Source organism: Gobio gobio, assembly GCF_949357685.1.
Source record: "Gobio gobio genome assembly, chromosome: 1".
Taxonomy (NCBI): Eukaryota; Metazoa; Chordata; class Actinopteri; order Cypriniformes; family Gobionidae; genus Gobio; species Gobio gobio.
In genome coordinates this window covers 45,622,943-45,695,031 of record NC_137097.1, presented here as the reverse complement: position 1 = coordinate 45,695,031, position 72,089 = coordinate 45,622,943, and the positions used below count along the sequence as shown (strand labels likewise).

The 72,089-nt window shown below is 39.5% G+C and overlaps 1 protein-coding gene across 1 annotated transcript; it reads left to right on the top strand.

The window, feature by feature from the left end:
- Nucleotides 1–22,370: 22,370 nt before the first annotated feature.
- On the top strand, nt 22,371–55,549 carry LOC307130508 (neurexophilin-1; the record flags this gene model as incomplete). Its single annotated transcript, XM_079823538.1, has 2 exons — nt 22,371–22,424; nt 54,752–55,549. 2 exons carry the CDS (start codon nt 22,371–22,373, stop codon nt 55,547–55,549), a joined length of 852 nt encoding a protein of 283 aa, XP_079679664.1.
- Between the last annotated feature and the right edge of the window lie 16,540 nt (nt 55,550–72,089).

Here is a 72,089-nt window from a genome sequence, read left to right as displayed (position 1 = left end):
TCTCTCTGGAACTTCTGCTAGACGACCTTGGTTACGGTGGGCTTAGTCAAGCACACTTCTTAAATACCTTGTACTTCTGCCAACATTAATCACACACTGACATGTGGAGTGCATGAGAGTTTAGCTCTGAACATGCACAATAATTGTGGAAAAACTATTTCTGAATCTACCTCTTACCTTGAAAAAAAGACGCAAATCTTTAGCAAATCAATTATTTGATATAAAATGACACACTGTATCTGAATGAGCATAGATGGGAGAGGATATCTTAACTCAACAAGCTTACTTAAAGGCTTTTCTGTGGCTGTGAGATTGAGAATGGGTCTTGCACATGAACAAAACTAATTTCTGTATTATATTAGAGCTGGTTTTTAAGTACAGCTCAAGGGCGTTTATAGCAAGCATGAGAGGGAACAGAAAAAGCATAAGATGAATGCATCACGTTGTCACAGATCATGTCTGTTCAAAAGAGAACTGTAAAAGAGAAAACCAATGGCAAAGATGGAAACATAGACAGACTTTCAGTGCACATTACGTGCACTTAAAGAGATACTTGAACTGAAACATCCAAACTTCCAAATGTTCACTTTCGATCAGCAAGTTTAGTACGACCATGCTTCAGTACTAAAATATCAAAGCTCTCAGTATTGCAACATCGATAGAAGAATGATCTGTCACATATCATGGAGACATTTTCTGTCTATTGCTCTTTTCTAAAACCTAGTGAAATGACTATCACTCTTAGAAAAAAAGGTTCAGTGGGGTTCTATACAGAACCCTATGGTTCTTGACACTTGTCAACTTTCTCTAATGTCTCAAATGATTGCATAATTCTTTATTCTAGTGATAAAGTATGTTTAGAGCTGTTTAATTCATTAACTTTAATAAAAGTTTTTAAAACTAAAATAATTAATTTAAACTAAATCCATAAAATTATCCTGTTTTTTTTTTTTTTTTTTTTTTTTATACCAAAGAACCATTATTTCATTTTTGGTTTATGCATTATTTCAAAAGAGCTGCAGTAAAAAAATAATATAATATTATTAAAAACAAAACAAAATATAATTTCAATAACATTTCAATAATAGTAACTGTATTAGGTCCATAGACAATTCAAAACAAACAAATATGCAACAAACAATAAATAACCATTTGCAATATGGAATTAATTGTGCAGGTCTTTTACTGTGAGGTTGAGTTACCAACCTAGGAGCATAAATCTTGTGAGTGAGTGAGTGAGTGATGAACAATGTACACAGTGCTTACATCTACTATGTTAAGGTAGATGCTCGGCATCTTGCCATTTTGATGGCAGTAGTGGATTCAGTACTTTGCGGCTTATTGCGTATATATATATATAAATATAAATATAAAGCACATCCCGCTCTTTTCTTTGTCATTAATTCATGTTTAATTATTATTAACTTCAAACAGTATCATCAACTGAAAGCTGTGCAGATTATCATAAATACGACACATTTAGCCTATAAGACATAAAAGGTCTCTGCAGCAAAAGTGTAAGTACCCGGTGAAATATTTTGAAATGTCTCTTGGCACAGCAAGCACTAGTTTTTTAAAATAAAAGAATATGTTTCAGTCCAGTCACTTTTGTATATACCTTTACATTTTCACTGCCTTTTTTTGTTTTCACCATTTCCACAAACACGCTACACTCTTAAGAAATTGTGCTTCAGCGGTTCTTTAACGGTTCTTGCGGGTTAAGGTGCTATCACCACCGTCATACAAAGAACACGTTTAGCCCCTGTATAGCTATTTAAATGTTCTCTAACTATCTTTTATTATATTAGTTTAGTTGGGGAAAGGATTAAAAAAACAACATTAAAATACAGTGTATTTCCTGAAGATAACATGGATCTCAACCTTTTTGCCCGACTATAAGGAAATATTCCAGAGCCCCCACACAAGACTTTTTGACCTCAGAAAAGCATAAAAGTGATTCAAAACAGCTTTTAGCATTGTAGTAAATTCCCATTCATATCAAACATACACTCTAAAAAAAAAGGTTCTATATGGCACCAAAAATGGTTCTTGGCTCGTAATCATAGGGGAACCTTTTTAAGTGCTATATAGCACCAATTTTGGTGCTTCAGCGGTTCTTCAGTGGTTCTTCACCGGTTCTTTGACTAAGGTGCTATATAGCACTGCTAACTATGGTGCTATATAGCACCGCTACCATATACAGAACATGTTAAGATATGGTGCTATATAGCACCAAAAGTGGTTCCTCTATGATTACGACGAAGAACCATTTTTGGTGCCATGTAGAACCTTTTTTTTTAGAGCGTATAGGGGAGTAACAGATCTAAAATCTGAGGAGGAGAATGGGGTGGTGGTGGGATGCTGTCAGTTGCAGTTTAAATTATGTGGAAGGATGAATACAATTGGAGGACGAGAGAAAGCTAAGACATGGTGATTGGCTGTAGTCTTTGAATCTTTTGGCTCAACAGTACACTCTAAAAAAAAAGGCTCGTAATCATAGGGGAACCTTTTTTAGTGCTATATAGCACCAATTTTGGTGCTTCAGTGGTTCTTAAGCGGTTCTTCAGAGGTGCTATATAGCACCCTAGTCAAAGAACCGTTGAAGAACCTCTGAGGAACCGCTGAAGAACCTCTGAAGAACCGCTGAAGAACCTCTGAAGAACCGCTGAAGAACCACTGAAGCACCAAAATTGGTGCTATATAGCACTAAAAAAGGTTCCCCTATGATTACGAGCCAAGAACCATTTTTGGTGCAATATAGAACCTTTTTTTTTTTAGAGTGCGGAGGTGTTTGTGAAGTCAGCTATATACCCAAATTCTATCACAAACTTCAATAAAAAGGCTATATTCATATATTAACTACTTTGTGTTATTTACATAGTCAAATAATTAGGCTACATCTTGATGTTTTGTGATTAAAGCAGTCTGTAAATAAAGTTTTCAATCATTTACTATCATCTCAAGGCCCCCCTGTGAGTGCTATATAATGGCACCTCTTATGGTTCTACATAGCACCATTTGACAAAGGTGCTGTATAGCACCTGTAAAGATCTATATAGCACTTAAAGTGGTTCCCCTATTATTACAAGCCAATGAACCACTTTAAGTGATATTTAGCACCATTTTGGTTTAGAGTGTATAGTGCAGGAGCTCTAGGTTACCACAGAAACGGAAGGTTTGCAGTTGATTGTTGTTGTGACACTCACAAATAGCACTGAACACACAAATTTTCCGGTACAGCTTGAAATATATTTATTATTATTATTATTATTATTATTATTATTATTATCATAAACATTTAATACATTTTGGTAGGCTGTTCAACAAAGGAGTTTTTGCTTTTTTTTGCAGAAAACGGATCTCTGTCGACGTGTCTAATTTTTTATTGATCATTTGCTGGCCATAGGTTCCCAATGCTGCCCTAAAAGGTTCTATGAAGCGACTGACATAATCTTTTCATCTAAGAGTGTATGGAAGCAGTACTTTAAGATGTTCCAAAAGGTAGGCAACTTAAGACACCTGCTAAGATACCTAATTTTAGCCAAATTAAAAGGCAATCCCAGAATCCCAGAGTGAAAAGAAATGGACACTCTCATTTCACATGCAACCATATTCACATGCACCATATTAACTCTACTGGAAAATATTTTTTTATAGTTACACCTAAAGACTCTTTTACTTCCTCTCTCCCTGAGGCTCTCTCAAACTACTGTTTTAGCTGTCCTCAGTGTTTTTTACACAGAGTTTTGAGCTGTCAAAATCGTATCACAACCACATTAATAAATATCTCCACTGGAACCAAAACAAAGTAATTTCACAGATCCTACGAGTCTAAACACCCTCTTCCTAACGATGAGGACCCCCTAAGGACCCTATGCCATGGGAGTTAGGTATTCCACTCAGTGCCTGGAGAAAAAGACCAAAGTGCAAAGCTGGTTTTGTTTTTGGTTTTGGTTTTACGTTTTCCTTTTCTCTTCACGTCTTTGTGTGGAAGGTTAACCGTTTCGACACGTAGAGAGCAGCCAGTCATCAGTCAATTCAGTTTTCATAAAAATTTGATCTGGCAGTGGATCACTAAACCCCTGAGTTGTCAGAAGACGGCCCTGAAGGGGTCTTTGTCCATGATTTAAGCCCTAATCGCCCAGGGGAGTCTTACCTTTCCCATGTCCCCCTAAACTCTACATCAACCCTTCTCCCTTACAGCAAGTGCTGGAGCATGCTGAGCTGAGGTTCTCAAGATGTGCTTTGCAAGTTATGGAAACGTTGTGCACCCCTATAGAGAACGTTTGGGGTGCTGTTAATGCAAGTAAAACACTGCAAAATATGGCTTGAGATTGCAGTTTGTCCCCCATGTGTGACCTCTGACCTGGGTCACTGAAAAAAACGTTGTTTTCATTTTACAGTATTGTAGATTGTGAGCAAACTGTGTGTGTGTGTGTGTGTGGGGGGGGGGGGCATGTTTGTGTGAAATATCAGGACACAAATGTGTATAATGACATGGGTATGACAAAGGTATTACAAAAAGAGGGTGAAATATGAGGACGTTCCCCATGTCCTCACTTTTCAAAATGCTTATAAATCATACAGAATGAGATTTATTTCACATGAAGTAAACTGTGCAGTTTCCTGTGATGGGTAGGTTTAGGGGCAGGGGCAGTGTAGGGGGATAGAAAATACGGTTTGTACGGTATAAAAACCATTACGCCTATGGAATGTCCCCACATTTCACAAAAAAACCCTGTGTGTGTGTGTGTGTGTGTGTGTGTGTGTGTGTGTGTATGTGTGTGTGTGTGCTCATCTGGAAGAAATGAAAAGTAATTTTGAATGTTTTGACAGCTTGAGTAAGTTAGAGTGTCTCTTAATCATAACCACACTTGGTTATAATATTCACTTGATACCTCTTGAATAAACAAGCATATGCATACATATACACATATGCACAACAGGCCATGTAAGATCTCAAATTATGCATGATGGATATATTTAGCCACAGCTATAGCTACATCAAGATAAGAATACAAATAAAAATTTACATGATTCTATTTTATACTTACACTATCGTTCAAAAGTTTGTGGTCGGTAAGATTTTTTACAAAGTTTTTGAAAGACTCTTATGCTCAGCAGGGCTGTATGTATCTGATACAAAAAATACAGTAAAAACAGAAATATTGTGAAATGTTATTACAATTTAAAATAAATGGTTTCTATTTTAATATGTATTAAATTGTAATATATTCCAGCGATGGAAAAGCAGAATATTCAGCATTATTACTTCATTCTTCAGCGATCCTTCATAAATCTTTATAATACACTGATTTGGTGCTCAAGAAACATTTATAATTATTATCAATGTTTAACATTTAATGTTTTTGTGTAAACCGTGATACATTTTCAGGATTCTTTGATGAACAGAAAGTTCATTTGAACTATAAATGTCTTTACTGACACGTTTTGATCATTTTGATGTATCCTTGCTGAACAAACGTATAAATTTTTTTCCAAATAAGAGCCTTTGAACACTAGAAAATTCAAGGTGTCCTCTGCATCCTGTGGCCATTGTTGATTTAGAAGTTTCTTCTATTTAAAGTGGTCAAAATGTGTCTTATGTATGTTCTTGTGTTTCCCTTTCTACACACGATATTTCTGGAAGCAAAAACATAATTAATGCAAATTAAGCACAAAGTGGAATAAGTGAAAACAAATGTTGGAGGAAGGAAGAAAAAAAAAAAACCCAGATATTCCAGCACATAACAAGAACACGCATGAAACTCCCACAGCAGTGTACAGGTGAGAGCATTCAAAGAGGTCAGGTCAAGCAGAGGTGCTCCTGACATTGCTGAGATGAGAAAGCCCACAGATTTATTTGGATTGACAGAACATTTATGCTATGTCTGTGAACAACTTAATAGTTGGACCACGTACAAGGGTAAAGTTAAGGTGTCAGAGTTTGAGCCAAAGTAACAATTCTGAAGGAGATTAAAAAAAAAAAAAAAAAAACGTTCCTTCACACTGTTTACTTGTAAGCCTGTAAGCCTATGTGGTGTGGGCGCTGAAAATCAGTTATCTTGACTTAATGTAAGGTGAGGTCCCACTAGTCTACTCAAAACAACATCTGCGGACAGTTTTTGCTGAAATCGCGCTCGCTTCTTTCAGAGGTCTGTCACACATGCACCAATTAAGAATAGAAGAGGGACGGCAGATTAAACAACTGCCTCTGACATTTCTCTCCGACATTCATCATGTAGAGCCCTAATTTCAGTGTGCAAATTCATGGAATAACGTTACCCTGTCAATGTGTTTGTCCCTTGAGGGATTGTCATAGAAAAGTGCAGTTTCGGTTTTTAGAGATTTACATTGAATATGCACATTCTACCCTTGCATTCATATTTTATTAGTGATTAAAGAATGAGAACCCCAGTAAAATGCCTGGGTACACAATCACAATGGTCAGTAAAAGCAAAAGTCCTTTAAAGACAAGTCAGTTCACTCATCTGCTTTATTGGAAGTCACAACCCACATGCATCACATCAGTCCTATTAGGCCAAAAAATTATCAATAGCACAATTTTAGTCAATAAAATTTTCATTAATTTAGTTAATTGTATTTACAATCTCAATTAGCTCCCTATCTTCCACATGAATCAGCATATCGTGTACATGAATTCGGGCACTGGTAAGGACAGTAAGGACCCTGGCTCACTACATATTGGGACACTTGAAAACTATTTTCGGCAATGTCCTCACTACATCACTTCCGGTATTTATGAACAAAAGCAGATCTGATATCTTGCCGACATCATTTGTTAATGTTATTTAAAGCAGGCTACATTATGATAAATACTTTGCTTGTTACATATACGTGCAATATTTCAGCCGTAAATAAATGATAAATGCTAGCTAGATTATGTTCATTACCTGCCTAGCGATGTTTTTTTATGCTTAAATATAATGAAATGATGGTTTGTATTTTAAAAGAAATCCATCACATGCAATTATGTACTTCCGTTAACTCTTTCCTATTTTCCTATTAACATTTTTTCCCCCCATTTTTCCCGGGTTTTCACTGTTAGACGCTATAGGGGGCGCTATTACGCATCCTCTGAATGAGTAGCCTACAGAATCTCCTGATCAAAACAAAAGCGAGGAAGACGCAAAAAAACAAGCGTATGTAAGCAGATGCATATGCAAAATAACGTGATCATCAACATTAAACATCATATAAATCAAAACTGCCTAATGTTGAATGAAATGTCGTCCCAGAATGAGCTACAGGACTGTGACGCTTTGGGGTGTTGATGGACTCCATCTACTTCATCTGTGTTTGATCATCGCTCTAAATCTGATCTGGGTGTAGTCTTTGACAAAAACGGGATTTTTTTCAGCTTTTTGTTCAAAATGTTTTAAACGTACCCATATTTAAGTGTTGATAAAAAACATAGTAAAAAAATATGGACGACGCAACTTCATTGGCTTCTGCTGAAGTAACTGAAGCCTCCGGAGGTCCGAATATGGCGCTGACATCTTGGGATGTCCCCCCTTTTTTATAGCAACAAATAACTAACTAAAACTAAACTTATTTAAAAAACGAACACTTGAAATGAAATCATTGTGATAAAGACTGCCTACAATGACAGAAACCAACTTTTGGAAACAATTATTTGAAGTGTAATTTGATTGTTTAGTTTGTCCCGCGTCCATTAGAAAACACGGAGGGGCGGGTGTTATGAGCTATACTGGGACCAATCACCTGGGGGCAATCGAGGCGCAGAGGCTTCAGTTTCTGAGAGGAGTGCTAAAGGATTGATAAAAAAAGGAATGCATGAAGCTAGAATAAAACGTTTTTTTGTTTGTTTGTTTGTTTGTTTGTTTAAAAGCAGAGGGTCTGCTCTTTCTTTTGATAAATTGCATGCTCAGATATTCATACAACAAAATTTTCTATGGGCCATTCATTTTTTGTGAAAATGATCGAAAACCCTGGTGGTGGCTGGGAAATAAAAAGAAAGAGTTAAGGCAACATAGTGAGCATCGATGCTCCCTGGTTTTCACGGTGCATTGTGGGACTTTTGGAGCCAATGTTTCAGTGCACTGGTAGGATTTTGCGATTGAGACATCCCTTAAAATGGCAGACTCCCTGATCAGTGCCCTGACTACTGAACTGGAGAGCTGATTGAGACACACCGCTTGTTAGCTTGTTCATATGCGTTTAATTAAAGTTAGTGCTAAAACACTGCAGGAAAGTGAGCCTCGAGGGCCAGAATTCAAAACCCCTGATTTATTTTTTGCAAACTTTAGGACACAAGCCTGGCTTTTTTTTTTCTTTAAAAAAAAACGTTTTAGTGGATCATAGTTCAATATCATCAATGTTGACAACAATGTTTTCATACCCTTTAAAAAATATTCAATAGCTGTTCCTCCTACTTAAATGAGGAATGACCAAAATCTCCAAAACTTTTTACCACAATTCTGTTTCAATAAAATATTTGAAAATCTGACAACAATGGCATAAAAATATTTTGCTTTAGCAGGGAATTAAGCTGCTGGGGCTGTTAACCCTCAACCACTGCTAGTACTATATACTGACTACCTCCTGATTCTCAAAAATGATTTTGCAAATTAAGCTTACTACTGAAAAATGGATGGAAAATCAGGTAGTGAGACTTAGCGTCACTGAACACATGCTTAAACTATGTATTCATCTTCAAATAAACAGTGCCTCTTCATTAGTAGTCTAATATATTTCTGGTTAATGACATCCAAGAGTTATAACACAATCTATTAGGTAAATAGTAGTTTCATGTGCATGTATAAGGCATGGGAAGCTGCTCCTTGCATGTATGTTACCTTTCAATGGAAAAGGTTAACTTGGCAATTTTACTGAAGTCTACCAGGCATCTGAAGATGTTTTGTTACAAAAAAATAACAAACCCATCCACAACCACACAACAGCATGCTAAATATTTACATTTTCCACAGTCTGTTTTTGGAGAATCATGTGTGGCCAATGAAAAGCTAAAGAATTACATTGTGCATATGGAAATAATTTGACTTGAATTCCTAATCAATTAATGGCCAGCATGCTAAATTGACTGTTGAAATTACAGACTATATAGAAAAAATTGTAATTTTAGCTTTTTATGATCACAATGACACAGCTCATATGACAGAGCGAGGACATACAAAGACAAAATAAAAAATGACTACGGCTACCCCAAAATGCTTCTGTCCATGACACATCATGACACTATAATAAATATTAATAAATTATCCAATCTGTCAATATATGTCATTTAAAAAAGTTTAAAAATGTGTTTATTCTGTTCAAATGGGACTTAAAAAAAAACATAAAAGTAATCCTAATTTAAGTAAATGCATTAAAAATTAAACATTTATTCCATCCAGGTAACAGCTGCAGAATTGTCTAAAAGTGATACTTCAAGCACTTGGAACATATGGATTTGCAATGGTCGTTTTGTTGCGTCCAGTGTAGACAGCTTCAAGCTGTTGTGGCATGGTGCGATGCTACAACTGTAGTGTCCGGTGAGCTTGGTAAACAGCTTTGGCGAATTTGATTCCTCATTCAAAGAGATAGGAGTTGACTGAAATAGATGTCCAAGAGAGATTTCAAAGATGACCCCTGAGTGAAATGACTTGCCTTAAAGGGACTTTGGTTTGAATGAGAAAAGTGGATCGGGGGTTGTTAGAAAGGCCGAGTTCAGTGCGCATGCTCTGTTTTTCAGTCAGTCATCATAAGAGAGCAGAATGTACGAGCGGGACTGTGTGTGCAGAGTGTGCGTCAATAAGTAAATGTAAGTTGACTGTTTACCAAGTTAATGCTAGATGCTGATTAAGGAGTTTGTAAAGTCTTGATACAAAGTCATCCTGATATTGAGTAATGAGTATTTACCAGTGTTAAAGCCGTTTATCGCGTGCTGTCGATTGCACGTGAATGTGCTTGATTGTGTCTAATAATAACTTGCAATTCGTATTATGTACATTGCCACCAGTGTTTGGTTTGTATGCTTGTATGAGTGATTATAACTTTAACAGCTGATGCAGTTGCTATTTCCATTTAATGAACGCGATGTTTCTAATTACGTGCTTTCAGTTAAATCACGTCATATTTAGTTTCGGTTTTGAGCGTTTTACCGTTTCTGACCACTAAGTGGCAGTATTGGTTTAGAATTTCATTACTTGGATATTGATTCCTTTATTTGTTCTGATAACTTGATAATTTCATTACTTGAGAGATTTATGTTGGAAACAATGTACTGAGAAAATGTTTGAGTAATAATACTCAGGACATATTGTTAATATATATCTTTATTCCTTTCTCTTTGTAGACCACACACACACACACACACCCGTGCATCTATTCATACAAACCTGTGTACTGCTGTGTTATGTACATATAAAGACTGCCAACAATTAAACCTTGTTTGCTTGGAACTGATCGAATCCCGTGTGTTCTTACCAACACCCCACTGAGGAAGCTAGATTTAAGCCATCACCTAATACAGTCCAACCCTTCCAGTACGACTATCGAACAGGGGTGATATTTTCAGCGATTACTAACTGAAATGATGCTCTGTAACATTTTTGCAATAAATAAATTATTGTGTACACCTGTCTGCCTGTTATTTTTTTCTTTATAACTGCATATTTAGAAATTGTTATGAGTAAGTTTAGAGGAGTGGGATTAGCGGCTCAAAATATATTTTTAATGCTATACTGTTACTAAAATTGTCATTTTCCTACACATGTTATTACATTTTAAATATTCTTTTTGTGTTCTCTATAAAATGGTTATGTTTGGGTTAAGAGATCTAAAATGTATCTACATAAAATGGTAATTAAACAAATATATAGGTATATAAAAGTTTTTTTTTGTTGTTGCTGGAAATATGTAATAATGTTTAAGTTTAAATGTTGTCGATACACCCATAATGTGCGAGTTGTACCTGTGTTAAATGTTACATATTAATACCATTGAGACCAGGCTGATTAATCATAGTCCATAAATCCACTTTTTTTTTTTTTGCATTATTTGCTCTGAATTTGGGGTAAAATCTGAAAAATTCTGAACAGATTTGAACATGGTAAAATATGTTAAATTAAGCTCAGTGTATGGGATAATCTGAGTTTGTTTCTGTAATGGGTATGTTTGTCATGACTCACCTGTAGGTATATTAGTTTTGTGTCCATGGTTTGATTAATTTGCACACCTGTTATTCATTTTGTTGATTGGTATGTCTTTGTATTTAACCTCTGGTTTCTTTTTATTCATCATCTGTTCTCATTATGTTTTAATCGGTTGTTCTGTTTCCTTTTCTAGTGTTCTTTGTCTTTTTTTTTATCTATAACCGCTGCAAATAGATCCTGCTCATCTCATCCATGTTGCAACCATTTGTGACACACAGAAAACTACAACATTTTTATAGCTCCAGTAATAACTGCATATATCCAGTGCTTGGGTGCTTATATCCAATGCCTGGATGAGTGAGCGAGTAAGTGTGAGCGTGAAACGGCTTTGCCCTGATCATTCAACCTCAGTGGTCCTTCCTGCACTAAAAGCTTTTTTAATTATGAATTCCATTAGTCTTTCTATCTCTCTCTCTCTCCCCACCCTCTACACCCCATCACCAAAGACACATAGACCTAAACCAACTGTGCATACCAATCTGAAACACATAAGTATACAAACATACAAAAAAATAGATGAATTAAATATAACAAACTAACAAACAAAACTGCTTCTTAATAATACAGCAGCCATATGTCGATGAAGATGCACCTTTACAAGGTATTCGTCTTTAAATAAACAAACAAACTGCATGATTAGAGATAACATCAGAATAGACTCCATAGCCCTTAACGGCATGAGTCACATCAGATGGAGATAAGTAGCCGGGATTATTGATTTTTATATGAAGTGTATTCACTCGCTTTTAACCAAAGTCTCTTAAAGCCATTTATCCTCATCGACAGACATTAAACATGCATCACTGCTGTATTAATGAGGACTGTGTCTGGATCCACATCTTTGACAGTATAACACAGTCAGAAAATGAAGAACAGAGATGACCTTCATGCTTAAAGGATCTTGATAAAATTTCCAGAGAAAATTACTGGGGTCTGGCCTTTTGGATGTGTTTGAACATATATGTAACCAAACTATCGCAAGCGTCGTGGTTTCTGCTTTCGCAGACATATGAAAACAATAATTCAATTGGGTTGTGTCTAACCCTTTTTAGAAGGTCATGGCTGCTTCCTGTTTTGACCTGATCATGGCAAAAGGGCGATGCAGGAGCAATACACACAAACACACATACACAGAGATCTCTCAAATTACACTTCCATAGAGGCCCGCAGTGCATGTGTGTATGTCTGTGGCAGGGGTCAGAACTATTTCAATAGGCTCCCCATTCACCTTTATCAAAGGATTCTCATCCTCTTTCAACAGAGCAAAGCATATCTAAAGGCTACTCTGCATGTGTGCTATCTCTGTCAGCATAGTAAAAGACCTGTGATCTGCCTTGCTCTCATGAGATCCAATTACTTTTGTTAAAAATGCTAACAGGACGAGTGATAGTGCACCTAAAGTTCTCATTAAAATAATTTACTCACCCTTATGTTGCTCCAAACCCATATGACTTACTTTCTTCTGAAAAACAAAACAAAAGGAGAACATTAGCGTGCAATTACAATGAATGGGGACTGAAGCTTTTAGGCATCAAACAAAATGCAAAAGGTCGGTTAAGGCCATAAAAGTGCTCCATCCAACTTTATCCATCTTTTTAATGTTGAAGGGATGTTAAAATTATATAAAAGGCCCACTAGCCCTGTCGTCTGTCCTCCTCTCCCCTCCTCAAATGAACTTTGGTCTTGATATTGGAGGGGAGAGGAGGACAGACGACAGGCATTTCTGTTAGGGAACTCAAAGGCTTTTCGAACAAGCACATGATTAAACAGAGAGAAAGCATTTAAACAGACAGGTGATGCTGTCAGGCTCCAAATACGATGGTATAATCTTTAATTAGCCTGCATTAATGATAATCTTTACTTACAAACTGTATAATAAACAAAGCAGCAAGAGAAAGAGAATATCAGAGACAGGCAGAAACAGACAGAAAGACACAAATTAAATAACTCTGGCGACATTGCAGTTTTATCTCTATGTTTTTATGTCTTCTGTGGGTATCTGTACTAATATTTAGCATGCCGCTGCAGTTTAATGAAGTCCATTTAAGGTTCAGATCAATAGAGGCCATAGAGGACAGACTTGCCTGCCCTTCTAGCCCCATCCCATCATCTAACCCACAGTTGGATTCAAACTCAACCAACATAATATATGCTGGAGGCTAATGGCTCATTGTCATATTGATTAAGTTGTTTGGTGCTCTTTAAATGACAGCCACCAGAGAAACAAAAAAGGTTTTGACGAAGAGACAGCAAGATGAAGAGAGAAAAAAACATGATGCGGTGGAAGTGAAAGAGTGAGGATGGTGCTTAATCCACTGCTTAAATGTGGGCTTGGCTTTGACAAAGTCTGGAAACAATTTCTTCAAAATGAGAGAAAAAGGCAAAATACACACCCATTTCATGCTGGTCCCCTATATCCTTCGCTGGTTAATCTGGCCAGGCCTCTGATATTCTGTATTTATTAAAAAAAAAAAAAAAAAAAATATTGCATGCAACAAAGGCTACATTATTCAAACAAAGTAATTCTGAGATCTAAAAGATTTCAGACAGTTGTGAATTGTCAGATGGAGGGAGTTTTTGGACAACCTAACAATACAGAAATCACACACCTCAGCTTTATTATATTAAAACATGGACATATTCAGTAGTTTATGTTAAACACATAAAAAAAGCCAATACTAAAAAGCTATCTGATGCCAGACAATGATTTGCGGCTAAATAAACATTTTATTATTATTATCAATGTTGAAAACAGTTGTGCTGCTTAATATTTTTGTGGAAACCTTGATACTTTTTTTTCAGAATAGAAAAAAGAGCAGCATTTATTTGAAACTGAAAATCTATTTAGTGCACCAAGTCTCAATGACCTCCAACTTTTGAACGGTAATGTGTGTCAAAAGATCAGAATGCATTATAGAGTAAATGCATGTCACAGGGTGTTTTGGTGTTGGTTCATGTTTCATGTGTTTAGTTCATCAAGTTTACTGTCATGTTTCTAGTTTGTCTTGTCCTTTCAGTTTCCTGGTTTTGTCATGTTTCATTGTCATGTGACTCCCATGCCCTCATGTGATCTTGTGTCTTGTCCTGTCATTGGTTCATTGTTTAATCACTGTTCACAGGTGTCACTTGTCTTGTCATTAGTGTGTGTATTTAAGCCCTCATGTTTGCCATGTGTCTTTGTCTGTTATTGATGTTGTTACCCGCTGTAGGTGAGTGGTTCTAAGTCAAGTCAAGTCAAGTCAAGTCAAGTCAAGTCAAGTCAAGTCAAGTCAAGTCAAGTCAAGTCAAGTCAAGTCTTTGTTTTGATTTATGTTAAGATTTATGTTTCATTTGGAATAAACTGCACTTGGGTCCTTCAACTTGCCTCCAGTGGATAAACGTTACAGAATACTTGACCGTCACCATTATGGACCCAGCAGTTGCCCGCCTTTGTCAAGGCCAGCGTCCCATAGAGGACTATATCAAGGACTTTTTACGTTTCTTGGATTTTTTGCCCCAGGATGAGACTATAAGGAAAGGGCGCTTTTGTTATGGTTTGGACTCTGACTTTTCAGCCCTCATGCCCCCAAAGGAACACCCTTGCACGTTTTGGCAATGCATTGATTTTATTTTGTTTCTAAGTGGCTCAGATTGGACGGTAGGAGAGGCAAAGGACTATTATAGCCACGTCCACGCTCCAGGCCACGTCCACGCTCCAGCCCACGTCCATGCTCCAGCCCACGTCCAGGCTCCAGCCCACGTCCAGGCTCCAGCCCACGTCCAGGCTCCAGCCCACGTCCAGGCTCCAGCCCAATTCCAGGCTCCAGCCCAAGTCCAGGCTCCAGCCCAAGTCCAGGCACCAGCCCAAGTCCAGGCTCCAGCCCAAGGCCCCGTCCAGGCTCCAGCCCAAGGCCCCGTCCAGGCTCCAGCCCAAGGCCCCGTCCAGGCTCCAGCCCAAGGCCCCGTCCAGGCTCCAGCCCAAGGCCCCGTCCAGGCTCCAGCCCAAGGCCCCGTCCAGGCTCCAGCCCAAGGCCCCGTCCAGGCTCCAGCCCAAGGCCCCGTCCAGGCTCCAGCCCAAGGCCCCGTCCAGGCTCCAGCCCAAGGCCCCGTCCAGGCTCCAGCCCAAGGCCCCGTCCAGGCTCCAGCCCACGGCCCCGTCCAGGCTCCAGCCCACGGCCCCGTCCAGGCTCCAGCCCACGGCCCCGTCCAGGCTCCAGCCCACGGCCCCGTCCAGGCTCCAGCCCACGGCCCCGTCCAGGCTCCAGCCCACGGCCCCGTCCAGGCTCCAGCCCACGGCCCCGTCCAGGCTCCAGCCCAAGGCCCCGTCCAGGCTCCAGCCCAAGGCCCCGTCCAGGCTCCAGCCCAAGGCCCCGTCCAGGCTCCAGCCCAAGGCCCCGTCCAGGATCCAGCCCACGGCCCCGCTGTCCCGCCCAAGAAAATTTTGGGGGGGGGCATGGGGTTCATGGAGGCCATGAAGGCCCCGCCTCTGTGGCCTGATGAACTCCCGTTACCGCCATGGCCTGATGAACTCCCGTTACCGCCATGGCCTGATGAACTCCCGTTGCCGCCATGGCCCGGTGAACTGCCGTTGCCGCCATGGCCACCCACGCCCGAGGGTCCAGGTCCTCCCACGCCCGAGGGTCCAGGTCCTCCCACGCCCGAGGGTCCAGGTCCTCCCACGCCCGAGGGTCCAGGTCCTCCCACGCCCGAGGGTCCAGGTCCTCCCACGCCCGAGGGTCCAGGTCCTCCCACGCCCGAGGGTCCAGGTCCTCCCACGCCCGAGGGTCCAGGTCCTCCCACGCCCGAGGGTCCAGGTCCTCCCACGCCCGAGGGTCCAGGTCCTCCCACGCCCGAGGGTCCAGGTCCTCCCACGCCCGAGGGTCCAGGTCCTCCCACGCCCGAGGGTCCAGGTCCTCCCACGCCCGAGGGTCCAGGTCCGCCCACGCCCGAGGGTCCAGGTCCGCCCACGCCTCAGTGTCCAGGTCCGCCCACGCCTCAGGGTCCAGGTCCGCCCACGCCACAGGGACCAGGTCCGCCCACGCCACAGGGTCCAGGTCCGCCCACGCCACAGGGTCCAGGTCCGCCCACGCCACAGGGTCCAGGTCCGCCCACGCCACAGGGTCCAGGTCCGCCCACGCCACAGGGTCCAGGTCCGCCCACGCCACAGGGTCCAGGTCCGCCCACGCCACAGGGTCCAGGTCCGCCCACGCCACAGGGTCCAGGTCCGCCCACGCCACAGGGTCCAGGTCCGCCCACGCCTCAGGGTCCAGGTCCGCCCACGCCACAGGGTCCAGGTCCGCCCATGCTCCCAGGCCCGTCCAGGTCATGTCTGGGTCCGGTGCCCCTGCACGGGCCTGGCCCACCATCCCTCCCCCAAGACCGCCCCCCAAGACTTTTGGTAGACTCTTTGTTAGGCTATTGATGTGTTCTGATATTGTTTGGGCGTCAGGGGCCGCCCATAGAGGGGGGGATCTGTCACAGGGTGTTTTGGTGTTGGTTCATGTTTCATGTGTTTAGTTCATCAAGTTTACTGTCATGTTTCTAGTTTGTCTTGTCCTTTCAGTTTCCTGGTTTTGTCATGTTTCATTGTCATGTGACTCCCATGCCCTCATGTGATCTTGTGTCTTGTCCTGTCATTGGTTCATTGTTTAATCACTGTTCACAGGTGTCACTTGTCTTGTCATTAGTGTGTGTATTTAAGCCCTCATGTTTGCCATGTGTCTTTGTCTGTTATTGATGTTGTTACCCGCTGTAGGTGAGTGGTTCTAAGTCAAGTCAAGTCAAGTCTTTGTTTGATGTTTGTAAATCAAATAACTGCACATGGGTCCTTGAACTTGCCTCCAGTGGAAAAGTGTTACAATGCAGCCAGACAGTGCAGATTATTCCTACAGTTGTTACTGTCTGACAATCATCCATCTCATACCTACACCTGTAGTGAGCCTGTCTATTAAAAGCAGCCACATGGATCAAACTCAGAAGAACTATTTGCAAAGATGGGAAAAACTGGAAGCTTGCTTTTCTTTTTATTCTGTGCCATCCTTCATAAAAGGGGCAGCAGATGAAACAAAGAAAAAAAAGGTTGAATAAGGTACAGATGACGCCTCCTCCAGAACTCAAAGAGAAGTGAACTCGACCTCTGCAGGCCAGCTCTCTAGTACCTTCTTCTCTGTTCTCCTTTTACCGAACTTGCAGCTCATTCATCCTTCATCTGCACATTTCTCACATCTTTCATGCCGGCTTTTCTTTGCTGAGGGTTTGCTTATGTTTCTTTTTTTGTCCCATCTGTCCCCCGCTTGATGTTATCTTTTTCATCCCGCATTCCTCTGAAGTCTTAAGTATAATTTTGACATTTTACAAAAGCTGAGTAAATGATGGCCTTATGTAGAGTTGGAGTTGGAGGATTGTATCATATGTTTCGGCACACTTTGTCACAGCTCAAAACAAACACCAATCATATGCATTTTTTCTCTCTCACTGATTATGTTTACATTTGTGATGTCCATTTTTTCCTCTCCTCATCTTCCTTTGTTTACATTCATAATGAGTGTGTACCACTGTAGATTTAGAGATGATAAATTGAACTTGCCTAAACATTAAGAGGCATCTGTGATTATGTTTCTGGCACTGATGATAGTTCGGCCACCGCCATTCTCCCAGACAGGTTGCCTTTCTCATTTATATCCTGTTTCTCTGTGGTCCCTCGTTCTTTTGCTCTCTCAATCTCTCCCCCTGGAAAAAAATAATAATCACATAACCATGGGGGACACATCCGTGGGAGTGAAATCATATCATTCATGATTCTCTGGTGAGGATCATTTGAGCTGGAATAACTGAGTGAGTGTCACTTACAGTTTGATGTCAAACCACCTTTAAATAAAACCCATGCTGTGTCAACTGCTGAGAAGAGAATTAAAGACAACTTTCAAATCACATACACGGCACACACACTTTGCACATATGGAGAACATGTTGGTATATTTTCCTCAAAGCAACGGTGCCCTCTTCAGTTGCTAAAGGTAAAACACACCCTCAAATCCAAAGAGGTGGGATTGTTCTCTGCTGAAATAAAACAGGACAGGATGAATGCATATGTTATGCAAAATAAATAAATCTATCACTTTACTAAAATTAAAACTTTAACCAAACATGAGAAAGAAAAACTGAAAAATGCTCCCTTCCCAGGAAGTAAATGGAAGACATCAAGGGACATCTGAATGTAATGTTCACATAACATCCTGTCTATTAAGATGCCTTCATCTGGATGCTGTTTGTATGCAGCACAGAACTACGCTGCCTGATATCCCACAGTTCTGAGTGCATTCTTGGTTGAAAATAAAAATGGCATTTGTTAAAATGGTTGAAAGTAGTAAATTAACTATGATTCAATGTCTATAAATATATAAGCATATACACTGTAAACCAGTTGCCTCAAATTTTGTAAATTAAGAAATCTAAGTAAGCAGAACTTTTGGATTTTTATTTTGTACTCATACACTTGAATGATCTGAACTTGAAATGTTGAAATGCGAATTCATATTTTACTTAAAAACATCATGTAATCAAAAATTTTTAGTAGTGGAAACTTGACTAGCTTTAGCTAATTCAATAAATGCCACCTTGCTAATTGGTTACACAATGTTTTGGTAGGATTAGCATAGCACTTGCTGAACGAGGACAGCAATATAATACATTTAACATATACATATCTGTTCTCAAACTAAACTCATGCTCCACTCGTCACCATGATGGTAACACTACGAAAAAAAACAACATAACAGAAACTCTTCTAAACTAACATAACAACACACTAAACACTACTAAAGCTCCCACTTAACAGAGATGTATTGCATAATCTTAAAAACATAATATATAACACTTAATTTTGGCATGCAGGGAAATAGAAATCCCAGTTTTGTTTAATTTTAAGTTTGTCTAAATTAAAAGAAACAAATTCATAAAACTCAAAACAATGAAACAATTCAGATTACTTCAAATGTGTCAGTTTTGTGAACTCAAAAGAAAAAGAAAGTTCTAGGGTTTACAGTGTAGTATTCATTAAATATTTATCAGTCTCACATCTAAAGCTCACTCTAATTCGGTCTATAGACATTCAGCGTGACATTGTGGACATGCCTGTAATTGGAAGCCAGTCTCAAACCTTGGGGGGGGGGGGGGGGGGGGTCTAATGCTATTTAATTCTGACTTATTTACACTGTTAAAGAGTTGGATTCTCGTGGTAAACATGACCAAAATAAAATTAAAAAACGAGTTGGATGTATGGCGGAGTATTTCTGTGCTAAATACACAAAAAAGTTTCGGTGTGGGCACATCAACGAGCTTTGTTCGGGTTACGGGAGCCGTCGGCAGCTGTCTTTTTGTTTTTATACCACAAAATCAACGTCACTAAATAAGTGAGTTTTTGGTTGTGAGTGAAAGATCTTGTTCAGCTTCCCAAATAACCCAGTATTAAGTAAACACTAGATGCAGTTTGTTTTTCCGGAGCAGCAATGGAGTTCTGCAAGTGTGTTTGTTTGTTCCCGGTCATGAGTCGAAACCGCAGATGGTGAGTGAAATGTAAACAACACGAATGTATAGTGAATCCAAAGTTATCCAGGGATAATGCTATGATGTACTTTGTGTGTGTGTGTGTGTGTGTGTGTGTGTGTGTGTGTGTGTGTGTGTGTGTGACTCTTTAGCTCCGCCCACTGCACGCCTCCAGGAGTTTGATTGTTTTCGGAAAGAATCGGTACAGCGTTTCTGTCTTTTATAAATATGATAAAACTAAAGACTCTTCTGAGATAAGAAGGATGCAATATGTACTCAAGATTAACATGAAATTGGCAGAAACTGAGTGTGTTATGTGCCCTTTAAGCAGTGCTGAGCACCGAGACAGTTTCAAACACCATTGACAAACAATTGGACAATTTTCTCCAGCATGGCTGTAGCAACAAAAATCAACACAAGATGGAGCTAAAGACCTTTCTATTGTACTTGACTCTCAGGCACAGTGTCTCCTCATTGGATTACCCACTGTCTCCAACTCTGCACACTCAAATGACATTAGCGTTGTGAAACAAGATAAAGCCACTAACACCCTCAGTCCTGATCCCTACACTAATGCAGGCTCACAGACATACACAAACAGAGACACTATCGCTTTCAGTCGCAAATACACACTCTGCATGGCTTGTAACATCATCCCTATGCATAATTGCTTCTGAATACTCCAGAAGAAATTTAATTGGATGAATTTTATAAAAACTCATTAAAAATGTCTACTTCACATTTCCCCACACAATCTGTATAATCTATGTAAATGTATATATGGCATAACAGAAATGAAAACTGTTTTATGACAAATAAGCTTTATTGAAAATGCAGATTTCTATAATATAGTAATAAGATTGTTTTATAGTAACAGAGGTCAAAGACCATTTTAATGATGTAGTTTGTCAAGTTAATTACATTATTTTTAGTGCCGGGCAAATACACACACATGCATGTATATATTTAAGAAAAATATGTTATATTTATATATAAATGAAAGCGGAGGAAAGCATAGTGTGTGTTTTATCACAATTTTTATTTATTTAAATTTGCTTAATCAGTCTGTTGCTTTGATCTGCTGTGTTTTTTTTTCTTTTCTCTCTGGTTCAGTGCTTTACATTTTGTGTCTCAATCTCCAGGGTTTCAATCAGAGAATTTGATCCTTTGCCCTCTCACCATTCCATCACCAAGCCAACACAGACTTGCACTTAATCATACATGCACACACTGCTTTAATGCCCAATATTAATATTTGACGGGATGTACAGTGACCTTAGAGGGTCAAAGGTCACTTTTCTAAGTGTGTGCACAGTGCACATTGAGGTAGGGTAAAGTAATTGCATTTAAAAATAGGGAAATTATCACCCCTGAGTCCCAAAAAGAAATAAACAAGAAAAGAAATTAAGGCTCAATCAAGCGAGTTCTCACAGATGGCTCTATCGTGCAAGTGATCTGATTTCATATTAGACTCGCATTGTATAAGGCCGAGGCTGTTTCAAATCAATAAGGCTACACATATCGCATCCCAATACACAAAGTAGGCCTCTCCCAGGGCCAATTACCAGTTAGGTGGAGGGAGAGTACCTTGGATGACCAAAAAAAGAGGCAAATAACCAAAAACAGATAACAGAATTACACTAATGCAGAGAAAATAAATAAGAATAGCCTGTATCTTGTGGCAAGGTACCGCTGGCATCAGGTTTCATAACCTGTGACGCTCCTTCCTAGACAAACATGCGTCACTTATTAATACCTTAAACTTGTTCCAAAACCATACTAGATTTATTTTTCTGAGAAAAACAAAAGATATTAGGCAGAATGAATGCATCAGGCACCATTGACTTTCATTGCATGGAGAGAAAAATACTAAAGGTGAAATAAAGTTTGAAATGATGTGAAAAGCTATCCTTTTAACCCCAAATTTAACCTGTAAAATTACTGGTTAATAGGAATGCTGTTCCAGGAAGAACACATAATTCATATCCAGGGATATCTATTGATAAATGTACCAGATATAAGCAGATTTTTTTGTCATATAAAAAACTTGAGTTAATTATTGTGACTTTGGTTTGGGAAAGAGAATGTTTGAAGGGGGTTGACAGGTTGAAGGAAGGAAGGAATGAGAGAGAGAGAGAGAGAGAGAGGGGGGGGGGGGAATGTAGGGGAAGAAGATGAAGAAAAATAGTGAAAAAGGATGATTGGGGCTCTGACGAGAGAAAGAGAGAGGGGGGTTTAAAACGTCAGCGCATGTAGGAGCCCTGCTGCCAGTCTGCATGTACTGATATGCGCGACGCTCGAAGAGTTTGCGCTCCGGTCAGGCTCGCGCACTGGGATCCTAACCGTCACCAGCACATAAAAGCGCGGATAACGGAGATGATTCCCTTCACACAGCAACACGAACCGGAGCAAAGTGTACGCAGACGGCAGCGATGAAGTGTCCTGTCAGTTTCCACACACCTTTGGACGTGACGAGCTCCAAGTAGCGGGAGTTTACCGTGACAGACAGCAGGTGGGATTCCACTCAGAGGAGAGCTCGCTCTTGACTTTTTGTTGGACATGGGACCGGGTCTCGCCTGTTTTGGATACGGTACCGGAGGAACCGCGTCTTCTTGAACGAAGAGCTGTCGACAGCAGGACAACGACGAGATGCGCTCCGACCACGGCTTCATCCTGCTGCTCCTCAACGGGACAGCGTGCTTGGTAAGCGGCTAGGGGGTGGTTTGAGGTCATATTAAGTTTCTGTATTGTGTTTATTGAACCGACCGGGGTCTCTGTCAGCGGTTGAGTGGTGCGCTTCACGTGGCAGTCACCTGTGCGTCAAGGGGTGACCGTTATAGTCTTCCCGCCGTGCGCTCGCGCTTCACACTTAAGGGCGGGAGTTTAGGGCGCGAGCTCTGGATGGACTCGCTCGAGCGCGTATCGACTCTTTCTTGAACATCACGGTTCGCTTCGCGCGCAAGGGGTCCCATGCCTATTCGGTATATTTTGTGTGAGTGTGTGTAGGAATAAGAGGGGGAAAGGAAAGTAAGAAAATTCAGGGACGTCATGATCCTCATTTTTCGAGGGGGCACCAGTGACATACAGGCTCACATGGAGCCCTATTTTAGAAGACATGCCCAATAATATTGAAAAACAATGTAACAATGCTAAAAACGTTTTGTAGAAAACGTTTAAGCAATATCCCATGATCAAGTGTGCGGATTCATTTATACAGCACAATTTTGAGATGTGATGGTGCTTTTGTACAACAGTTTTATAAGTAATTCACATGAAGTAACTTTAGTTTCAGACCAAAATGGTCAGTTCTTCTCTGTCAACGAAAATATTTCCAAAAAAAGTTTTTCTTTTTTTTGTGGAATGGAATGGAATGGAATATTGCTATAATAGGCTACTTTAGTATGGGGAACGCATATTCACTATTAACTACGACTTTTGCCTCATTAAAACCCTAATTTACTGCTTTTTAATAGTTAGTAAAGTAGTTTTGTAGCGTTTAAGTTTAGGTATATTTGGTAGGATTTGGCCATGCAGAATAAGACATTAATATGTGCTTAAGTACTAATAAACAGCCAATATCCTAGAATTATGTATGCTAATAAGCAACTAGTTAATAGCGAGAATTGAATCCTAAAATAAAGTGTTACCAATATTGCAGTATTTATTATAAATGATTTATCAGTGCACATCATTATTTGTTTTAAAATGCATGCGTCCTGTAATCGTTCATCAAAATAACTCCCCCTCCCACTTGCATCTCTTCTCTGATGACGCGTTTACTGGCGCAAGGGCGGGACACCCTGTCACTCATATGACACAGCAATAGCAAAAGACACTGATCTAACAACCCAATCAATAACCGATGGCCCTACATTTTTTTCTTGTGGAGTAGGCGTTTCACTTGGATTTACTACATCACTATAGGGAAGCTTCTATTACTAAGCAAAGCACAGCCCGAAAGCCGGTCTGGAAGACTCCAATCCGGGTTTTCCATTTTGCTGTTTCATGGAGCGAGAGAAAGCAACAACGTTCTGACATACAAAAACTTAACTTTGCACCACTCACATACGCTACTCTGTAATACCATGGCATGAACACTGACAAGTAATGTTTTACAAACTGATATAATATATCTAGTTGTTTCTTCAGTCCTTAGAGGCCAAGGTTCAAATTCGCGACCTACAAATTTTAAATACATTTTAAATAGACAAAATACAATTGGACATTTGCTAAAATTGTTTCCATTACAAAAAAAAGTTATTTTTTAAGTTAATAATGATTTAGTGTTATCATTTAGGTGAACTAAGGCAAACGATTTGTGAACGATGTGACTCGATTAAACTAACATTCATTTCTGTATTTGACATTTTTTCCGACATGATTTGTGAAACTACTACTACTACTACTAATAATAATAATTATTATTATTACTATTATTTAGCAGCTCTCAAAACCCACTTTGTTCAATCTGAGGGCACGTGCCTCGTTTGAATAGGCATGGCACTTCTGAGAACAAGACAGATGATATTTTACCAAACCTACAGACCAAGTTTCAATATTTTCCACAACTCCACAGCTAACATTTTAATAAAAAATGTCCTGTAGGGTTTGGACTTTTTTCTCAGTGGTCAGAGTCAATTCCTAATATTGGCACACTGCTCTTACACTGCTCTTGGTGTACATATGACTGATACCAATGAGTAAAATATCCATAGTTTAACTTTAGAGCAAAGGTTGTGTATGGCTGCCTGTTTTTTATGCACCTGCTGCGAGGGTGTTATAGCTTAACACCCACAGTCTAAATTTAATCCCCCTCTAGCAGTCTCTGTGTTACAATTATCTGCTGTGTAGCTGGAATAATTCATGACTTCTTCTTTGACACATTTTAATCCTCTTGTATTCTGCAGGGATACAAAATGATGTCATTAAAATGGAAAAAAAGAGAAGCATATCAGAATTAGGAATCTAAACAACGAACAAGCATTGCTTTATTTTAATCATGCCACATACAGGGTCTCTTGGTAGGATGTTGCATTAGCACAAAATCCAGCTTCCTGCTGTAAAGCCCTCCATTTGGCTACTTACATTTGTCTATTCGGAAGGGGGCGGACAACTAATAACCATGACAAATCTTCCCTAGAATAATTACAAAACACCTACATGTAATTAACTGAGCGGGGCTGCCAGTGAGTGGAAATTTAATAAGGTCACATCCCCTTAAATCTGTAACCCAAGTTTGGATTTGATGAGGGTCATTCCTGAAAGAAATGCACAGCATATATACCAAGGCATCACCAATCTTCTGGGCTTGACAAATTTTAATAAAGAAAAACAGTCTTATAGAAATGAAAGAGATATATATTTTTTTACTTTAGAATATATTGCCAAGAAAAGAAAGGCTTAGAGCCGACTCATAAAATTACAGGTGAAGGTTATAAGGAATTTAATTAAAATACCACACATGGTTTTCCCCGTGTGGCCTGCAGAAAACTGTCTGTGAATACCTTCAGATATATAACCATACTTTACGTCAGGAAGACACTAATAATGTAATCATCCAATTTAGCTTACGGTGTTAGGCCATTTATCTGCCACATTATTTAAAACCTGAGGGAGAGTCAGACGCAAGAAAATGGCTCATGTGTTCGCACACCTAAATTGGGCATCATGGGTAATTCATTTGCCGTGTGACAGTGATAAATTATAGAGCAATCCGTGAATTATCCCTTATTAAACACTATTATGCCATTATTATTAATAGGCATGTAGAGCACATTAATAATCAACCTTAATTTTCAGCGGCTTTATTGAAACTGAAGAGCCTGCTTTAATAAAGCCTTTAAGCGTTTGCCAGTTAAACTCAGGAGCTTTCATTAAATGTGTGCCCTTTGCCATGAGCTGACTGAATTTAGCAACTAATAAAATCAACTGATCAATTGATGCTTATGAGGTTAGAAACGTCTAAAACCTGGCCACATATAGTCTACATTACAAGTTATGGGAGCGAATCCACTAAATTATCATTTTGTGTACTGAGTACAGTTGTTCTGGTTCTGTACTGCTTATGTACATACATAAAGTCGTCATGAAATAGAAATTCACCCTATCAATTATTATCTAAATACATCTAAGTCATCTTTTTGTGAATGATTCATCCATCTATGTTCAATTTTTAATTTATTAGTATTTATTTTTAATTAAAACTCGATTTTGCGGTGAAACAGCAGACTTCTGAATGGCAACATATGCCAGACTTCTCCAATCATTTAGGTTTTTTTTTCTCTCACAAACGACTGAAAGCTCGCATTCAGATCTGCCTCTATCCACTCAATAACCCTTGGATAGAATTAAGTCTCCACCCTACATTTTTTTCTTTTACATTAATCCATTTCACTCTGGTGTACTTCACAATGTGGAAGGAAGTTTGCTGCTATTTCCATCACATTGTGACTTTAATTCAAATGTGCTGTGACTTTTTCAGGAGTAAATTTAGTTGTAGAATGAGGTTGTAATTACCATATATCACAAAAACCTAAATAAGCACTCAAATTGGAAGTGACAACATTTTGCTACAGTGTGAAATTATACACTGATCTATGCACACGTCTCACTTAACACACCAAAATATATAAACAACAAAGGCATTATAAAATAACAATACACAACAGTATAAAATAATACAATAAAAATTATATAATAACAATTTAAAATAAAAAAGGCCATGCTTGCACATTAAGGCAGCCAACTCCTTTCTGTTTTTTAAATATTCACAGAATCAACAGTCATTTCTCACCCTCTTTCGCTCCTGATTGTGATGATTTAAGTGATTCCTCCACAGAACAATGTCATACAGTCGAGAGCTTATTATGGGCAATTACCGTGTTAAACGTGTTTATGATGATGATATTGGCCTAGCATCATTCTCATTATGAGCTCATTAAATTAATACAGTTACAAGATGTTTTTTTTTTTTTTTTGAGCCGGCAGTCCACTTTCTACACAGTCATGAGGGAAAATAAACTAAACACTGACATTAAAATCAGACAACTCCAGTCCATCTGTCTGGGCGTGCGTGGTAAGCTTTGGTTTTTGGCATTCTCAGAAAAAAAGACTTTGTTAAAGTGTATACATGTGTGTGTACATGTGTGTGCACAAAACATCAATTCACTCACTGGTGATCAATATGAGTGAAAGCTTTTTGTTCAGTTTAGAGGGACATTTCTTATTGGACCGACATTTTTCTAAAACTAATCACTGAAAAAAACCAGGACACAATAGCCCCAAAGCCATTCAGGAGAGAGTGTTTCAAGTCCAACTGTGTCCAAATCTGATGCCGCTTAAACAGTGTTGCTTGATTTTAAGCTCTTAAAAGATCTCTTTGCATGTCATAAACCGTCAGATATTCAGTGACTCATTCAACAAAGCCTCTCTTGTCCCTCACGGTCTGCTGCCTTGTCTGGCCAGATTCACTGTACAAGAAAACTGTCCCCTAGATCGACCCACAGTTCATCTTCAAACAGTAAGAGGGCAAGTTAGTCACTCATAGACAAACAAGACACAGTACCAAAGGTACTGTGAGATACACACTGTTTCATAAATACTGCTGTCTACCTGTGTGATGTGTGTTAAACACTCTTGACTATTTTTATGCATTAGCACTGACTCCCATCCACCTCCTTCCCAGAGATTGGCATCATTGGCATGGCTCTCCTTTTTGAAGATAAAGCTAGAGAAATACAGCTAAATTGGCACAGCTTCTATGTCTAGATTATTAAGCCCTACTGTCAACATCCATTTATATCTCAGTTAAATGCCACTGTACAAATATTGAAGCACTGCTTAATTGAAACTAACGCAGTAGTAGTATACTAAGCATGTGGACTTTGTAGTGGTCTCTTTTGTTATTGTGGCTAGGGCCATTTTCTTAAGACCAGAAACACTCTATGCAAACACAGAAACAATGCATTGCAAGTGCACTACTGTGATGGTAAAAAAAAAAAAAAACCCTGAGTACTCAAGGGGGCGACAGAGTTACCTTTGTCATGTCATGTCTGTGACATTAAACCAGATATGTTGTTGTTCAGGCAAACAGCTATATCATGACAGTACCAAACTGACTGTAGAGTCAGGCAGTTTACGGTCAAATGTATGTCAGGGCAGAAGGCAAAGTAAAAGGGTGGTCAAGCTATGGCATGTGAAACTTCTTTGGACACTGAAACAGTCGTGATGTGATGTCACACTTAAAAAAAAAAACATGCATTCAACATAAACAAATAACAACAAATCCAAAATGTAAAATTATACAATCTACTCTATACTTTCTTGCAATGTTGCTAACCTGCCTCTTTGAAGTTTGTGCTCTTTTAATTCAACGAGAGAGCGCCTTGAAGTTTTGTCTTGTGTTTGTCACACATCTTCACATTATACAAATTCACAGGTCAGAGTTCACCAAATTTGACCTTTGGAATGAAGCGAAACACAAAACTTCTTCACATAAGCTTGAGTTTCCAGTGCCGTGTGAAAACTAACAATGAACAACTTTTATAGCATTTATAAATTGTGTTTAATGTTAAATTATATATTCAATACATTGATACTAAAAGTGAATTTATTCCCTTTTGTTCAATGTTAGTTCAAAATGTGTCAACTCTAATGTTAACGGATATAAGTTGTAATATTAAAAATGTATTTGTATATGGACATACATTAACCAAGATCAGTAAATGCTGTAAAAGTATTGTTCATTTTCATGAACTTGACACAGTTTATAATTATGTCTGTTTTTGCATTTACATACATTAAAGGGCACATAACACACAGTTTCTGCCAGTCTCATGTTAATCTTTAGTACCTATAGAGTAGTATTGCATCCTTCATATCTCCAAAGAGTCTTTAGTTTTATCATATTTATGAAAGATAGATATGCTGTACCGATTCTTTCCGAAGGCGTGCAGTGGGTGGAGCTAAAGAGTCAAGAGCACACACACACGCACGCACGCACGCACGCACGCACGCACGCACGCACACACGCACACACACACACACACACACACACACACACACACACACACACACACACACACACACACACACACAAAGTACATCATAGCATTATCCCTGGATAACTTTGGATTCACTATACGTTTGTGTTGTTTACATTAAATGCACATGCTGATTGCTAACAAAACACAGACATTTGATGCAGTTTCACTCACTGCCTGCGGTTTCGACTCATGACCGGGAACAAACAAACACACTTACAGAACTCCATTGCTGCTCTGGAAAAACAAACTGCATCTAGTGTTCACTTAATGTTATTTGGGAAGCTGAACAAGGTTATCTTTCCCTCACAACCAAAAACACACTTCTTTAGTGACATGTTTTATGTGTTTTAGTTCATGCCATAGTGACATGTTTTAGTGTTTTAGTTTTTTTTTCTTGAAAATCGTATTTGAATGTGCAGCAACTATAGTTGCCGGTGGGCAAATATGTTGTATGCAGCCCTTCAATGTCAAATTTGACTTGGAGGTGAACATTTGGCATCTAACTCAAAATAACTATTTTCAACAGATCAATCTTTATTCATAAACAAATTTATTGTGTATAAAAGTCGTAGAACATTCGATGCAAACTCAAAAAAGCTGCATCTTATAATCTGTTGAATATGAAAATACAACAAACAACAAATACATTTGTCTTAAAGTGGTGGAACATAGTGCAGAACAAAGTGCAGCCATTAAGTTGCCCTAACAGGGCACTGTGTATCAAAAAGTTAAATGAAAATAAATTAATATAATGATGAAAAAAATTACATCTATATAAATAAATAAATAAATAAATAAATAGTCCCATAGTATTTAATGGCTGACTGTAGTAGATGATTTCATATAATAATGTAAATGTAAACTCATTACTTGTCTGAATTTCCACATTATAATAGAATCATAAGCTACTAGTCATAAAAAGAATTAGGGTGCTTGACCAATTAGAATGAAACGCATCCATTCCAAACTGGATGAAGGGTCCTCAATATTTTGGCCTTTACAAGACATAATATCATAAAATATAATATTTTTCCCTATCGAATTAAGGTCTACTGTACAGTAGAGATGTCAGTTAAAGGGTTAAGTTATGTTTTAGGTGGGATATTATGAAAGCAAAAAGCACTAAAGACCAAAAACCTTGATTTATTAACCTGTTAACACAGTATACCCCATTTCCCCATTATATGTACTTACAAGGCATTTGCCCACCGGCAACTATAGTTGCCGCTTGGACTTTTGACTAAGTGTACAAAAAACGATAGATCTGTTGTAAGAATTGTTTTGTTTGGATGATTCTAGAGACCTTCACGATTATGTAGATATATATATATATACTGTATATGTCAACAAAAAATACTTATTAGTAACATGAAAATAACCTTTGTTTGGGAGGGTTTGCCTTCTTTATGCTTCCTGGAAGTAGGGGTAGGAAGTTGGCAGTCTCATGTGACAGGAAGGAATTTAATTTAAAAAAAATTCTCTTGAAATCCTTTATTTGGTTGTTTTCTTGCATGTCATTGAGATTAAAAATATGGATACTATCTAGAAAAATAATTACAAAAGGAAAATGACAACTATACACTGCAGCAACTATAGTTGCCGGTGGGCTTAAATGGGTTAAGGTTGACTTCCAGTGTGGATTTTAATCAATACATAGAACAATCCATTTTCAACGCAAGCAAATGAACTGCTGGACCAATTTGGAAAACAGGACATATTTGTTTATGTCTGACGAGGTTTTGGACTTCAAATAGACTTGTAGAGAGGGGCAAAGAGTTTCTTCATGGACGCAGTGCTACATCCAGTTTATTTGAAGCATGGACATCTGTCACCATCTGTGAATGTAGACAGATGGTTATTGTACTACCAGAGCATTGCAGTGACCTCATCAGGGTGTGACAAAGGCATCTGCTGACATCATTAGGGTGTGACATAGGCATCTGTTGGCCAAACCTTCAAGGCTGGATGAAAATAGAGGCTGCGTCCGAAACCTGGAAAATGCTGCCTTCGGAGGACACATTTCAAGGCAGGAAGGCACCAAGGCACGTCCGAATGAAATGTTAGCTTCACTTCCTGTCTCCTGAGACACCTTCATCTGATCGAGTTTTGAAGGCAGCATATTTGTATCCTTCGCTGCTTTTGATATCCCACAATCCTGTGCTTTCCATTCTGTGACATATGAGCTGGAAAAAAAGATGGCGTCCGAAAGTTGCTTTTGCTGGTCAGTTTGTGTGTAAATGTACGTTTTTTTTACCAACATTTTCCACTTCTGATGTCATTTCTAGCGGGAAATTACTAATGCAGTAATTACATTTGTGTTTAGTTCTCACTAAAGCACTCTCTATTTTGCTGTAGATCATTAAACTGTTACCCTGCCTAAGAAGTCTGTCCGAAATTAGTTTTGTGAGGTGCCTTCATGCTTTAACGCTGCCTTACAAGCCATTGTCTGAAAAGGCAGCAAGGCAACGAGTCAGCTGCCTAGGTTTTTGGACGCAGCCAGAGTTATATTGCTTTTCTTATTCCTCCCCGATTGTGTCCACTTAATTTTTAATTCTTCAGGTAACAAATGCTGTTTGAAAACATTAAGATTTGTATGTGTTTTGTAATGGCTGATGTCTAAAGAGCAGTATACTGTGATGGCTGAAATAATGCCAATATGTAAAACACAAATAATTAATATTAAAATATATGCAAAATGACTCAATTTAAACAATAAGCTAAAAAAAGAAAATGCTTACATCCATTGTCAAAGTTGTCAGTAGGACTTTGAACTGACATACTGCAGTGGGGGAAATAAAGAGTTTAAATTCAGCCTTGATTTTTGCTCTCAGATGTGGAAAACATCCTATTCAAGCGGTTACTGATCTTCAGACTTTCCTGAACGATGTAAAACATTGGAGTAACAGCACTAAAAGAATCATGTTCATGATCCTTTTCCTTTGAAATGTGATCACACCAAGAGTCATCCCTTAATACCAGACATGACTTTTCTTACTAGAGAATTTATCAAAGGAGTCCACGATTTCATTCCCCACCCGTCTTTTTCTCCGGCTCTCAGCGTCTCTCTCTCCCTCTCTGATTCTCAGTGCGTTCCATGAATGATCCTAACAAGTGCAAATGGGGTCAAATAGATGAGATCTAAACTGCCTGTTAGAGCCTGTCCTATAGTGCTATGGAGAATCCCATTACCCTGTGCATCAGCTGTGCTCTCGGCCGTGGAGGCAGGGAGAGAGAACAGATGTAGTTTAGGATGGTGTTTATGTCGATGACAGAATCAAACCTCTTCCATTAGACTGTCTTGCACCGCTGCCACACATAGCCTTGTTGGATCTTAGTGTGTCACCCTTTATCACCCAGCCTCACCCTATGACTCACAGATCCATCACTAAAATTCACAGGGAGTGCCCGAGACAACATGTTCATGGGTACAACGAACAGTGGTTCTCAACTGGCTTTGTTTCAGGAATCAGACTGAAACACACTCTCTCTCTCTCTTTCTCCATTCACAGCCCACCTCACTCTTCCTGGCCTGTCTATACCTGCCTCACCTTTCACAGGCCAGATTGTGGTGATTTGCGCCCAAAAGCACATTCTCTCTGTCAATATGGCAAAATGCAACAATTTGACAGCCAATTCAGGCGCCGCCATCTCGCCGTGAATACTGAATTATCCATGGGTCCAGTGAGCATTACTGAACTGAACCCATCCAAATAATTTCAGATGGTCAGTTCAAGTGAGACAGGCCATGTAAAAAGAGGCACAGAGACAGAGGTGAGGAGGGAGGAAGAGACTGTGATGTTTGTTGAGTAGCCGGGGCTGAGGTCGTAGGTGGGTGTAAGGGTCCGCTTATTGGCTTTTGTGACCCCCTTGAAGCCAGCATAAATTATTCATTAAGAGTCAAACGGCTTGTTTCTTGTGAAATTACCTTTCTCTCCCCTTTGTGTTCTTTCTCTCCCTTGTGCCTCTTGTCTTGGTGTGGAATAATTAGTTCTAAGGGCAGAGCCGTTTGCAGATTTTAATCATGTAACAGAAGGAGAAATCTCCCAGCGTGAGCGGATGAGGTCTGTTGCAAAGAGTGAGAGAAATAAATGTGTCGGCGAACACTCAGGAATCTGAGTGGGATCTGGGGCCTTTAATTAAAAATTGATGTCATATTAGAGATGGAGATTTCAATCCAACAGCCTGAGGAAACACAGGAGCACACGGCTCTTATTGAGAGACGGAGAGTGAGAGCGCGAGAGAGAGAGAGGTAGTTTTCATTGCACCCTGTCTGCTTCCCATCCTCTCCCTCAATTATATGGAGTGATTTAGAAAATGAAAATCTCATCTCATACATATTGTTTTCTGCATAATATTCAAACTTAATTTGACACTCAGGTTAACAGCACAGTGTCTTTCTGCTGGGACATAATACAGTGCATGTTTGTCAGTGTGCAGTACCTTGAGTACTCAGAGGCTCAGAGGTTATCATCTGAGTCATACCACCAAATTAAAAACATATTTTCAGACTTATTGACATACACTTTACCTTGAAAATGAATCAGTTACCTTGATTCATTTTCTACCTTCCTCTTTGGAGACTTGTAAGGATCTTGAGTCTGGCTTGTCAATATACTGTATTTCTTTCGTGGATACATGCAGTGGCTGGTGTTACTACTCTTTCTGTCTGACAGTTGTCCTAAACTCTTTCCACGTCATTGATGGAAATTTCCATCATTTATGAGACAACGCTTCCCTGACATTGACGGAAAGTTCCGGTTTTCCATGTTTTTACTTTTATATGATAGGGGGCGCTATGACACATCTTCTGAAAGAGTGCAGAATTTCCAGATCAAAAGGCATGTGAAGAAGAAGCAGAAACAAGCGATGTAAGCAAATATATATGTAAAATAACACAATCATCAACATTAAACACCATATAAATTAAAACTGCCTAATGTTACTGAATGAAATGTCGACCCAGGACAAGCTACAGGACTGTGAAACCTTGAGGGTTTTTACGGACTCCATCTACTCCATCTGTCCTTTGATCATCGTTCTGAATCCGATCTGGATGTAGTCTGTGATGAAATAAAAATTGTTCTCAGCTTTTTGCTTAAAATGTTGCCTTTTTTATGAAAATGTTTTACCCACATTCAAAGGTTGATAAAAAAAAAAGAAATCATTAAGCTAGATTAAAAAAGGTTTTTTTTTTTTATTTTAATGTTGTGAAAATGATCAAAAATGTTGGTTTTAAAAAACGCTGGCGGGGAAAGAGTTATCTTCCTAAGCTCAGCCCATAGTGGTGGAAATGCACTGAAATAAAGACCTGGAATTTTTTAAAACACAGTAAATACTCAGAAAGAAATAGCCGTCATTTAACCGTTTCGGTTAACTATAGACCTGATATAGTCCGCCTATGAGTAACCCACTTCTAGCCAAAACAACCTTGAATTTGGTTACATGTCATTTTTTCCATAACTTGCGAGATGTATGATATTCCATCATTTTTGAAAGCAAAGTCAGTGATTCAAGGGGTTTGGTTTCATTTCTTTGAAATCGATGACTAGTCAATTATTGGGCTATGGTTAGACTTCTATAAAATTTTCACTGACAGCCCAGATTTTGCCTTGTTTTTGCCTAGATGTCAGCGCTGTGTTTGTACGCTATTAGATGTCTTTTAAATGCAAAATTGCTTGCTGGGTAATTTTGTTAGAAAGAGGAAACACAAATCACCTTTTTCCACAAATTGGCATAGTTTTAAATCGTAATAATATTTCACAGTATTACTATTATTACTGTACTTTTGATCCAGCCTTGGTGATCATAAGAGTCTTTGGTAACACTTTATTTTGATAGTCCACTTTAGATATTCTATTAACTATAATTAACTTTGCAACTACGTCAACTAGAATGTAAACTAGAAGTCATTCGAATAGACTTTCTGCTTAATATCTGCTAACACTTTATTTTGATGGTCCCCCAACAGACATTCTACTAATTATAAGTTACTTTTCAAGTACATGTCAACCTGGAAGCTGAGGATTCATGAAATAAATAGGATAATATATTAAGGTTTTTAGTCTATATTGACCTTAACAATATGTTAATGAATTAATTCTGTAATGTTACAGGTAACTAATCATGACAAGGAGGCAGTTTAACAGAAACTATAGTGCAATGCAATAGTCAATGTCAATGTGTCTACTGTCTTGTTCCTTGCTATTTGAAAAAAAAAAAAACATATCTATGTCTGTCATCAAATGAAATTAACATATTTGTTTCACCTCAATATTGTCCAGTTTGTCTGCCATGTCCAGACAAAGCCTCACCCCTATACATAACCCACACATAAACCTGTGCAAAACACTAAATAGAAACATGATTTGGCAGATTTAAAAGCCTTTTTAACTAGTGAGCACACAAACAATTGCTGGTTGTCACAATCTTTCAGTGCCCCTCCCAAAAAAGTGTACACACACACACCCATGTATATTGTGTTTTCATGTTTTATGGGGACTCTTCAGACTATCCATTCTATCCCCTTTACACTAACCATACCCCTAAACCTACCCATCACACAAAGCTTCCTACATTTTTCAGAAAAACTCATTTTGTATGATTTATAAGCTGTTTTCCTTATGCGGACCAAAAATGTACCCACAAGGATTTTGAATATTGCCTCCCCATAATGTAAGGCTTACCAGGAGTCAGGACACACATCTCACACATCTCACACATCTCACACACACACACACACACACTAACGATCATGTTTGCTACTTATCCTGCGATTGTCATGTATTGAAAAAAACTGCACTGTCCCTAAATCAATATGTGACGTGATTTGCCTCATATTTTCGTGCACAGAACTGTTGATTTCTCCCTCACTTACCGCATCTAGGTTTCAGAGGAGCTTTGCCGCGTTGCACAACCAAATGTAGCTATGGCTTCTCACAAGTTAGAAAGAAAAAACAAAGCCAATCGGATTAGCGATGTGGATTCAGTAGGTGGGACTAGAGAACGAGATCTATTAACTGGCTTTTAAAAAATGTTTAAACTGTTGTCTGAGGTCTACTTGTGACGTTTGCATGGTTTTTAAATTCAAAAACATCATAATGAATAAGTAATAGGCTATTTTCTACCCTGGTTTTGAGCCTCTCTCATGGAACGCTCGGTTTTTATGGGCGTGCCGCACTGAAGACTTGGAAGTAAATGCCCACTGCTGTGATTGGATAAGCTTTGCATATTTAATGAGCTTCGGCTCCCCTATGAGTATGCATGAGGCATTGTTTTGAAAGCGTGTGGAGAAATGGCAACCGGAATCCGCCCACAGGGCTCACAACATGTCTTTATCAAACAAACACAATGATTTATCTCTCATCCACCCGCAATTAATATGAATGTTATTTTATATTACTTGGCCCACCCGATCGGGGTATATACGCATGCGCCAAGTACGTTGCAGACAGTTTGATCAAAACTTCCGCGATTGTATTTTTCCTTCAAATATCAAGTCGAGAGTGAACAACCCACATCAAGAATTGGTAGTCCGTCTGGAAAACACATAGCCCTGGGATGTTGGGCTTTGTGACCTCTGTGACAGCATGGTAAGTTATGTTTTGTTAGACATGTACACAATGCAACATTGTATTTGATCTGTAACAATGCAATACTATCACTTATAACAACATTTTTTACTCACATTAGTGTGTTGCTTCATTCATTCATGTAATCTCATCCTGTCTGCAAATCCAGTCTCTTGTTTACAAACGAATCCGGTGAAATGAACATACATGCAATGTCTTCCCCACGAAAGCTGGATATTCATTAAAAATAAAGTTCAACCACACATTTCCAATATTAGAATCTGAAGGAAGCTTATGCAGCGACTGTGTTCTTCCACAACCAGGCACAGCGCAATATCTTGCTATCTTCGGCATGTTTATTGCTCGGTAGCGCGATCAGTTTAGCTACCTGAGTCGGTGGGCGGGGCTACAGAATCAGATGTACATATTTATCTGTTGAGGTGGCGTTTCAGCATACGATGACATCAAGGGTCGACATATTCTGAGATTGAGCGTTTTCTGGGCCTGGTGTCAATAACTTATACTTATAGACTAACAAGGAAGTTTTCAGCTCCGAAACTTACAGGATATTCTTATATCACTATGAACTTTTATATATCAAAGGCTCAAGGGAAAGTTGATTTCTCAATTCATCACCCCTTAAAGCGTTTGTGTAACGTTACCAGCAATTGTGCATTTTCACAGAACGCTCTTGTAAGAGATTTTAATCTCAATGAGATGTTTCCTGGTTAAATAAAAGTTAAATAAAATAAGTTAAACATAAAAACCACACGACACAATCAGACAACAGTGGTTATATATAAATATATATTAATTTTTTATTTAAATTATTGCTAGGGACAAATCGTGGTCAATCGGGACAACCACTAGGGGTTTGGCTTAGATGACAGACTATATAAAATGACAATCACAACAAACTTACTACGGCCTCTCACAAGTCAGAAAGAAAAAACAAAGCCAATCGGATTGGGGATGTGGGTTCAGGAGGCGGGACTAGAGAATGAGATCTATTGCTGTTCAAGTCTGAAAAAGGTATATAACAAAAATTGCAATGCTACTTTTATTGGACATCGGGAAAAAACTGCCATATTCTTTAGTGGACAGCGGCTCTCCCCTTCAGGAAGGTTTACATTAATTGCAGTGCCTGTTTCTTTAAACGACTAGGCAAAAACATGTACCTCTTTCTCCAGTGCTATCAGTCTGAAACTCTGTAATAGTGTATCTGTCTGTTCTACTATTGCCAGGGGAGATGTGATTCAAAGGGCCAGAGCTGGCTACACACTCGTTATGGAATATTTCATTAGGTTCATAAGGTTGCCGTTAAAAGGTTACCCACAGCAGCCTGCAATCCTACCTCTGATAGGAGATTCATTTAAATCCATATTGAAAAATTCACTTCAAAGACAAATTATATGCAAGGTGTTTTTTTTTCCTTGAGCAAAGATTTTTCATAACAATATTAAAATAAGCACACATATTGTTCAGTATTTCACAATAAATATTAAAAATGCATGCAGTATAGAGAAAAATTGACCCTGAAGCATTATTATTATTATTATTAATATCTAGGAAAATGAAAAAGAGCTTGCATATATTTAGTCTACAATCCAATCCTCCAATGCATACGGTGTTAACCAGATTCGCAGAGTTAGGAATGTTATTTTTCTGCATGTTATTAATGTTTATTATTAATGTTATTAATTAAACCTTAGTCTGTGACAACCAGTGTTGGGCAAGCTACTCTGAAACTATAGCTTTACAAGCTACTTGTAAGTTAAAGTAGTTAGGTTACAGTCAAGCTACCCTTTTGAAAAAGTAGTTAGCTACACTACAAGTTACTACCAAAAAGTAGATAACTACATTGAAACTACTTTTTTTTTTACAATGACATTGTTGCAAATAATTGAATACTTGTTAATGAAGAATGTTATAATATTTGGAGTTTCAAGCAACATAACGCAATGCAATTATGCGTTTTTCAAGTTTTCTACAGACATATTTCTCATATCTGTTAGGCAAGTAGCCTATACGCAGAGTTTCAGTTAATTTATGAGATGCGCTCCAGTTCATGTGCAACGCAAGTGATCACGCCGGCGCCTCCACGTCATGATTATTGTCTGCTATAGCCTATTTGCTTCTTATTTATTAAACTCAGGCAATTGGTTGATGAAACATTGATTAAAATTAAGATACAATTTATACATGTCACCGGTGAGTGCTCAGGAACAGGCAGAAAACAAGGCATTGCAAATACAAACGTGTTTAATAATAACTAAACCATAGGCAGGCAAACAGGCAAACGCAACACTAATCATAACGGTGACCAGACAAGGAGTGAATGAACAAGAGGAACTTAAATACAAACACAGATGACTGAATAAATGAAGGACAGGTGATACAGGTGATGATTAACTAAACACAGCTGAACAGAACTAGTGAGGGTAACCAAGGAAACAGACAAGTGGCGGGAAACTAAGACAAAGGAACACGTGACAGAATCAAAAACACAACCAAAACAGACTAGACATGTGACAATACAAAATGAAATCCATTTTTTTTAAATGGCTTTCTACAGAACTTAATGAAGTGTTTAAAATCATTTCTGACCCACTCCATATCTTTGACATATTGTGTATCATTGCACTTTTCATAATCAACATAGATGAAATTTAAAAATAACATTATAATATTTAAACATCAATATGAAACAAAATACATTGTTTAATGGCTACAACAAGTATAGTAGGCTACTTATAGTAGACAAATTTCATGTCGGAGCTTCTTTTGAAGTTTAATAAGAAATTAAAATTATTTATAAGTTAACATTTATATTATTTCAAGTAACGAAAATTTCCGTTTGTCCCCCCTCCACCCTCGAGGTAGAGAGATAGATTTTAACCCATTGACGCATACGAACACTGGTGTGATTAGAACGTTCAATGTGTCACTAATATTCAAATGTGCTTTTACGCTTTGGCTGGCACTGAGCCAGAGGACGCTCAGTGCTTTTCATACAGCATTGAAAACCACATAATGTTTATTTGAGGCTAATTCGACGTGTTTTATTCATACTGTATCAGATACACACTGAGTATGAAACAATAAAGATGACTCTATTCTTCTCCCAGTTCACAGGTCACTTACTTTTATGTATTCAGGAAAAAGTGATGAATTTACGTGATGTAAATCCGACAGATCCTCTGAATTGCAGTGCAAACTCATCGTGGGTTAGTAAAAAAAAATTTTTTTTTAAAAAAGAATAAACTCTATGTAAACTAACATGATCATTGTAAAGGCATTTAAACGACAAAACACATTCACTTCCACATGTTTGACAATCAGAATATATCATACAATTCATGATATAGTAAACAAGTTAATGAACGAAAACGAAATAAACGCGTTACATAGGCAGCGGCATATCTGTCTGTGTGGCTGCATGATGCATCACCATGGACATTTTTTTTTCTAAAATAACAGTCGCCTCAAAAAACGCACGCTGCGGGGGCTACAATATATAATAGAGCCCCCTAGAATATAGATAGGGGAGAGCGGGGCACAACCTAATGCTAATTTTTGTAAATTTTTTGTTTGTGTAAATCCACTTGGGGTTATTTAGGGAGTATTTATTTTTTCCCACATTAATTTCCCACATGTCTAGTACAATTATGTGGTTTTGTTTAATTAATACAGTGTTTACTTTTTTCTTTATTTACCCCGAAAGAATGGAAGTGAAATTTGACAACATGCCCCAGATGTGGGGTACATTGTAAAATGTGAGGGGTTCATTGTAACATGACCAAATGACAGCTTAAAATGTTACCTGATAAAATAAAATAAAAATATCAAAGACAAACTTAAATATTTTGTCAATAAAACACAATTATTAACTTTTTTAAATAAAATAATGGCATTTTTAATCATTAAAAATATACTAATTGTGATATCTTCCAAAGATTTTTACATTTTGGGGCCATTTTTTCTCTAAATAATGTTGATATGGCAACTAGTAAATACACTGAGTTTCATCATCCTGGCATGTGTGTAACATCTAACCCCGCTCTCCCCTACCCCTAGCCCACACACAACCAAATTAGGGAATAATGATTCAATTTTTCTCTCAAGAATGAAGTTATGTTTCTCAGTTGTGGTTTTGCACACACAGAAGACTGCTTGCATTACTTCTTGAATTAGGTCTTTCGACACATCCGCGATCAACAACCATCTCTAACATTTTGTTTAGCCTATTCTGATTTGTAAGGACCCAATTTGTAAGGGAAACTTCCATTCTTTTAACGTCTTCATCAGTACTTTTTTACATTTTTGCTTATGTGCTCCTGACAGGTGCTTCTTTCCATCCATCGTGTTAACGCGGTTAACACGTCATGCACTGTTTTTTGATGTGCTGAGAGACTCATGTTCACTTCTTACTTTCTATAATTCACAGATTATTTACATAATATTATTAGTTAACGTATTTGTATGTAAGAAAAAAATCACACACACAAAACCCCCCCCAAAGTTGTGATTTGGGCCCCCATAGCGTCCTGGGCCCATATTCCTGGCATACTCATGCACCCCCCTATAACGGCGCCCCTGACGCTACTGAAAAATGTAGCTTAGCTTAGCTACTGCCCAACACTGGTGACAACATATATTCAATTAGAAAGCTACAATAAACCCCATTACTCAATATTTAAAACGATTATGAAAGCCGTTATTCAGTGTTTTCAGACAAGAGCCTGTGGAATACAGATCCTCATGGCACTGAGAACAGTCACAGAATCTGTGATATTCCCAGATGCAGTTGCTTGAGCTCTGTTGAGTAAAATGGTGCTGTCGTCTCTTTAATTGGCCTCCGTAGAGCACTGTAGCTGTCCCTTTAAGAGACTCAGGTAGAATGTTGTGCCAGTCTGTTTTTAATTGGCTGGGGTGAAACTGTGTACCTGTCTCTTTAAATGCCTGTTTATTGCCTCTGGAGCTGACAGGCCCACACCGGTCATCTCCCTACTCTTCTCTAAACTGCATTGTTCTCTTTCTCCCAGCTCCCACTCTCTCTTCTGCACTTGTCTGTCTCAATCTGGCTTTGAATGTCATCTGCCTGTTCTCCAGATGCCTTCTGCATTATTGGAGATGCTGTTCCTCCAGCTTATCCCACCTTCTCTCCACTTTTTCTCTCCCTCTGGCTATGTTCGAAAAAAACACTAAACTGTTTTTGCAGTATGTGTATACAAATTTTCTGATGTGCAAAGTGTGCAGTATAAGTTAACTATTTGCAATACTTTTTCCTGACTATATTATTTTCTGGTGGTCTTTATGCCATTTACTGCACAATTATTAATTTAACAGACAACAAACAGATTCATCCAGTTTTAATCAGAGGACACTGTGGGAATGAAGGGTAGATTAGAGTAGATAAAGGTAGATAAAAATCAAAAGTGACAGTATGGACTTTTACATTACAAAATATTTATCTTTCAAAAATACATCCTGGTTTCCACAAAAACAGTATTAGTATACAACTGTTTTCAACATTGATAATAATAAGAACATAAGAATTAATAATAAAAACAATTGCACAGCAAATCAGCATGTTAGAATGATTTCTGAAGGATCACGCGACACTGGAGAAATTATGCTAATACTATGCAGCTTTTCCATAAAATAAATAGAGTACATTTTAAAATATATATGCAGAAAACATAGCATTTCATATTATTACTGATTTTGCTGTATTTTTAATCAAATCAATTATTTGGTGAGCATAAGAGGCTTTCAAAATATTTAAATATCTTCTCAACTCCAAGCTTTTCAACACTAGTGTAGCCTACATACTGTATAGAGTGCAGTAGAATAGTATAATATTCTCTGTCATCTCATACATTTTTGCTTCTTTACCACCTTCAACTCCCCCTTCATGAAAATCTTCTTCTCTTTCTGTCGCTTGGAGAAACACCTAAGGCTTGTTGTCAATAACTCTAAATGAGTCACAATCACCATAATGACAAATCCCCCCCACCCCCATTGCATTCTCAATGACTCACATGACACACAACAGACGGCAAAAATACAATCTAGTTCCAGCCAAATGGCTTCGATTTTTTATTATTATTATATAGCATGTACTGTTAAAGGCCCCGTAAAATTGTTCAATGAGTGCTTTCTTTCCTGATGTATTTTTCTATTGAAACAGAAAGTTGGGGTGGGACGAATCGCTTATTCTTTTATTCTTTTTCAACTTTTAGATGTACACTAGGCCAGTGGTTCTCAAACTTGTCCTGGGGACCTCCAACCACTGCCCATTTTGCATGTCTCCCTCATCTAACACACCTGATTCAAATCATCAGCTCATTAGTAGTGACTGCAAGACTTGAATTGAGTCTGTCTGACATACAAAATGTGCAGTGGTGAGGGGTCCCCAGGACAGGTTTGAGGACCACTGCAATAGCACATAGATGACAGATCACATTTAAAGGTACATTTTGGTCATTTATCATCATGTTGTTCCAAACCTATATGCGTTTCTTTTTTCTGTTGAACACAAAATAAGATATTTTAAAGAATGACGGTAACCAGACAGTTGACAGAAGCCATTGACTTCCATAGTATGTTTTTTCCTACTATGGAAGTCAATGGCCACGTTCTTCATAATATCTTCTTTTGTGTTCAACAGAAGAAAGAAAATCATACAGGTTTGGAACAACTGAGGGTGAGTAACCGATCATTTTTGGGTGAACTATCCCTTTAACAGACATAGACTAATAGTAGCCACAAAACGTATTTTTATTAAAATTATTATTTATCTAATCCGATTCTCTATTTAGATGTTACACACATCATATCCTGCACTGCCGGCCTCTGTGATTACATTTTTTCTGTGTAATACGTTTCTGGAGGTGTTATCTGTCCTGATCTGGCTCTGCACTTGTCAACATCAGAGCAGATCTTTTCAAACTGCAAAGCCCACATGGGCTCACCTCCAAATAAGCTTTCGCATTCACTCACTGCTTCTCTTTCCCTCTCGCCCATGCATCTTTATGCAACCTTTAGCTGTGTGACTCAGTTGCTCAGCTCTTTCTTTAGTTCTTTTTTCCTTCTTCTGCTCAGCTATTCACCATCTGGTGCCTAAAGCAGTGCTTTTGTCCTTTTTTTTAATCGACCTGCTAATCATCCATTAGGTCTCTTTAAACACACCAACCGGCCAGACGCTTGCATTGCTAACGGCACAAAAGGAAAGAAAACAGTTACAGAATGGACCAGCAGGGGCTAACTAGACCCTGCTGACCAGCTAAACCCTGACCCCCTGATAACACACACACACACACACACACACACACACACACACACACACACACACACACACACACACACACACACACACACACACACACACACACACACACACACACTTGCTCTTAGTGAGTTTCATTGATGCATTATAATCCAGTTACACACTGCAATTTATACTGTATACGATCACTTTTTGCAATATTTCAAAAATGTTACTCCTTGTTGAACATCATTTACTGAGAATAGGTAGCATTTGTTATTACATTTTCAAAAGTTATTACCAGTTGTGCAGCCCACTAATAGCATTAGGGCATCCAACTGTAAGAAAGCACACTATGACCAACAATACAGCTATTTGGTGACCTGCAGCAATAAATTCAAGGTGAATGCCCCATTACACAGTTTATAACAGCCTTCTCATTGTAATTGCTGTCTAAGGCTTGTTCATTGTTAAAACTGTTCAAACCATTTATGTTTTGGTCCCTGAGCGTTTTTCCCCCCATGGTCTCTACCAATGAATCAATGAGCTTTATATTTTATATTTATTTATTTTTTTCTGTTGGTAATGGTAATTATTTCACAGTAACACTATTCAATTCACATTTATTTGTGTAGCGCTTTTCACAATACATATCGTTTCAAAGCAGCTTCACAGAAAAGGCCTGCGTTTACATTACAATTTAAAGTGATTTGTTATCAGAGGAGACTGTGTCCAAGTTATGTATTTCAGAAATGTACATATAAAAAGCACACAGTTAGCTAACAATGTATTATTAATCAATGTAAAAAATAAATTAAGGCACAGACAATGGGCTAAGTGAAATAAGAATCCATGTTGTTAACAATGATTAGGGTATATATAAAATTGAGCATTGGTGCGTGTTGATGCAGAGCTGCTTCATCGGAAGTCCTCGCAGGAGTTGGAGTCGTCTCTTCACAGGTGATGGTCAACTGAAGTCTTCATAAGAGCCTGGATCCAGACTGAAGCTGACATTATCTAGTTACCTCGGGATGGGCGTCCCAAGATAAAACAGAACAGGAACATAATTAAAGGGTGTTTAAGCATTAAGTAAAGACAATCATGTGCACTGATATAACTGGAATACAAGGTTATGAGATGCATTATGCGAATGCTTGGCTAAAGAGATGCGTCTTTAATCTAGATTTAAACTGGGAGAGTGAGTCTGACCCCCGAACATTACCAGGAAGGCTATTCCAGAGTTTAGGTGCCAAATATGAAAATGTTCTTCCTCCTTTAGTGGACTTAGATATCCTAGGTACTACCAGAACAGTGTTGGGAAGGATACAGTTTGTAATGCATTCCGTTACATTACTCAATCTGAGTAACGTATTCTGAATCCTTGGATTACTTCCACATTTAATTGCATTTTATAAGTATAGGCCATCAAATCCTGCTTACTAAACAGGTCTATTCTGGTGTGTTTTTCTGTTCCAACTGGCTGAATGTGTTAGGCCCAAGTCTCCCTGAAAGTGCTATATATTATAATTTGCTGTAGAGGAACAAAGACTATAAGGGTATGTTTATGCAAAAGATGTTTTGGTTAAAAAAGAGAAGAATTGTATTTACTGTTAAAAGTGTGAAAATAGAAAAATAAAATATTCTGTTTCTATACAGAATTTGCCATTACATCTAAAGGATGATATGAAAGATTGTTACAGCTGACTATATTCACATTAACGTTCTCTCGTTAAGAATGACACTAATAATGGTCCATCAAAATAAAACAGAAACTCAAACTGAATGTGATGATGGCAAAATAACATAATTTTTTTAACTACGCCACCAAATATCATTTTACCCACATGAAACAATGTTATATTGAAAAACCAACAGTACTTACTTTAAGATGCTTCTTCAGGTTGGAGGTGGAGTCTTTGGACGCTGAAAGGAGGTTGGTTGCTGGCAAGCAGAGGTTGCACTGCACAGTTATATTTCGTTCTCCCTTCTCTTTCTTTAATGTGAAATGCTTATTTGAATTTCCAAGATATAAACGCTGTATTTTGCCCTGGCTCTGTTGTTCTGGCTCCATCTCTACCTCCATCTCTACCTCCATCTCTACCTCTAGCTTCCCCTGCTCCTCTTCCGACTCCATTGTGACTGATCACGCAAACTGCGCATTTTTTCGTTTTCATATTGGGGCTTCTGGGAAATGCATTGAGTTGCCTTAATTTATTTAGAGAGTGAATAAACTCGCGAAACAGAAAAGTATCGTCATGTAATCCATTGATTTCAACAATGTAACTGTATTCTAAATACCAACTATTTAAATTGTAACTGTAATGGAATACAGTTACTCATAATTTGTATTCTGAATACGTAACGCCGGTACATGTATTCCGTTACTCCCCAACACTGTACCAGAATTTCGTATGCCTAAACATGTACATATTGTAAGGCTAGAATGAAGCAACGCAAGTTACATTTTCGGCCTTATCATACAACCAACGCAATGCAACGTCAGACGTCATGCAAGTGTTTTTTGCTAGTTTCAACCCGACACAGTTATAATTTTGACGTCCATCGTCACGTTGTTTAATAAGGCAAATGCACTCGCGCCCATCTGTTCGCCCTTGGGCGTGCTGGTCTGAAAACGAGGTGTGTTCAGGCGCATTGTTGCTAATTTGAGGTACTGAAAACTGAAAATGACTGCACATTGATCAACAAAGACCAGGTTTACCTGGTCTAAAGGCAGTATTATTATTATTTTTTTGTTATTTAAAAGGCGCGTTAGTAATATACACCTATAGGCGGGTGCACAACACGCGTACACTCTGCTTATTACACACACAAACATGCCAAATATTAAAAATAAAAGGATTCATGTGCACATAAAGATAAAAAATGCCTACATGTCATAATGGGAGATGACACTGATTTATTGCACGTTACGCCCAAAACACACATATGACTCCTTTTGGACCATGCGCCTGGCGCGCTGACCATTTTTTTCGTTGTTAAACTAAGTGGATTCGGACATGCCCTAAATGGTAAATGGACTGCATTTATATAGAGCTTTTAACAGACCAATGGCCATCCAAAGCGCTTTACACATTGCCTCACATTCACCCATTCACACACCGATGGCAGTGTCAGCCATGCAAGGCGCCATCCAGCTCGTCGGGAGCAGCTGGGGTTAGGTGTCTTGCTCATGGACACCTCGACACTTGGTCAGGTGGAACCGGGGATCGAACCACCAACCTTCCGGTTTGTAGACAACCACTGAGCCACTGCCGCCCCTTGCCCTAAGAAGATCACCTGTGCTATAGGTCTCTTTGTATGATAAACAAAGGGAGTCAAAGTGTATGCCTATTTTCACATTGACACATGTGCACTAACCGCAAGGCTCCAACTATTCTGTTTTAACTCTTTACTATTCCTGGCATTAATGCTCATTATATGTGAACATTTGTTTTGGTGCTTAAATGTTTATGCTTTTTGTCCTTATGTGTAACAACAGAGGTTTTGAGTTCTGCATCGCCATATTCAGCAAGTATCATCGCCATACTCATTAAAGTCCAAATTTATTTGGGATTCCATAAACAAGTCACTGGTGCGTAAAGACCTCATACAAATTAATACTCAATGAATAAATGGGATTTACTGTGTTGAACCCGTTTGCTTTTACCACACAGTTATATTAAAGAGAATCTCTCTCCCCTAATTGAGCCTGCACCGCTGAGCTATTTTTCATTCTTATTGTCTTGTCTTTCCCCTCCTCTGTTTATCACATCTAGCCTTTTCTTTCTTCCTCAACCCACCGTAATCCACATGAAAGCTGAGTGTAGGATTAGAGAGATGGTCAGTCTAGACAGCCGTTACACTTTCAGTACCAATGCCTCCAGCTGTGTTCCTCCCCTCCGATGAGTGTTTCCTCTGGCAAAAAAAACAAAACATATTGTGTTATTCCACCCGCAGTGTTTAGCATGCAAGGAAGTGAATGAAGTCAAAACCACATCAAGTTTGTAGGGCGATGAAATGGTTTATTTAATTACAGATCTTATTAATAAAAGGCAGAGGAACATCCCTGTCAAGAGGTGCAGAAAATTACAGTGATATTGGATGAATCATGTCCTTAATTTCTCATGGAGGGCAAAGAAGTTATAAAAACCAATTCATCTCATTCAGAGATGCTTTCATTTTGTCACTTGATTCGTAGTGTTGTTGATTAAGTTTTTGTTAATTTACCAAAAATGAACAAGGATGTCTCTTCACTAAACAGCTTAACCACTTTTATGTGCAGTAAACATTCACAAAAAAAGAAAATGTGACTCTTTGTGTTTTTTTTTTTTTTTTGCATTTCTTTAGCTTGTGTACTAATCTAGTTTTATAAACCTGGCATTGTGTGCTGCAAATAGTGGCTCTTATTGTGATTATAAATGCTAAAATATTGACCATAAGTAAATTTATCAGGCATCAAAGTTGCAGCTTTTAAAACAAGGAAAGTGTATTAAAGGTGTCATGAACTGGCTTTTAATTTTTTTTTTTACTGTTGTCTGAGGTCAACTTATGACGTTTGCGTGGTTATTACATTCCGAAAGATCATAATGAATAAGTAATAGGCTACTTTCTGCCTTGGTTTTGAGGCTCTCTAAAAAACGATCGGTTTTGATGGGCGTGCCGCACTGAAGACTTGGAAGTAAACGCCCACGGCTAGGATTGGATAAGATTTGCATATTTAATGAGCTTCTGCTCCCCCTGTCAGTGACAGAGTGTGGCAAACGGCAACCGGAATGAATCACCCAGCCCACAGCCAGGGCTCGGAATGGTTTTTCTGTATCATTTCACTCGATCATCAGTGAATATAACCGCGAACCGTACACACACTCGCGCACACGCGCAAGTCCGTCTGAAAAGCACATAGCCCCGGGACTTTAGGCTTTGCGAGCTGGCGTTACAAGTCCGAGTCTGATCACGAATGAACCAATAACACCTTCTCCAGCCTATGACAGCGTGCTAAGGTATGTAATCAATAGACATCAAACGATCTGTAACAATGCAAAACTAACACATAAAAACATGTTTTCAGCTCTGAAACTTGCAAGATATTCTTATATCATGATGAACTTTTATATACCAAAGGCTCAAAGGAAAGTTGATTTCTCAATTCATCACCTCCTTTAAGTCATATTGTCATTTTTAATGTATAAATGTATTAATTAATTGATTGTTATTATTTTACTTTAATTTGTGACATTTCTTAAATCTTAACCTTTCTATCTCGTAGGGATGGGCAACAGTGGTCGAGTAATCGAGTACTCGAACGTGACAGCGATCATCGATCATGAGAACGATGATCGCCCTGAAAAAAATATATTTGTCTCTTTTTTAATTGGTTATTGCGTCGTTTTGCGCGGTACCGGAGGTCTGATTGGTTAGCGTTATACAGCACGCCTCCAGACCGCGGCGAAATAAAGTGAAACTGAGGCGTGCACTGCAGTGATGTCTGGAATCACTGTGATCATTGAATGGTTAGTGCAAGCTGTGCAGCGCCAATCTGTCACAGCCTACATAGCATTATAATGAGAACACGATGGAAATTAGAATGCTGTAAATGATCTGTGCTTAGTTCCCCGTGTATCAGCTGATCCACAGAGAAACTAGCGAGAACACTCAAACTAGCGCGTGAAGTTCATGTGCGCATTCGCGTCCTTTTCTGCAGATGCACGTTGTAAGATTACTTTTATGTTGTCTATATCTGATTCATCTAATATAAGAAGCGTTTGGTTGAGCTTATTAATAATCTAGCAAAGCGCTGCCGTTATACCGGCTGTTGTTCATTCTCTTCAGTTTCAGCTCAAACGCATATTTCATGCTCGACATGATGGTTTAGAGACAGTCATATTCTTTTCAGATAGGCTATTTCTTTCTCAGAATCAGTGATATTAGTAATGCAGCAGTGCTATACTGTTCTAGTATTTTTTAACAGTAGACCTAGTTTATTTAAAGTTGTTTTTCGTTATGAGTTCGAAAGCGCGCAGTGATGTCTAAACGCTTCGATCATGAATGATACAATTAAGTGCATGATGTGCAGAGTCAATCTGTCAAAGCATTATAATGAGAACAGGATTTTAATAAAATGTTGTTTCTGTGTGCTTTTGTTGTCCGTGTATCAGCGTTGTTAAGGGAAGAGCGCATTCAAAATGTTCCGTTTCAAACCATAGCCTGTAAAATCTAGCACGCTGAAGTTCACGTGCGCATTCACGTCCTTTTGTGTTGATTTATGTCGTAATAGGTTCATAATAATCTTCATATTAATATTGATATAGGGTGCGTTTGGTTGAGTTTATTAACCAGCTAGCAAGCTCTGCAAGGTGGTGTTATTTCACAGTTTCAGCTCAAAGGCAATGCTCGATATTACCAACTTGGTTATTTGAGACGGTCATTTTATAAAGATGTTTCTTTTTCAAAGACATTGATGCATCATAATCTAGCAGTTATTTTTTGTTTTATATGTTCATGTTTTCATATACCCGTTTTCATGTCTCGTTTGTATTTGTCAACAACCATTTTCATAACAGTTTTCATTATCTCAATGACGGACATGCCCCGCACCCTGCACATGCCCCGCCCCCGAGTACTCGAGTACTCGTTTTTGAGACCTATCGATGATCGAAATGAGAAATTGACAAAAATGCCCATCCCTACTATCTCGTTCAGCTTTTTCACTTGCTCTTGATGAGGTAAAGGCCTGTAAGCTTGTTGGAGAAATCTGGCCACAGATCAATGTGCGAAGTCAACTTTTTCCCAACATATTGGGAGTAAAGGAGAGAGCGGTTGCAAGAGAGAAAGCGAGAGAGAAAGACAGATGAAGACTGAAATTGAGATCAGGTTATAGGAACAGGGGGTAATGGTGCAGTTGGTCCTCCTCACCCCTCCTCCCTTGAACCCGCTTTTACATTCATCCTCTCTTCTGTGAGAAAAAAGAAATAGAAAGAAAATGAGAGTGAGGTCTGAATAGATTAAAATCAATATGTCTACCTGATTTTTTATATTTGTTCATTATTAATCTGGGGCAGAGATGCTTCTCCAGGGAGATATGGGAGAAATGGGATTTACTTGCAGGGCCTCCTGTGTGCCATGAAGGTTTGAGCCGCACAAGTGAAATAAGCACTGAAAAAGAAAAGGAGGCAAAGAGATGAAGAATTGTGACATTCCAAGATCTCAACTCGTCTTAAAAATGGACGTGATTGATTGATTAATTGATCATACAGGGCATTATAGAATTACTTATGCCTTCTGGAAGAAAGTGACATCGCTTGAATCAGAATAGTGTATCCAGACTGGAGTGTTTACTCCTCAGAGAAGGCTGGGAAGAAGAACAAAGCTTTTAGTTGGTGAAAACAACATTGCATCATTCAGCACAGGGACAGAGCAAAGAGTGTGTGTATGTGTAGCACTAACAGTATAAGTAGTAGCGTTTGTCAGTTGTTTTTAACCCATTAAGAAACAAGAGTTTGAAGTAAATCTTACAAACTGATCTGAGATGAACAGGAAGCCTGTAATATTAATCATTGTCTCACTGCAGTCAATTATAGCAATGCAATCCAAAATCATTGCCACTGGACATCATCACAAAATAAACCCTGACAGAGTTATTAGGACATGCTGAAATCAAATCAAATATACTGAAATAACTTTAGTATGTGAGAATTCTGGCCACAGTGGTGCAAGAGACTAGCACAGAGATGTAGAAAATCACTTACCTGAGACATACAGTTTTATACAAATATTTGTATACTATACTATAATATGTCTGATAACACTGCAACAAGGTTTAGACAGAATTTGACAAGACTTTCAGCACATATCACAGTCATCAATATGGGTGTTGAATACAAAGGCTCGTCAAGACAGGTGTTTCTATGCAGAATAATGCAATTTAATATACTTGCAATTAGCCAGCATGACATTGATGCAAGACCTGCTCTGCGTAGCTGCTGAGCATATTAGCAGATCTGCAACGGAGCTAATGCAGAATTATTCAGTCTATAGAGGCGTTACACGCTCGTCAAGGCCAGCTATTAATCCACACGACTAAAAAAGACTGAATTAGCCAGAGCGTGTTGCGTTAATCCGTACTGTATAAAATGGAGTCTGTCTTATCAAGATTGGAGATAGGCACTTAGAGTAAAGTAAAATGAGTATCAGGCATGAGTAAGCCTGATTAAGCCGGAATAAGCTGGAATAAAACAAGATGAGATGGGCGTGAAGCATCAGAGTGGGCTGAAGGATCAGGGTTGAGACAGGGCAGCATGCATTATGGAAGAGAGATCCTTAAGCTCAGTGGATCAGGCCTGCCAGACAGTGGGAACAGACTCATACACACACACTCACACACACACACACACACACACAGACACACCTTAGACACTTACACACTGTCTGAATATACATGCTTATATTGTCTGGCAGCGGGATCTCTCTCACACACACAAAGATAGGCAGAATCCTCAAACACTGACTATAAGCTGCATACATTTACTGTGAGGGTGGACTGGCATATATTCTGGTTGGAATATACTAAATCCAACCCGCTGATAAATAAAGACGGGGTTCAAATAAGGTCTCTAAAGGCACTACCTTATTCTGTTCTTTCTTTCCTTCCTTCTCTGTTTTTCCTTTTTACACTCGGCATACAAAACCACCATCATATACAGTATCTACTCATACAAAATTATCTCTTTAAAATCTCAATTGTTGTTTTGTAGACAACAAGAATAAACTGAGAGCATAATGGCAATAAGATTTTTGTCCTGAGAAAAATACCCCAGTAATTTTATACGCACAACAATGTCTCAAACTGTGCTCAGATTTGCCGAAAGATTGCAATTAAAAAGCCACAGATTTCAATATAAACCCCAATATTTCACATCAAAGTTTTCCCAAAACCAGACGAAGACATCAGATATGCTATCCACAACAATTTTATAGCCCTACACTCTTACTATCAATTGTCTAATTTATATCTGTTTATCATGCCTGGCTTGTCTGCCAAGACATTATCTGTTAAGTTTACGCACATTTGCTTTAACCCTTAAACACAACACAATGTGTAATCAAAATATGGGTGAAACGCCTGTGAAAAATCAATACAGTGATTTCCTTCATATTCAGCTTCCTACATTTTAAATTAACCAAACCACACTTTACACAATCTATGTAACTTATTCAGAAACATGGCAACATTTAAATATAGTAAGTGTTTATTTTAATATAAAAAAGAGCATGTAAAACAAATGGTGACTGTTAAATAATTTTTTTATTTCATCTAGTAGTACATTGAAATATACCATCCAAATACACCGTTGGTTTCCAAAAATGAATCAAACTTGGCAACGCTACAAAAACCAGTTCACCTTGGGGAATCAACAAAAAATAGGCACAATTAAAAACGTCCTCCCTTTGAACCTACCTCAGGTTCAGAGACACTTGGCTCTCCAGAGGCAAGTCTCAGTTATATTTTTATGCCCTGGAACAGATGGAGGTGAAGACAAGAGGTCACATGACTATAGGTAGTGTGAGATGGCATCAGTTGACTTGGACACCATTGGAAGTGGGAATTAATTTTCTTGGTTGCAGTCCATGTTGCCACAACTCACAAGGTCTCTGCAACCCATAAACCTGGAAGTGAGTTCTGTCTCTGGTGAAGACTGAGAGCTTCTGTACAGCATGAAACTGTTTCCTAGAAATGAATGTGTCTTTTGGGGGAGTTTTCACTTTGAACCTGACCATGCGGATACAATGCAGCTCAAGCCCATGGCTCAGAGAAACAGACCAAACAGAATTTAGAGCTCATCAGATAATAAACAATACATCAAAGCATCATTGTTCTCTGACACTCTGCAACACACACACACACACACACACACACACATACACAAAGTGTCACATCCAGCTGTTTGATCCAAGGTATGAGAGCTCTTGTTGGATTATCTGTGTATGAGGTGTTTCAAATAGATCATTACCATTCTGTAATTACCAGTTTCACCCACTTTGGGGCTCTTCACCCATCCATGAGCCCACATAAAGAGGCATCTCTTCCACCTCCACAACTCTCTATATACAGTTCAAACACTGAGATACACACACACAGACACACACACACTATTTTATCTAACAACATCCTTCTCTCCTCTTGGACTACTTCCATCCAACCCCAGACCTCTTCCTCTCTCTGCTGATTTTTTGTTGTTGTATCTATTCATGGCTTTGCTTAATAAATAAAATGTTAAAATATATTAAAATACATTAAAAAAATTATGTTAATTTGAATAAAAATTAAGGTTTGCCCTCTCTTCAAAACTGTGTTTCTTGAGGATGGAGGAGTTCAAATCTAACGATCTCGCTCTCTTAGTCAAATTAGCTCTGGGAGTCCTAGAGATCTCCTGGAAAAACAGATAAGCCATAAAGGGATCAAATCATTCCCACGCAATATCTAATGCAATATAGTGTACCAGTGAGTGTACAGGACAGGTCAGATCACAGAGATGAATTCCTGTTGACAGGAGTCTAATGTGGCCTGGACATTTGTGTGAGGTGTTAATGACGCTTTGCCGTGGGTGAATGTTGATTCAAGTGCTAAGGATGTTTCCCTTTTAGCAGTTCTTTTTATCCTTTCAATTCAGTCATTCAAAGCATGCTATATTGCAAGGCAAGCACTGCATTCAAATTCCTCTTATTTTTATTACAGTGTTTACAAGGCAGCACTGTACTGATATTTCTCAAACAATCTATTATTCTTCATCTTCTCGACAATTTCGTGCAGTCAATTCAGCTTTAACAGATCAACATTTATTCAATAATTTGAGTCCATTCAAACTTTGTTTTACGGATTTCAGCTTTAGATGTGCAACCTGTTTTGGCTTTTATAAACTTCACATATTTTAAGAAATTTCATTTTTGCAGAAACAAAGTAAACCCTACGCATACATAAACTTCAACACTATTCTTTTGCTGCCATGCAAATACCGCTATTTCCTCTGGGAAATGCAAATCTAGTTTATTTTCAAATTCCTGTCGGTGTACCCTCCTCTCTCTTTATATGTCATCATCTCTATTACAATTTCACTCACCAGCTCATTCTTGCTCTTGTTTTCTTTCCTCCAGCTGGCTCTAGGACAGGAAGATACCCACTCGTCGTCTTCATCCTTCCCCTCGTCTACGTCAAAGTCCTCCTCCCCAGCGGACTCCTCCAAAACTCTGGGGGTTCTGGGATCTCAGGGTTCGATTTCACCCCTGAGCCGCTGGGTCATGCACAGCCGTGGCCGAGCTGCCAACACATCCACAATGGAGCTGCCCTATCGTTCTCCGGTGCCCTTTTCCAAACAGGAATTTTGGGAAATGCTGGGTAGCGACTTCCTTAAAACGGACACGGACGTGTCAGGGAACTCCCGTGTCAAGCGCCGCCCCCCAATCGTCAAAACAGGCAAATTTAAGAAGATGTTCGGCTGGGGCGACTTCTACTCTAACATCAAGACGGTGCGCCTCAACCTGCTCATCACGGGTAAGATTGTGGATCATGGGAACGGCACCTTCAGCGTCTACTTCCGTCACAATTCCACCGGCCAGGGGAACATCTCAGTCAGCCTGGTACCTCCAGTGAAGGCCGTGGAGTTCGACTTGGAGCGCCAGAGTGTGGTCTACCCTAAAGACTCAAAGATCTTCAACTGCCGCATAGACTACGAGAAGGTGGACCGCAGCAAACGCACCTCGCTCTGCAACTACGACCCCTCCAAGACCTGCTTCCAGGAGCAGACACAAAGCCACGTGTCCTGGATCTGCTCCAAACCCTTTAAGGTCATTTGCATCTACATTTCATTCTACAGCACAGACTACCGACTGGTGCAGAAGGTCTGTCCAGACTATAACTACCACAACGAGATGCCCTACCTACCCTCAGGGTAGAGCTGTGGGGAGCAGTTGACTAGAGGGACGAGGAGGGCTGGATGGGGGAAGGAGTTAGTGTATGGGGGATCGGTTCTATTACGGATGTGAAGATGAATGCGAAATGCTAATTTGGGACGGGGGTTTTAAAGGACACAAAGGTCTTCAGCTAAAGACTCTTCAGAAACTTATCATTGAGCTGTTATGGAACACCCCCTCATGACCTGAACATCACAGGTGGTTCAAAAGGTGAATGTACAGTATTTAATGTGCTGCAGTCGATGTCTTGAAGAACCTCTTAAGCAACCTGGCAAATGTGACCTGCAAAAACACATATATGCAAAACCAAATGGTCAGGTCCAGGTGCTCAGTTTGGGAGGGTCCGCTACATCAGTCCGAGTCCCTGATTGGCTGCGCTAATCAGTGCCCAGTGTTGTGGTCTTCTAATTAAAGGGATAGTTCACCCAAAAACGAAAATTTTATGTTTTTCTGCTTACCTCTAAGGCATCCAAGATGTAGGTGTCTTCGTTTCTTCAGTAGAACACAAATGAAGATTTTTAACTCCAACCGTTGCTGTGTGTCATTCATATAATGCTTGTCAATGGAGAAGAATTCTATTAGAATAAAAAAAACATGGACAGACAACTTCAAATTAAACCCCGCGGCTCGTGACGACACATCAATGTCTCAAGACACGAAACGATTGGTTTCTGAGAGACCCGGCCGCTATTTTGACCTCACCTACGGGAAGTGATGGCAGTCTGGAGAGCTAAAGCGTTCGTCTGATATGAGGTGATATATTTGCATAAATACCGTTCGTTTTCTCTCAGAAACCGATCGTTTCGTGTCTTAAGACATCAATGTGTCGTCACGAGCCGCGGGGTTTAATTTGAAGTTGTCTGTCCATGTTTTTTTTATTCTAATAGAATTAGTCTCCATTGACAAGCATAATATGAGTGACACACAGCAACGGTTGGAGTTAAAAATCTTCATTTGTGTTCTACTGAAGAAACGAAGACACCTACATCTTGGTTGCCTTAGGGGTAAGCAGAAAAACATCAAATTTTCGTTTTTGGGTGAACTATCCCTTTAATACCTAGGAACAAGATTCATACTGGTCACCATAGGCTACTATGCAGAGGTGGAAGAGTTTGCTAATTTAGTGTACGCTCTTAAAAATAACTGTGGTTCTTTAACATCCATGGAACCATTGCACAAAAGGTTGTTTAAAATGGAAGGATGTTCTTCACACTAATGAAAAAAAAATTTTATTTTAAGAACTGTTCATTGAAAAGTTCTTTAGGGAACCAAAAATGGTAGTTCCAAAAATAAACAAATTAGCTTACACAACCCAACACAAGACATTAACACACAACATGTCTCATTGACACCTTTTTCCACCTCTGTATATAAAAAAACAGTAAAGAATGACACAGAAAGGAAAAAAGTAGTCAGTGCTATAGATGCAGAATGCAATTTAGCAAGTCTACGAGCAAAATGACCAGATTGAACAAAAAGATAAAAGCCTCCCCATTAATATAAAAGAAAAAGAACAAAAGCAGGACAGAAAGCACTTTAATTAAAAATACAGCACCTAAAAAGAGATGTTGAGTCTGCATTGAGCCCAATCGCTCTATTGTTCTGACTGTTACAGAAGAGCAGAAAAGAGGTTTTGTTTGGTCAGGATTTCTGACTTTGTGCTGTGATAACTGTTCTGCTGAACGCACGATTGCTTCGTCCTTGTCTGAACATCACCTCATAGTCAGCTGGTTTATCGTTTAGAGAAAAAACAAGTTAATTTTGCATAATTTAATCACACTGCTAAATGGGAGAGCTTGCAGTACATTTTGAGATTTGCCTAGCCAAGGACTTCTCTGGATGTAAAATTACCACATTAGATCAACAGAATTCAAGCTGACCTTCAATGGACACAGTGTGTATTGATAGTAATTGTGAAGTGAAATCATTAAGATAAAATTCAAGTGGATTTAGATTAAACAAGGGCAGACCTTTTATGTTACCGGCCAAATCAAGACTGTGGAAACAGGCCAGGTGAACTGAACTCAGGGGGAGAAATGAGGGAAGAGGAAAGACAGAGAGGAAGGATGGAAGGTAAAAACAGCAGTGGGTGTTATGATGTCTGCAGTGACAAGCAGGTGTACATGACAGAGTGAAAAGGAGAAAAGAGGATATGAAAGGGGAACATAGGTGACGCACAACATGAGCAAACTAACAGGAGATGGACCAGGAACAAACAAATGAGGAAGGGACAGAATGGATATAGAGGAAGGGAAGAGGAGAGAATCATGAAAAAAGACTGAAAAACAAACTCAGGATGCTAAATAGAGTAACATAAAAGCACAATATGGAACATCAAAGTGTCGTCTCACCAAGAGAGTTGGGGGGGGAGAAGCTTTTTATGAGCCCATGAATAAAATAAAAATCTTTTTGCCTGAAGTTAAATTCAGTATGGTGAATATATCCCTGTGGGTTTCCACACAATTTAGAGTTACGAAGACGGAAATATCCTGCTGGATAGATCAGTTTAACCATGTTCTTAAAAGACATACTATTTATCTCCCGCTATTCTGAAATGTATTGTTTTACATACAAGCAAAGCAGTAAAACACCTTGAAAATAGCCTGTGTACCACTGTCATTGTGTGAAGCGTGAAGGGTCTTTACTCTCATGACAAGTGCTTAGGGTCCAAAATTGCCTGGCACTATCACCAGCAGGTCATCGGGAAACTTGTGGCATCATATACAAGCTGGTAAAACTCTAAATAAAAAAAGACTCACTCATGAAGTTAAACAAAAACTTTGGACATCAAAGATAAGCTTATGATGGTCGTTATAAGACATGAAACTTAGTAGATGGTTTGATTATACATCACATACATCTGACTGTCATTCTTACAATCCATGCTGCAAAAGTGCTTTTTGTTTTGTACCCTGTAATTGTTAAAGCAGTTGAAGAAGAGTCATCTGTGACTCCGCTAACAGGTCTGTGTCTGATCTGTGTAATTGAACGTTTGATCCAGACTGTGATGCTTTGATCTGTCTCTGTTGCTTCTTAAATATGCAACCATGTCGAAATGTTTGGCCAGTCTGGTCATATCAAATTTGCCTCAGTCTAATTCTCAGAACAGACACGTGAAAATAAAACACCTCTGTTGGTGCTGCAGGCTTTGCCCAGTGCAGCATGTCTCGCCTGCCCTGCTGGTGAACTGAGCGCTGGTGCTCTCTCTTCTCCCTCAGGCGCTGGTCTGGACTGAGCTTCCTAATCTCCTGCAGCTTAACTACACTACCGCCTGCACAGAAGTGCGTACACACACACACACACATACACACACACACAAACGCACAGAGAGAGAGACTCACGTAATGGTGTAATTGCTCAACTTGCAAGAATCTTTCATTCTTTTTTTCATTAGTTCTTTTTCTGTTCGTTCTTTTTCAATCGTTCGACTTCATTGTTTGTTTCATTCATTTTCGTTCCTTTCAGTCTCACTCTTTCATTTGTTCATTCTCATTTCTTTTTCATTCATTCTTTTATTTGTTTGTTCTCTGTCGATCGTTCAACTTCATTTCGTTTGTTTCATTTATTGTTTCTCTCTCATTAGTTCATTCTTTCAGGTCGTTCTTTTCCTTTTGTTTGCTCGTTGCCATTTGTTTTCACATTTATTTGTTATCTTTCATTCTTCCATCCTTTTCTCTCTTTCCTTCCTATTTCCTACTGCTCTTTCTCTCTCTCTCTCTCTCTCTGTCTGAAAGAGTATTTATTTTTCATTCATTCTTTTTCTTTCTTTCTTTTTTGCTTGTTCACTTCTTTTCACTTGCTTCCTTTTTCTTTTGTTCTTTCTTCCTTCCATCTTTTTTAACACTTTCTTACATTCAATCTTACTTCCTTCTCTATTTCCTACTCTCTCTTTCTGACTGATCCTCCAAGAAACATCTTTAGCAAACCCCTGGTGGTTCCCTTCACTCTTCTCATGGTCACAGGAATCTTTGGATCCCTCCTTTATACTACACTCACACTTAGCTAACAACAGAACATTAAGTGTTCCCCTGGTGCTCTCGTAAGAGAGTTTGCTGAGAATTGTGTGTCTATATTAAACCGCTGAACATGAGCATAACAGTGCTGCACAAAAGCATACCGTTTAGAAATCAATTTTAATTTGCTTCTAATTGCTTTCAGGTAATAGTCCCGCTTTGAATGCTACTTACCCACAAAGCTGGCTGCAAATCTGTTTATACCCATACATAACGCAGTGCCCTACAGGAATAGATACCATTATATTCGAGGGAAATGCCTCCAAAACAATTCAGAATCTCCCTCTGACTGCAGAAGAGGGATAAGAAGACTACACTGTCACGCACTGCTGGGCGTTGCCAAGGCAAGGATAAAAGTTGAAGTGGAGGAACTCTTCAGTTGTCATAGCGACAGGCTCCTTGGCTGGCCCGTTGGGCTTGGACGGAGCAGCGGACACCTGGTCAATCCGTAGAACCAGAACTGAGCTAGCAGCCTCTGTAAGCAAGACATTGTATAATGAAATGTGGTACAAAATGTACTGAACAGACATGTACTGCACATAAATATATATATACACAGCTCTGGAAAAAATTAAGAAACATTGATTTCTCAAAGTCAAGTGGTCTCTTAATTTTTTCCAGAGCTGTATATAAATTAATATATATATTATATGAGAATATATATGAATTCAGATATATATATATATATATATATACAATAATCTAACTCCCGGGGACTGGATGAAGCTGTATTACATGTCAGACATACAGTGGACTTTTCTCTGGTTCATTTGAGGTTTACAGTTTATTTCTCTATTTTTACATTGTTTATTTTACATGTGTGTCATGTTGATATAGTGTATGGATGACAATGGTGGCATTTATTGTGGTTTTCTGACATCTGACAAAAAAATAAAAACTGAATAAATTAGAAGGAAAGCACTGAGTTTGGCTCCTGAGCTCAGAGGGCTAAAGTGACTGTCGTCTCAGGTCTCATCTTGTTTTGACTGCTGATTGACAGAGGGGATGACATGAGCACGACATTAAAGTCTATGTTATCACTCTATTTGCATACTTGTTTTCAGTGCCCATGGCAAGAAGCGGGGAAAACAGGAGGCAGAATATTCCACAGTGACAAAGAGATGGAACGAGAGAAAGAGAAAGAGTTGTCAGAATTACTGAAGCAGTGTAACTAAACAATAAATTGCACTTAAATATTTTGCAAAACGTCTTCTTCTCACTTTCTTTCTTTCCCCTCTCTCTGTAAATGTGGACATAATTGGCATTAAATCACAATTAAACCTGACATTCCGTAACATGCAAATGATCTTAAATGATGTTGTCATAAAGCAGATTGATTACAATGTTGTATCTGACAGCAACTTCCGCTCCCCCTTTTGTTCTCTTGGTCTTTATATATATTATTTCATGTCCCTAACCACCCTCCGCTCACCACTCTCTTCTCTTTTTCTCTCTTTCCTCTCATCTCCCAATCCGGCCTCTTGCACAGGCTGCCTGAGGATAACCTTCGAGAGAGTGATGAAACCACTCTAATTTGGGCTGTGAGCTCCTGCTCAACCCAACGTTAATAACATAATTCAAAACAAACCAGCGGTGGCGCCCCACAGCACATCAGACAGCAGGGAGAACATAACAGAGACAAAAGCATAAAGAAAATTACAAAAGAGTGAAAGATAAGAGGGCATATAAACATGTTAAAGAGGGCAGGAGTACAACATATAGGAGGGCAATAAAAAAGTAAGGAAAAATTAAGAGCTATTGAACAGAGTTTAAATATTTCTGAAAATTTACGCAATTAATAAATAACAGAATATCCGACCTGGCTCATTTCACAGCCTATGGTCAAAAGTTGGCCTGTATTATTAATGAATGTAATCTGATGATAAGAAAGCAACTGTATGAAAGATTATCAACCTCCATTAGCTGAATTTGATGCAATACAGTTTTGTTTCGGTTAAATTCTTCTGGAAGAGGCATCCTTCATAAACATTTATTGAGGAAACTTGATCAATACGCAGCCATTCAGAAGCCCTATGCGGAGGCTGTGACCTCGACATATGAATTCGACCTAAAGTTGTTATTCTTTACGATCTTGTTGTATCTTGTCCTGGAGGTCACAAAAGCCATTTCTAAGTGCAATATAAAAGCTGCTTCCATGTCTGTTCAGTGTCTGACACTTGAGAAGGAGGCTACACCTTTATTATCATAAATACTATAGTGACTCTGAATAGGTGGCCAGTTTTACTGCCAGTCAACTCAAGAGACAGAAATGTGGTTTGCGACAGACCAGACAAATTGGGAGAAAATCAAGAAAATCATGAAAAATCCAGATCATAAGTAAACAACAACTTGGTCCCTATCATACACACGGCGCAATGCAACGAAAGGCTATTTTTTGCTAGTTTCAGCCCGACGTAGTTATCATTTTCATGTCCAGCGTCACATTGTTTAAATAGCAAATGCACTCGCGCCCATCTGTTCGCTCATTAAACTAGCAAAAGTGGATCCAGACACACCCTAAGCGCACATGCGCCGTGTGCTTTAGACCATGCGCTTAGAGCTTGGGCCCTTGTTGTTATATTATAATCACAAGAAAAAAATTTTTTTATTAATAATGCATGGCCTCTTAGGGCTTCCATAAACTGTATATACATATTATTTTTTTGTTCCATGCAATATATAAATAAAAAATATTTAATCACAAAAATGTATATTCTTGAACAAACCAATTATGCTTAGTAGTTTAAAAATAAATGCTGTCTGCTGTGCCTCTGGAGTAATGTACTAGTTCATCTAGAAACTTTTTCTGACATAAACATAAATAATCCCATAAACATTAAAACCTGTTCATGCAGCGTGAAGCCAAACACTAACCCTTCTTTTGAGAAGTGTAATAAACACGTGGTGAGGTGTGAAATCAGGAATAACACTACAGCCTCGGGAGCACCACGAGAGGAAGCCCATAACAATTACAGACAGGCCTTAGTTAGGATACACAGCATGTGTTGAGATACATTTTCAGACGATAATAACAAAAAGGCTCAGTAAACTGAATAATTAGTACATTTTATTTGTGCACAAATTTGTTGGATGGGACTATGGGTTGAGAACGGCACACAGAGGATAATAATAGATGTGCTTTCCTGTAGCTCAAACAGTAGAGCATGGCGCTAGCAACGCCAAGGTCATGGGTTCGATTCCCAGGGAAAGCAAGAACTTACAAAATGTAAAATGTATACCTTGAATGCAATGCTTTGGATAAAAGCGTCTGCCAAATGCTTAAATGTAAATGTAGATGGTATATGTCCACTGCCTTAAGGAATCGTCCTGGTCAAAAGCTGTACTGACAGAAAAAAAGGCTTGTTTTTATTAAATAAGTACATATGTTTAATATGACAGTGTAGAGAAAATAAACGGCACAATAAATATATTGCAAATAAATAAATTGCAAAATAAAAAGGTGCAAACTAATTAAATAGCTATATATATATATATATAAGAGACAGCAAAAAAATGGCAAAAAGCTAAATAAATAAATAAATCACGATTAAGTAACTTGGATGTACTTTAAAATACACAGTTATGATTATTCATGTTGGCATGAGAGTCGCTTACCAACCTTGAATGCGTAGAGCTTCACTTAGCATTTGGTAACAAATAACCATCATTTTCATCCACCTAGATAATTGAAAAGTGCTGGATTCAAATTCAAATAATAAAACGGCTTTAATGAATAATTCATTGATGCTTGTACAAATATAGAAGCTTCACATTCCTGCTTTCAGACCTTCTATAGTAAGAATCTTTCGGTTAGGATGGATGTGTTTATCTGGGAGATTATTTGTGGTAATAGACATTATGTCACAAATGCCGTCTTGTTTATGAACTGTAATGTGATGGAATAGATTGACAAATCTGGGAATAACAGAGTGCCACTGTAGGACGAAGAATCCAGCAGTTTTGGGATGAGTGCTATTCTTCCTTTGCCATGAGCTGTTGGCCTGATTTTCATAACGAATCATCAATATTGATGTGCACTCTCCAGTTGATGATCCAACCTGAAGGATGCACAAAAAAGTTCTTGAATACGCAAAGAAAAAAAGGCATCAAACGAAAAGCAGTCCAATGCAGGAGAAAAGAAAGACGGAGAGAGTGAGCAAGAAAGAGGATGAGTAGAACGACGAAGACCTCCATGTCTATGAAAACCAATTAGGAGAGCAGTTACCTGGAAACCAAAAGAGTCCAGAGGCTACTCATTAGCATAGCTCTGCTCATCAAATTCAAATATGTGTGAATATATTTTTCTGTCTTGTTCTTTCGGTAACAATATTTTGGCTCAGAACTTTGAGCAGGCACAGAAATCTTGCAAACAAACACATTGGAAGTGTTTCATGTATAGGCATTTTAATAGCATTTCCAAAATCGCCATGATGCTGGGAAAGACCCGGGGCAGGGATAGGTGACTGTGACGTCAATAACAGAGATTAGCACAGCCTGGGTTTACAAAGATAAAGTCACCAGCACACAATCCAACAGCTTCTCAAAACCCTTCTTCAATACTCAATATTTACTCAAACATATACTGGAAGATCGAGAAAGCGAGAGAGAAATCAAAGGCTAAGTTTTAGTTGGCCAAAAAGCAAAAAGGAAGGAAATGAAAACCAAAGACCTGATAAAAAAATATGAGAGAGCATTAGACAGAGATCTGGTGTAAAAAACAAAAAACAAAATGAAAGAGCATCTGTGAGGCTGATAGGAATAGAAGAAGAAAAACAGCCCCAGGAGCCAGAATAAGATGACATGAATAAACTAATCATTCTAATTTAATTAGAATAATCTCCCACAGACCTTGCAAATTAAATTAATGGCTGGATTATAGAGCGCAAGTACAATATACCATTGCTCTGAAAACTCTCCCTTACAATGGTTGTAATAAGATTAATCAAATTGTAATGATGAAGATTTTAATTTTTCTGTCAAAAGATCTGGTAAACCCAAAGGCTTGAGTCTTTTTACAGATGGTTTGGAAAAACATCTTTTGATGAAATAGAATTAGTTTCTTCCAACAGCTCTATTAATAATTTCTGTTTTTAAATACTTTTTAGTGAATTTTGAGGAAATAATGTGTACAGTAATGATCTCATTAGACGTACAGTATAGTCTTATGTTCTTATTACCATTATAATAGCCATAAGACCTAGGTTTCTAGATATTGCATAAAGAAAAATCACTTGACTATTGCATTGTAAAAAATAGCTAAGAAATTCATAGCAGAACTGGCAGATTTAAATTTTGTACTTGTGCATTTTTAAGTGCGCTTAACTTACATAATTTGAGTAAGTTAATTAATGCATTTAACTTAAAATTATAATATAATCTCAATGTAAATATTTTTAGTAGTGGAAATTTGGCCAGCTATAACTAGCTAATTCAACAAATGCTAATTGTTAAACACAATGCTTTGATAACATTAGCATATCATAGTATTGTTGAAAGAGTACAGCAATATAGAACATTTAACATATACCTGTTCTCAAACCAAACTCGTCATCATGATGATGAACCCAAATAAACTTTTCTAAATTACAATAGCAAAACATTAAACACTACTAAATCTCCCACTTAGCATTAACAAAAAAACATTATATAACAATTAATTTGACCATTTAGCCTACTCTCTGTTGCATGCTGGGAAACAGCCCAGTTTAAGGTAATTTTAAGTTCAACTAAATTAAAAGAACCAAATTCATAGAACTCAAAACAATGAAACAGTTCAGGGGCCTGTTTCAGAAAGGAGGTTAAGTGAAAACTCTGAGTATGTTAACCCTGAAATAAGGGATACTCTGGGTTTTCTGTTTCAGAATCGGAGGTATTTCAAACCTGAGAAAGCAGGGTAAGTCAAGCCCGTTTCTGAAAGAGAGGTAACTTATACTCAGAGTCAGTTACCAGGGTAACTTACTCTGTGAACCTAACCTGGTCAGAAGCAGGTTTTCTTTGGTAAACCCAGAGTTTCTTTCGTTCTCCTCCCCTTTTTAAAGCACCAGGGGTGTTTAAATACTTAATTCATTCATTCAAACGCCACAAATGCTTTTCATACTGAGTATTTTGATCGTATTTCAAGTACAAATATCAAAAAATTATACGTTTAATCTAAATCTAAAGTAAGCAAAGTTTACTTAATACAAATTTAATTATCTGCCACTTGACAAAAATACATAGTAAGAAAAGCATTTTTTGCAGTGCAGGAACATTCATTCACTGCTCATATTTTCATCATAAGGACACTGTCAAAGTGACAAAAATGGCATGTCCTTTTATACAGGATCCTGAAGTTCACTTGATGAACCTAGAAGTATCCTAATAATTAGAATTTCCTTTAGGATTTCCAGTGGTTGGACGCATAGATAACACTCATATTCCCATCATCACACTTTCTGAAAACGGATTACTGTATGGGATGGAAGGATGCTGCCAGATGGTACACTCTAAAAAACAAAAAGGTTCTATATGGCACCAAAAATGGTTCTTGGCTCGTAATCATAGGGGAACCTTTTTAGTGCTACATAGCACCAATTTTGGTGCTTCATTGGTTCTTCAGTGGTTCTTCAGAGGTGTTATATAGCACCTTAGTCAAAGAACCAGTAAAGAACCACTGAAGCACCAAAATTGGTGCTATATAGCACTAAAAAAGGTTCCCCTATGATTACGAGCCAAGAACCATTTTTGGTGCCATATAGAAACTTTTTGTGTACGAGTGTACGAGAAATATGCCATAACCACCACCACAGCTGTTAAATACATTTATTTACAATTTTTATGGTCATCTTTATTTCCTACAAATACTTAATGTCATTACCCTAATTAATAAATAATATAATAACTTAAATTAATATAATAACAGGTGGAGAACATTTCATTATGTGTAAAGAGCAGACCCTTTTCACGTTTCCGGGTTTCTTTGAAGCTGAAGTCATCATAGTTGGGTTAACTTTTATAGCAGTGAATGAGAGAATACACTAAATATATAGTTGTGTCCCCATTTGCTCAAAAAGCAAAAGAAAAACTCAACAATAGTGATTTCACAACTTTCAAAAAGAGGGAAAAAATAGAGTGAGATTGATAACGGAAGTGAAAAGAGAGAAATATATTTTTCACCATCACTACCATAGACGCTTTATTAGAAACACCCTCACAGAAGCGGTCACTTGTTTTTTGTAATTTGATGCAAAAGTAATATAATACAAAGTATTAGTGTTATAAATGTACATACATAAAAAAAATAAAAAAAGAGTTGCAGGATTTACGATATTGATGACCCGTCATCACAGTCTGTGAAAAGGGTCTATGTGGGAAAAGCTGCTGCACATTGGACACTGAATGATATTTATTTAATATGTCAAATGTTTGTAAGTCATTAAACCTACACCCATGAACATTTTATGCTTAAAGCTTTACCTGATTGAATTAAGCTTCTATTTTTCATTTTTAGCTGCTGCCACAATCTTTTTTTGCCTTTTGGATACCAGGAAAAATAAAGTCTACTCAGAGTTGATTGAACTACCTCAATTCAGCTGTTCTGAAACCCAAAACTCAGAGTTTCCCATCTCAGAGCAAGTCAACTCAGAGTTCAGGTTTAAACTCAGAGTTGGTTGAACCTCCTTATTGAAACGGGCCCCAGATGACTTAAAATTTGTCCGTTTTGTGAACTCAAAAGAAAAAGAAAGTTCTAAATACTCAGAAAAGTTCATTTGATTTGACTAATTTGTTTTTAATTTGAGTTACTTATTTAGAGTTTTAGGATTTACATTGTGGTAGAAATGTAGATTAAGATTTTATAGATAATTTTAGAGCTGCCTGACTGACTCCTCAAAGGTCTCCTTCTCTTTTTTTCTTACAACAAATGTGTTTTTGTCTTCAGTGTTACACTACCTTTCACCTTGAATCAATGACTTGGTCTGTTTTTAATGATCTGGCTTGACAAAATCTCCTCCAGAGACTACAGAGGAAGCCAACCAAACACATAACAAAGCCTTGAACAATTCCTGTATCCAACTCAGAAACTTTAAAATTACTAAGGGCTTGTTTTAGTCTACGTCCAGATGCTAAAAAGTCAATAAATGTGAACTGACTATCATTAGATACTTAAAAAAAACAAAAACAAACAAAAAAACAATGAGAGGCCTAACACAGATTACAATGATTTCACCAGGTGTCTCTGCATGATTCACATCATTCATGCTTAAAACCCCCTTAATAGTGGTAAAATCATTGTAACTCACAGAATCTCATGGGATATTTATTATAGAACTCCATCAATACATTTTTCAAGTAATATAGTTCCCTTTCGTTCAGTCACTACGACGTACGTTAGTGACTAACGAATGGGGGTTTCGCTTAGAAGCCAATCATCTTCGAGAATTTAACAGCGCCCAATGGCGTGCCAATGCCATGGGCATGCGGAATTTACATGCGCAACTCCGCCCCACCGTGTGGGTATATAAGGAAGTACGCTGGCAACATCGCATTATGTTTCTACTTTGGAGCCAAGAGCATCTCTTCACTCCTACAAGCCTGAATTCTGAAGTCTTCTCTTCAGTCTTCGAGACCAGCGGTTCTCCAGGGTGTTGGTGTGACGGCGCGTTCCAGCGATCTCATGCTGCCTGCCTGCTGATCTGTGCAGTGATCTGCAACAGCTGTGTGTGTGTTTGTCACAGGTCGGGTGACCTTCCCCACCCCTGAAAAACCCGGGAACCACCTCGAGGAACGTGTCAAGGACCAGACAGACAAGGGAATAAAATAATACAGTTTTTTTTATTATATTAAAAGGTTGGTAAATTAGATAAGTCCTAATTAAAATCTTCTTCTTGCCGCCAGGACAGTTCAAGAGTCTCTAGACCTCCTGGGACAGGAGGGGAGGAACGATCGTGACGGACCGGAGGCTCGTCGAAGGGGAATCAGGGGGGAATCCCCGCGCCGTCCAGGTAGGTCACTGGGTAAGTACTCCTCTACGGGACTCAAGAGGGAAGGTCGTGGTCATACGAACCCCATTCAGACTGGAACCAGGTAAGTATGAAGATGCGGAGGCGAAGCGAGTCACTGGTGTTACTCCGGAGGGAGGTACTCAGATGTGGGGGCAAGCGAGCCACTGGAACAATACAGCAAGGTTTAACTGTCCAACAGTATATGGAACATTCAACTGAATTACCTCTCTCTTCTTCTGAACAGGGTAAAGGCTTCCAATAAGGGCGTGTGGGGACCACCAGGCGGGAAGGACACTTTGGGGCGAAACGCTCCACTTCAGCTGAGCTCTGGAACAGTACAACAAGGTCTCAACGGTTCAACAGTATGTAAAGCTTTCCAACTGATATACCTTCTCTTCTTCTGAACAGGGTAAAGGCTTCCAATGGGGGTGTGTGGAGACCACCAGGCGGGAAGGGCGCTTTGAGCGGGACGCTCACTTCGGCTGAGCACTGGAACAGTACAGCAAGGTCTCAACGGTTCAACAGTATGTGAAGCTTTTCAACTGATATACCTTCTCTCATTTTGAACAGGGTAAAGGCTTCCAATAGGGGCGTGTGGAGACCACCAGACGGGAAGGACACTTTGGGCGGAACGCTCCACTTCAGCTGAGCACTGGAACAGTACAGCAAGGTCTCAACGGTTCAACAGTATGTGAAGCTTTTCAACTGATATACCTTCTCTCCTTTTGAACAGGGTAAAGGCTTCCAATAGGGGCGTGTGGAGACCACCAGGCGGGAAGGACACTTTGGGCAGAACGCTCCACTTCAGCTGAGCACTGGAACAGTACAGCAAGGTCTCAACGGTTCAACAGTATGTGAAGCTTTTCAACTGATATACCTTCTCTCCTTTTGAACAGGGTAAAGGATTCCAATAAGGGCGTGTGGAGACCACCAGGCGGGAAGGGCGCTTTGAGCGGGACGCTCACTTCGGCTGAGCACTGGAACAGACACAGCACAGTTTCAACAGTACATGATATATGAAGCACTCAGCATTAACGGGGCCGGGTCTTCTCAAAGCAGGAAGTTGGGCGGTTGCTTTATCAAAACCCTTCGTTAGAGACAGCGGGTGGAAGACTGTAGGAGGAGAGTGCACGGCAGACTTCTATTACTTCTCCACACACCAATTTCACTTCACAGCACAAACCGTGTGAATCGTCACTTCAGGCACTGCAATTCCACTCGCACACCGTGCATTCGGGCCAGCACTCACCCACCGGTCTTTTCTCCCACCAGATCGGATCTCGTCCTCGATCAGGGCTTGACTTCGCTCCGGGAAAGCAGAAGAACGGTGCAGCGATCATCACATTCGGCAAGAAGAGGACAGAAGTTGGAGACAGATCATTAATTCACTCGGTGTAATAGTTCACTCGTGCCACACATTTTCCAAACTCTCCACACCACTTCAGTGTTAGTGCATATAAACAACGGATCCAATACTCATCACTTGCGTCTTTCTCACTACTGACGATATTCCTCAAGTCTTCGCTGACAAATCCTTCACTCCTTCCTTTCTCTTCCACAGCTTCAATCTTCCCCACTCCACAGCCCAGCCTCAATAAAAAGAACAACCCGCTGACAAACACAGCATCATACGGGAGGAGATCCACACCACAGTCTGTTTTCTCTCTGTTTTTAAAGCCCCTTCTGAATAGGTGTCCCTCTCACAGCGTTCTCTGTAATTGCCCCACACCTGCTGTCACTCAGGCAATCAGCCCCGCTGCCATGGCAACAGATTCACAGTGCATAGAACGGATGTTCACTGGAAAATCCTGAATAACTGCATTCACCAGGATCTTAGTCCCGTTCGGTTTTTGTCACCCCGTGACATTTCCCAGGGCGCTTCGGCACTCTGCAGAGCTTTCCTCTCACAAAAAGAGCTTGCGCGTGGCACGTCTTTTTCAAGATGGTTCGCCCGTGCACTTCCGGGTGCGATCGATCTCCGTTGCTGTCTATGGGCACATTCACTGCTCGATGTGTTTGGGCTTCAGCACGTTCGGGCAGTGTTTGTGGATGCGTCATGTTCCCACTGCGGGAACGTGACCATCGCGATGTCGCGGTCGAGACTCAGTGATCTCCGTGAGGAGAGAGAGTCCCCTCTGCCACACCCCAATCTACCGTCTCCGAGAGAGGTGGTACTTTGGCTGGTGGCCAGGGTGACCTGAGGGCGGTGCCGTGGTATTAAGAACCCCGACGATCATTCCTCGGGCCACGCCCCCCTCTCGCACATCGTTTCCCGCGAGTGCTGGACTGAAACAGCGGCCCGTCTCTGACGCCTCGTTCGTTTCGTTCACGCTCCAGATAGCAGTGAGATGTCGATCGCCGCATCCCAAGGTGGGCTGGAGTCCTTTGGGGATGACGATTAGGTTGTGCTCCGCCTCCGGGTGTGTCAGCGCTGCCTGATCCGACCTAAAGTTGACAGCCATGTTATCTCGGGCAGCCGCGAGTCTCGCGCTGGTGTGGAACTCCACCCAGTCGCGAGTGCTCGTGGTTGCGCGATTGGTTTTTGGGAGTGGCACCCGACAGCTGTTGGGCCCCGCCCCCAATACCTTTCGCTCCCGAGGTGCATGAGGAGATCACGCGGTCCCGGAAGTCCCCGTGCTTCCCGCGATCGTTTGGTGGCCTCCTCCGCCTTCTCTGCCCTTGATGGGGCCGCGGCCTAAGGGTACACTGGGGCCCCCTCTCCCCCACTGTTGAACTCTCTGTTGCGCACTACGGTGTCCACAGAGGGCTTTGACGTGGCGTGGTGTGGCTGTCCTAAGCACCCTCCCAAAGCCTGTGGGCTCGTCTACTTTGGTGGCGTGGTCCTGCAGAGCTACGGGCAGGCCGCCGCCCCTTTGCACATGCACAAGGGTGGAGCCGACCCAGGGCTCTTCAATGAGCTGAGTGCCGCAACTGATCCCGCCCCCGGGCGGTGAAGGTGGCCACACGCTCCCTGGGTCGGGCGATGTCCACAGCTGTGGTCCGGGAGAACACCTGGCCTTACCTGGTGATGTGGAGGACGTTGAGTGGGCCCGCCTCCTCAACTCGCCCATATCCCAGACTGGCCTCTTCGGTGGTACGGCTGGGAACCGCGCCCAACGGTTCTCGGCCGCCCGAAAGCAGACTGAGGCTGTAACACGTACTGCCCCGGCGGCTAGCTGCTGCACCAGCCGCCGGCTCAGTCGCCTCAGCCCGCTTACCGCCGAGGGCGCCCTCCCCCCTCCCGCCCGGCCCGGCAGCAGCCTTCACCTGGGCCGTGCCATGGAGGTGGTTGCAGGATGACGCCCAGTCCGCTCTACAGCCTGGTTAAACGCCAGGCTGGAGGTGGACAACTCAGAGATGGGTTCCAGTTCTTCCCAGGGGATGGTAGCAGGGCCTCTCCTTCCCCTGGTGGAGGGCCGGGGGAAAATCCTTCCTTCACTTGGGAAGAACTCATGTTCCTGTCTCTGAAGACCCAGAGACCGGTGATGACGGTGTGCGCCACCCACGGGTCCCGCCACCCACGGGTCC